Here is a 72,089-nt window from a genome sequence, read left to right as displayed (position 1 = left end):
ACAACTGAGTGACTTCACTTTCACTTTTCACTTTTATGCATTGGAGAAGGAAATGGCAACCCACTCCAGTATTCTTGCCTGGAGAATCCCAGGAACAGAGGAGCCTAGTGGGCTGCCGTCTGTGGGGGTTGCACAGAGTTGGACACGACTGAAGCGACTTAGCAGCAGCAGCAGCAGCAGCAGCACATGCTAGCAAAGTAATGCTGAAAATCCTCTAAGTTAGTCTTCAACAGTATGTGAACTGGGAACTTCCAGATGTTGAAGCTGGATTTAGAAAGGCAAAGAAACCATAGATCAAATTTCCAATATCCACTGGATCATAGATAAGGCAAGAGAGCTCCAGAAAAACACCTACTTCTGCTTCACTGACTATGCTAAAGCCTTTGACTGTGTGGATCACAACAAACTGAAAAATTCTTACAGAGATGGGAATACCAGACCACCTTACCTGCATCCTGTGAAGCTTGTATGCAGGTCAAGAAACAACAGTTAGAACTGGACATGGGACAACGGACTGGTTCAAAATTGGGAAAGGAGTATGTCAAGGTTGTATATTGTCACCCTGATTATTTAACTTATATATAGAGTACATCATAAAAAATGCTGGGCTGCAATAATCACAAGCAGGAACCATGATTGCAGGAAGAAATATCAATAACCTCAGATATGCAGAAGACACCACCCCTATGGCAGAAACTGAAGAGGAACTAAATAGCGTCTTGATAAAGGTGAAAGAAGAGAGTGAAAAAGCTGGCTTAAAGCTCAACCCTCAAAAATGAAGATCATGGTATCTGGTTCCATCACCTCATGGCAAATAGACAGGGAAACAATGGAAACAGTGACAGAATTTATTTTCTTGGGCTCCAGATGGTGACTGCAGCCATGAAATTAAGAGACACTTGCTCCTTGGAAAAAATATATGAAAAAACCTAGACAGCATATTAAAAAGCAGACACGTTACTTTGCCTACAAAAGTCAAAACTATGGTTTTTCCAGTAGTCATGTACAGATGTGAGCACTGGACAATAAAAAAAAGGCTGAGCACTGAAGAATTGATGCTTTTGAACTGTGGTGTTGGAGGAGACTCTTGAGAATCCCTTTGACAACCAGGAGATGCAACCAGTCAATCCTCAAGGGAATCAACCCTGAATATACTTTGGAAGGACTGATTCTGTAGCTGAACCTCCAATAATTTGCCCACCTGATGCGAAGAGCTGACTCATTGGAAAAGACGCTGATGCTGGGAAAGATTGAAGTCAGGAAGAATAGGGGATGATAGTGAATGAGATGGTTCAATGGCATCACTGACTCAAATGACATGAGTTTGAGCAAATTCCAGGAGACGGTGAAGGACAGGGAAGCCTGGCGTGCTGCAGCCCATGGCTTCACAAAGAGTCAAATACACTGAATGACGGAACAAAAAGAACACAAACTACTCAGATTCCACAACACAGAGATTTCCATGAAAACCAGCACATAAGAAATAAATACTATGCAAGTTCTGATTATTTTTATGATACCATTGTCAGTAAATATTGAGTAATATTAGTGCAAGTGATTAAGTATTAATACTATATATGAATAGTTTTGGAGAAGGCAATGGCAACCCACTCCAGTACCCTTGCCTGGGGAATCCCGTGGATGGAGGAGCCTGGTAGGCTACAGTCCATGGGGTTGTGAAGAGTCAGACATGACTGAGCAACTTCACTTTCACTTTTCACTTTGATGCACTGGAGAAGGAAATGGCAACCCACTCCAGTATTCTTGCCTGGAGAATCCCGGTGGTGGGCGCTGTCTATGGGGTCGCACAGAGTCAGACACGACTTAGTGATGTGACTTAGCAGCAGCATGAATAGATTTAGCCAGTAAATATTTTTTCTCTTAAAATTTAGCAGAGAGATTGAAATTATATGGTACCTTAAATTAAAATGAAAACTTTAGGAAGAATATTTAAATCATAATATATAGTCGAGAAAATCAATATATGCCACTGAAAGTAAGCATTTATTAACAATTTGTCCTTATTTACCCTATCGTTTTCCCCTTTCCCTTCTCATTTTCTCTTCATCATTAATAAAAATTTGCAACCATAACTGAAGCTTCATCCTTTCTCTCCTGATCCTTTTTCCCTCCTCAGGGTCACCATACTTCTGAAGTTCATGTGTTTTATTCCCATGCATATTTTCTACTCTATGTAGAAAGTAAGTAAACAAGAATGAAATAGACAGTTTTGAATATTTAAGTTGCACAGGCATAAATTTGTTTGCTTTACTCTTAGCATTGGTTTTTGAAATTTTTTGTGATATATAGAGTGCTGATTATTTGTTTGAATGGCTGTGTGATATTCCATCCTCTTGAATAATTTGCAATGTATTTTGTTCATTCTCTGATGGAGGGGTTTCCTAGGATCAGAAATAGACATGGAAAGGTTACCTGGAGGTAATAATTGTATTAAATCCTGTTTGGTTCCACACAAAGTTTAGAATTGCAGTTCCATGAAAAAGCCACTGGTATTTTGATAGGGATTGCACTGAAATCTATAGATTGAGTGCCATCCCTATCAAAAATATTAGTTCTTCCAGTCCATGAACATTGTATGGCTTTCCATTTCTTTCTTCTTCATTTTTTTCCATCAGTGTCTTATAATTTTCAGAGTACAGGTGTTTCACTTCCTTAAATTATTCCTAGGTATTTTACTCTTTTTGCTGCAATAGTAAATGGATGTGTTTCTTAATTTCTCTCTCTTTTTTAATTCATTTTTAATCAGAGGATAATTGCTTTACATTATTCTGTTATAACTTATATGCAGAGTACATCATGAGAAACGCTGGACTGGAAGAACAAGCTGGAATCAAGATTGCTGGGAGAAATATCAATAACCTCAGATATGCAGATGACACCACACTTATGGCAGAAAGTGAAGAGGAAGTCAAAAGCCTCTTGATGAAAGTGAAAGTGGAGAATGAAAAAGTTGGCTTAAAGCTCAACATTCAGAAAATGAAGATGATGGCATCTGGTCCCATCACTTCATGGGAAATAGATGGGGAAACAGTGGAAACAGTGTCAGACTTTATTTTTCTGGGCTCCAAAATCACTACAGATGGTGACTGCAGCCATGAAATTAAAAGATGCTTACTCCTTGAAAGGAAAGTTATGACCAACCTAGATAGCATATTCAAAAGCAGAGACATTACTTGGCCAACAAAGGTTCGTCTAGTCAAGGCTATGGTTTTTCCTGTGGTCACGTATGGATGTGAGAGTTGGACTGTGAAGAAGGCTGAGCGCCGAAGAATTGATGCTTTTGAACTATGGTGTTGGAGAAGACTCTTGAGAGTCCCTTGGACTGCAAGGAGATCCAAGCAGTCCATTCTGAAGGAGATCAGCCCTGGGATTTCTTTGGAAGGAATGATGCTAAAGCTGAAACTCCAGTACTTTGGCCACCTCATGTGAAGAGTTGACTCATTGGAAAAGACTCTGATGCTGGGAGGGATTGGGGGCAGGAGGAGAAGGGGATGACAGAGGATGAGATGGCTTGATGGCATCACTGACTTGATGGACGTGAGTCTGAGTGAACTCCAGGAGTTGGTGATGGACAGGGAGGCCTGGCGTGCTGCGATTCATGGGGTCACAAAGAGTCGAACACGACTGAGCGACTGATCTGATCTGATCTGATCTGATTCTGTTGTCTTCTGCCATAGACAACATGAATCAAGCAAAGTATACACATGGCCCCTCCCACTTGAAGATCCTCCCCACTGCTCACCCTATCCCACCCCTCTAGGTTGCCACAGAATACCATCTTGAGCTCTCTGTGTTATATGGCAACTTCCCATTAACTATTTATTTTGTATACAGTATGGTATATGTTTCAGTGCTACTGTTTCAATTAATCCCACCCTCTCCTTCGCTTGAACTGCAAGGAGACCAAATCAGTCAATCCTAAAGGAAATCAGTCCTGAATATTCATTGGAAGGACTGATGTTGAAGCTGAAACACCAAAACTTTGGCCACCTAATGCGAAGAACTGACTCCTTAGGAAAGACCCTGACGCTGGGAAAGATTAAAGGCAGGAGAAGTGTATGACAGGGGATGAGATGGTTGGATGGCATCACTGACTCTTGATGGACATGAGTTTGAGCAAGCCCCAGGAGTTGGTGATGGACAGGGAGGCCTGGCATGTGGCAGTTGATGGGGTCATAGAGAGTCGGACATGACTGAGTGACTGAACTGAACACCTTCCCCTGGTGTATCCAAAGTCTGTTCTCCATGAATTTCTATTCCTGCTCTGCAAATAGGTTAATCAGTACCATTTTTCTAGATTCTATATATATGCATTAATTTATGATATTTACTTTTCTCTTCCTGACTTTCTCCACTATATCTGACATTATATATGTATATACATATATACATATATATATACACACACCATAGCTTCTTAATCCATTCATCTGTTGATGGATGCTTTAATGTCCTAGGGTGCATTTATTTTTCAATAATTGTTTTCTCAGGGTTTATGCCAAGTAGTGGGATTGCTGGGTCATATGATAAGTTTATTTCTAGCTTTTTAAGGAATCTCCATACTGTTTTCCATAGTGGCTGTATCAATTTACATTCCCACCAACAGTGCAAGAGGCTTCCCTTTTCTCCACCCTCCTCCAGCATTTATTGTTTGTAGATTTTTTGATAACAGTTCAATCCAGTGTGGACTGATACTTCATTGTTTTCATTTGTGTTTCTCTAATAATGAGTGACATTGAGAATTTCTTCATGTGTTTGTTGGCATCTGTATGTGTTCTTCAGAGAAATGTCTGTTTAGGTATTCTGCCAACTTTTTGATTGGGTTGTCTGGTTTTCTCGTATTGGGGTGTTTGTGTATTTTTGAGATTAATTCTTTTCAGTTGTTTCATTTGCAATTGTATTATCCATCCTGAAGGTTGTCTTTTTACCTTGTTTATACTGTCCTTTGCTGTGCAAAAGATTTTTAGGTTTAATTAGGTCCCACTTACTTATTTTTGTTTTTATTTTCATTACTCTAGGAGGTAATGAGGTCAAAGAGGATCTTGCTGTGATTTCTGTCAAAGAGTGTTCTGCCTATATTTTCTTCCAATAGTTTTGTAGCTTTTGGTCTTACATTTAGGTCTTTAATCCATTTTGAATTTATTTTCTGTATGGTGCTAAGAAGTGTTCTAATTTCATTGTCTTACACTTAGCTGCCCAGTTTTCCTAGCACCACTACTGAAGAGTATGTCTTTTCTCCACTGTATAGTCTTGTCTTCTTTTTCAAAGATAAGTTGCCCATGGGTGGTGGGTTTATTTCTGGACTTTCTATCTTGTTTCACTCTTTTATATTTCTGTTTTTGTGCCAGTACCATACTATCTTGATGGCTGTAGCTCTGTAGTATAGTCTGAGTCAGGAAGGTTGATTCTTCCAGCTTCATTTTTCTTCCTAAAGATAGCTTTTGCTATTTGGGGTCTTTTTTTGCTTCCATACCAATTGTGAAAAAATTTTTCTAGTTCTTCGAAAAATGCCATTGGTAATTTGATAGGGATTGCATTGAAACTATAGATTGCTTCAGGCAGTATAGTCATTTTCACAATATTAATTCTTCCAATCCAAAAACATGATATATCTCTCCATATGTTTATATCATCTTTAATTTCCTATATCAGGGTCTTATAGTTCTCTGTAGACAGGTCTTTTTCTCCTCAGGTAGGTTTATTCCTAGGTATTTTATTCTTTTTGCTGCAATGGTGAATGGGATTGAGTCCTTAATTTCTCTTTTTTATACTATATTGTTGCATAGGAATTCAAGATATTTCTGAGTCTTAATTTTGTATTCTGCAACTTTACTAAATTCATTGATTAAGTCTAGTAATTTTCTGGTGGCATCTTTAGAGTTTTGTATGTAGAGTTTCATGTCATCTGCAAACAGTGAGTTTTACTTCTTTTCCAATCTGTATTCCTTTAATTTATTTTTCTTTTCTGATTGCAGTGGTTAGGACTTCTGAAACTACATTGAATAATAGTAGCATGAATGGGCACCTTTCTCTTCTTATTCATCTTAAAGGGAATGCTTTCAGTTTTTCATGATTGAGAATAATCTTTGCTGTGGATTTTTCATATTTGACCTTTGCTATGTTAAGGTAGACCCCTTTTGGGATTCCTTGGTAGCTCAGATAGTAAAGAAGCTGCCCACAATGCGGGAGATCCCTTCTAAACCCATTATCTGGAGAGTTTTTTTTTTTTTTTAAATCATAAATGGGTATTCAATATTGTTAAATCTTTCCCTGCATCTATTGAGATTATGTTTTTTATCTTTCAATTTGTTTATGTGATGTATCACATTGATTGATTTGTGTATATTGAAGAATACTTGCATCCCTCTTGATCATGGTGTGTGATCAAGGATGGTGTGTGATTCTCTTACTGTGTTGTTGCACTCTGTTTCCTAGAATTTTGTGGAGGATTTTTGCATCTATATTCCTTAGTAATATTGGCTTATAATTTTCCTTTTGTGTGTGTGGCATCTTTGTCTGGTTTTGGTAGCAGGGTGGTGGTGGCCTCTTAGGATGAGTTTGGGTGTTCCTCCCTCTGCAATATTTTGGAAGAGTTTAAGGATAGGTGTTAATTCTTCTGCAAATGTTTGATAGAATTCACTTATGAGGTCACCTGGCCTTGGGCTTTTATTTGTTGGAGGATTTTTGATCAGTTATGATTTCAGTGCTTGTGATAGGAATGTTTATATTTTCTATTTCTTCCTGGTTCAGTTTTGTACTTTTATAAGAGCTTGTCCATTTCTTCCAGGTTGTTTGTTTTATTGCCATATAGTTACTCATAATCAGATCAGATCAGTCGTTCAGTCGTGTCCGACTCTTTGCGACCCCATGAATTGCAGCACGCCAGGCCTCCCTGTCTATTACCAGCTCCCGGAGTTCACTCACGTCCATCGAGTCAGTGATGCCATCCAGCCATCTCATCCTCTGTCATCCCCTTTTCCTCCTGCCCCCAATCCTTCCCAGCATCAGAGTCTTTTCCAATGAGTCAACTCTTCACATGAGGTGGCCAAAGTACTGGAGTTTCAGCTTTAGCATCATTCCTTCCAAAGAAATCTCAGGGCTGATCTCCTTCAGAATGGACTGCTTGGATCTCCTTGCAGTCCAAGGGACTCTCAAGAGTCTTCTCCAACACCATAGTTCAAAAGCATCAATTCTTCGGTGCTCAGCCTTCTTCACAGTCCAACTCTCACATCCATACATGACCACTGGAAAAACCATAGCCTTGACTAGATGAACCTTTGTTGGCAAAGTAATGTCTCTGCTTTTGAATATGTTATCTAGATTGGTCATAACTTTCCTTCCAAGGAGTAAGCGTCTTTTAATTTCATGGCTGCAGTCACCATCTGCAGTGATTTTGGAGCCCAGAAAAATAAAGTCTGACACTGTTTCCACTGTTTCCCCATCTATTTCCCATGAAGTGGTGGGACTGGATGCCATGATCTTCGTTTTTTGAATGCTGAGCTTTAAGCCAACTTTTTCACTCTCCACTTATAATAGTCTTTTATTAACTTTGTATTCTTCTGTTTTAACTTCTCCTTTTTCATTTCTAATTTTATTGTTTAGAGTCTTTTTTTCTTGATGAACCTGGCTAATGGTTTGCCAGTTTTGTTTATCTTCTCAAAAAACTAGCTTTTAGTTTTATTGACTTTTGCTATTGTTTCCTTCATGTCTTTTTTCATTTATTTCTGCTCTGGTCGCTTTCATTTCTTTCCTTCTACTATCTTTGGTTTTTTTTTTTTAATCTTCTTTTTCTAGTTGCTCTAGCTGTAAGGTTAAGTTGTTTATTTACCATTTTGTTGTTTCTTGAGGTAGGCTTTTATTGCTATCTCTTTTTGCCACATTCCATAAATTTTGGGTTGTTGTGATTTCATTGTCATTTTTTTTTCTAGATATTCTTAAATTTCCCTTTTGATTTCTTCATTGACTTTTGGTTATTTCAGAGTGTGTTGTTTAGCCTCAATGTGTTTGTATTTTTTACATTTTTTTCTTTGAAATTGATAGTATTGTGGTCAGGAAAGATGTTTGATGTGATTTCAATTTTCTTAAATTTATCAAGGCTTGGTTTATGACCCAAGATGTGATCTATCCTGGAGAATGTTCAAGTGTACACTTGAAAAAGAAGTGTACTCTGCTTTTTGGGGATGGAATGTCCTGAAAATATCAATTAGGTTTATCTGGTCTAATGTGTGACTTACGGCCTGTGTTTCCTCATTGATTTTCTGTATGGGTGATCTGGCTTTGACATATGTTGGGTGTTAAAGTCTCTTACTATTAATGTGTTATTGTTGGTTTCCCCTTTTATGGTTGTTAGCATTTACCTTATGTATTGAGGTGCCCCTATGTTGGGTGCATATATGTTTATAATTGTTATATCTTCTTGGATTGATCCCTTGATCATTATGTAGTGTCCTTCCTTATCTCCTGTAACTGTTTTTATTTTAAAGCCTATTTAGTCTGATATGAGTGTTACTCCCACTTTCTTTTGATTCCCATTTGCATGGAATATCTTTTTTTATCCCCTGACTTTGCATCCACATGTGTCCTTAGGCTTGAAGTGGGTCTCTTATAGGTAGCCTATGCACAGGCCTTATTTCTGTCCATTCACCCAGTCTGTGTTTTACAGTTGGGTAATTTAATCCATTTATATTTAAGATATTTATCAATATGAATGTTCCTATTGCCATTTTCTTAATTGTTTTAGGTTTGTTTTGGTGGGTCTTTTTTTTTTTTTTCTCTTGTGTTTCCTGCCTAGAGAAGTTCCTTTAGTATTTGTCGTAAGGCTGGTTTGGTGCTGCTGAATTCTCTTAGCTTTTGTTTGTCTATAAAGCTTTTTATTTCACTGTCAAATCTGAATGAGATCCTTGCTGGGTAGAGTAATAATGTTAGTTGTAAGTTTTCCTTTTTCTTCACTTTGAATATATTCTTCCACTCATTTCTGGCCTGCAGAGTTTCTACTGAAAAACCAGCTGTTAGCCCTATGGGATTCCTTTGTATGTTATTTTTTTACTTTTCCCTTGCTGCTTTTAATATTTTTTCCTTTTGTTTGATTTTTGTTAGTTTTATGAATATGTGTCTTGGCTTATTTCTCTTTGAGTTTATCATGGACTGCCTGGATTTTGGTGGATATTTTCTGTCCCATGTTAGGGAAGTTTTTGACTACTAATATAATCTCCTCAAATATTTTCATATACCCTTTCTTTTTCTGGTACCCTTATAATTCAAATGTTGTGTTTAACATTCTACCAGAGGTCTCTGAGAAAGTCCTCAATTATTTTCTTTTTTCTTGTTTTACTCAGCAGTTACTTCTATTATTCTATCTTCCAGCTCACTTATCTGTTCTTCTGCTTCAGTTATTCTACTATTGATTCCTTCTAGACTATTTTAATTTCAGTAATTATGTTGTTCATCAGTTTTTGTTCATCCTTTATTTTTACTAAGTCTTTATTAAATGTGTTAAACGTTTTTTTTTTTTTTTTCCTCCATTCTGTTTTTTATATTTTGATACTTCTTTACTATCATTACTCTAAATTTGTTTTCATGTAGTTTGCCTGTTTCCTCTTCATTTGCTTGGTCTTGTAACTTTTTACCTTGCTTGTCTTCTGTAATATATTTTGTTGTTTCTTTTTTATTTTTTTCTGATGGTTGAAACTGTGTTCCTCCCTTACTAATTGTGTGGCCTGAAGTTTTCCAGCAATAGAATTTGCAAGTTGGGTAGCTCTGGGTCTTGGTGTTGAAGTGTGAACCTCTGGGATATCTCACTCCAATAAGGATGCTGTGGGGCCTGATATGGGCTTCTCAAGTGGCTCTAGCAGTAAAGAAACCTGCCTGCCAATGCAGGAGACATAAGATATGTGGCTTCAACCCCTGGGTTGTGAAGATCCCCTGGAGGCAGGCATGGCAACCCATTCCAGTATACTTGTCTAGAGAATTCCTTGGACAGAGGATCCTGGAGGACTACAGTCCATATGGTCACAAAGAGTCAGATACAACTGAAGTGACTTAACATGCACAGGGCTTGATATTCTCTGTTACTGCAGTGGTTCAGGCTCAGTGCTCCCACCACAAGGACTCAGGCCTGATCTCTGGCCCATGATCCAGGGTCCCACAAGCTGTGGGGTATGGAAAAAAAATAAATAAAGAAAGAAAGAAAAAAAAAAAAAAAAGAACAATAACAAAAAATAAAGGTATAATAACTTTAGGAAAATAACAAATATATTAGAAAAAATAAGAGTATATTTGAGATATTCCCTGAAGGATAAAACCAGACCCCAAGAACAAAGACAGAGAAGTTAAAAAAAAAAAAAAAGAAAAAATATTAAAGAGTAAAAAATATTTTATTGGTTTTACCATACATCAATATATTCATATTGGTATACCGCCATACAGGTATACCGCCACGGGTATACCTGTGCTCCCCATCCTGAACCCCTCTCCCACCTCACTCCCTGCACCATCCCTCTGGGTCCTCCCAGTGCACCAGCCCCAAGCATCCTGTATCATGCAAAACCAATACAATATTGTAAAGTAATAAGCCTACAATTAAAACAAATAAATTTATATTAAAAAAAGAGTAAAAAATAAAACAAGTTTAGAAAACTAACAGAAAAAAAAAAAAGAATATGTATGAAACAACTACTGGAAGGTAAAATTGAACTCCACTGGCAAATAGTGAAAAAGCAACACAACACAAAACAAACAGACAAAAATAAAAAACAACAACAAAAAGAAGAGATAAATCTTGGCTGTGAGATGTAGGGCTTAGAGAAGGACTTGGGTGTTAGAGGTGTTTAGGGGCAAGTGAGATTTAGGCAAGGGAGAGTCATGATTCAGGACCCATGCTTCCAAGAAAGGCCCTGGGTGGGGGTGGGTGGCTTCCTGGGCTCCACTCAGCCAAGGGGACCTCTGACTTCCATGTGCAGAGAATCTGGCCTAGGTTCCCAGAAGGCTCCCTGAGGCTGAGTGGGTGGGGGAAATACTAGGTAAGTTTCCCACTCCTCCACATCCCAATGGACCCTTCCTGGCCTGCCTGCTTCTTCTCCAATCCCTCCTGAACCCACAGGAACTACACGGGCAGAGGGTGCCTTCAGAGGGAAACTTGGAAGACTGAAGGGGCCCTGGAGGGTTGAGATGGGTCTGTGGAGGGCAGAGGGTTCAGTCTAAAAGGCCAAGAAGGGCTTGGAAGGAAGAAGGGGCCCTTGAGGATGGAGGGGGCCCCAGAAGGAGGAGGGAACTGGAGGATAGAGGGGTGTCCTGGAGTGTGGAGGCCCTTGCCCAGAGAGCAGATGGGTCCCTGAGGGATGAGGGGGTCTGCAGAGGATGGGGGCTCTGGAGAGGGGAGGAAACTGGAGAGCAGAGGGGATCCCAAGGATTGGAAGTGGGGACACCAAATGACAGAGCACTCATCCTGGAGGGAAGAGGGTCCCTGGAAGCAAGCTCCAGAGGGTGTTCTGGAGTGGGGAGGGGGCCCTAGGGGGCAAAGAAGGCACGGCAGGGCAGAGGAGGGCCTTGGTGGGCAGAAGACCTGGTCCAGAGGGTGGATAGGAGTCTGCAGAGGGATGAAGAGGCCCCAGAGGATGGAGCCTCTAAGGGAGAAAGAAACTAGAGAGCAGAGGGTGGCCTGGGAGGGAGGAAGGGGCCCTGGAAAGGTCCCCTGGAGGCTAGAAGGGACCCTAACCCATAGGAGCCTCCTCCAGTTGTCCATCTTATTCTCCTTCCCCTCTGTCTCATATCCATAGACCCCACCCCAGTGGAGTAAGCCCCAAAGAACAGAGAGACCCCCAAGGACCAAGGGGGTGCAAAATGCTGAGGGGTGTCCCAAACTGTGGAGGTGGTCCCAGAAGGTGGAGTGCTCAGCTAGCAGCCTCAGGGACTCCTTGGTGGAGAGTGAATACCATGTGGTTGCCCACCCATCAAACCCTGAAGGAGCCTCCCCTACTATCCTGGCCTTTTCTCCTCCTCCACCTAGGTGGAGGCGACCTGAAGGGCAGAGGGTGCCAACTGAGGGCAGAGGGCTCAGCCAAGAGGGCGGAGATGACCCCAGAGGGCAGAAGGGGCCTCCAAGAACAGAGGACCAGGCCCAGGGCACCAGGAGACTTCCCCAGGCCAAGTGTAAGGGGAACCTCAGGGGCTTCCCCTAATGGATACTCCAAACTGTGAGTTTCCCTGCCCACCTCCACTGAGCAAGCACACTGCTCCTGGCACACAAACTGCTCCCCTTCTCCCAGCAGCCCTTCAGTCATGATCATCCCCCAGACTCGACCTTCCCCCACTCCCCCTTCCCCCACTCCCCCTGGCCAGTGCTGGTCACCACCAGGGCTCCTTCAGTAGGCAGGTGTGCCCCAGGTCCCTCACCAGGGCCTGGAGAGTATCACAGGCACGGGGAGACACAGACTCTGTGTCTTCCCTTGCTGCCATCTTGGCTCTGCCCCTTATTTTCTCTTTTTGATAAAGATTTGAAACATATTGCCATACATTGATACTGTATTCTACAAGTTTGCTAAATTAAGTATTCTAATAGTCACCTCTTTAGTGTTTTCAATATATTATATCTCTAATTCAGATCACTCTTATCTCTAATTGTAGTCTGATTGCTGAGGCTAGGACTTCCAGTACTATGTTGAATAAAAGTGGTAATAGTGGGTATCCTTGCATTCTACCTGGTCTTAGAGGAAAGTTTTCAGCTTTTCATCATTGAACATGATATTAGGTGTGAACTTCTCAGTTCATGTCTGACTCTTTGTGATCTCGTGGGCTGTGCCATGCCAGGCTTTCCTGTCCTTCACCATCTCCTGGAGCTTACTCAAACTTGTATCTATTGAATCAGTGATGCCATCCAACCATCTCATCCTCTGTTGTCCCCTTTTCCTCCTGCCTTCAATCTTTCCCAGCATCAGGGTCTTTCCAATGAGTTGGCTCTTCACATCAGATGGCCAAAGTATCGGAGCTTCAGCTACAGTATCAATCCTTCCAATGAATATTCAGGGCTGCCTCCCTTAGGATTGACTGTTTCAATATCCTTGCAGTCTAATGGATTTTTGGAAGTTTTCTCCAACACCACATTTCAAAAGCATCAATTCTCCAGGAACCAGCCTTCTTTATGGTCCAGTTCTTACATCCATACTGTAAAAACCATAGCTTTGGCAATATAGAACTTTGTAGCAAAATAATGTCTCTGCTTCTTAATACATTCTCTAGGTTTGTCATAACTCTTCTTCCAAAGAGCTAATGTCTTTAATTTCATGGCTACAGTCACCATCTGCAGTGATTTTGGAGACCAAGAAAATAAAGTCTGTCACTGTTTCCATTGTTTCCTCATCTATTTGCCATGAAGTGATGGGTGCCATGATCTTACTTTTTTGAATGTTGAGTTTTAAGCCAGGTTTTTCCCACTCTCATCTTTTGCCTTCATCAAGTTCCTCTTCTCTTTCTGCCAGTAGGATGGTATTATCTTCATATCTGAGGTTATTAATATTTCTCCCTGCAATCTTGATTCCAGCTTGACATTCATCCAACCCGACATTTTGCATGATGCACTCTGCATGGAAGTTAAATTAGCAGGATGAAACATAGAGTCTTGATGTACTCCTTCCCCAATTTTTCATGAATCTGTTGTTCCATGTCTGGTTCTAACTGTTGCTTCTTGACCTGAATACAGGTTTCTCAGGAGGCAGACAAGGTGGTCTGGTATTCCTACCACTTTAAAAAATTTTCACGGTCTATTGTGATCCACACAACCAAAGGCTTTGGCATAGTCAATGAAGCAGAAATAGATTTTTGGGGGGAACTCCCTTGCTTTCTCTATGATCCAACAGATGTTGGCAATTTGATCTGTTTCCTCTGCCTTTTCTAAATCCAGTTTGTACATTTGGAAGTTCTCAGTACACACACTGTTGAAGCTTAGCTTGAAGAATTTTGAGCACTACCTTGGTATCATGTGAAATGAGTGCAATTGTGTGGTAGTTAGCAAATTCTTTGTTATTGCTCTTCCTTGGGATTGGAATGAAAACTGACATTTTACAATCTTGTGGCCACTACTGAATTTTCCAAATTTGCTGACATAATGACTGTAGCATTTACACAGCATCATCTTTTAGGATTTGAACTAGCTCAGCCAGAATTCCATCCCTCCACTAGCTTTGTTCCTAGTGATGCTTCCTAAGGCCCATTTGACTTCACAGTCCGAGAGATGTCTGGTTCTACGTAAGTGATCACACAATCATGGTTATCTGTGTTATTAAGACCATTTTTGTATAGTTCTTTTGTGTATTCTTGCCACCTCTTCTTAATATCTTCAGCTTCTGTTAGGTCCATACTATTTCTGGCCTTTATTGTGCTCATCTTTGCATGAAATTTTCCCTTGGTATCTCTAATTTTCTTGAAGTCTTTCCCATTCTCTTGTCTTCCTCTACTTTTTGCATTGTTCACTTAGGAAAATTTCTTATTTCTCCTTGCTGTTCTTGAAACTTTGCATTCAGATGGATATATCTTTCATTTTTTTCCTTTGCCTTGCACTTCTTATCTTTACTCAGCTATTTGTAAAGCCTCCTCAGACAACCATTTTTCCTTCTTGCATTTCTTTTTATTGGGAATGGTCTTGATCACTGCCTCCTGTACAATGTTATAAATCTCTGTCCATAGTTCTTCAGGCACTCTGTCTATCAGATCTAATCCCTTAAATCTATTTGTAACTTCCACTGTATAAGCATAAGAGATTCATGTAGGTCATACCTAATTGGCCTAGTGGTTTTCCTTATTTTCTTCAACTTAAGTCTGAATTTTGCAATAAGGAATTCAATGTCTGAGCCACAACAGCTCCCAGTTTTGTTTTTGCTGACTGTATAGAACTTCTTCATCTTTGAAAGCAAAGAATGTAATCAATCTGATTTCATTATTGACCATCTGGTGATGTCCGCGTGTAGAGTTGTCTCTTGTATTGTTGGAAAATGGCGTTTGCTATGACCAGTGCATTTTCTGGCAAAACTGTTAGCCTTTGCCCTGCTTCATTCTGTACTCCAAGGCCAAACTTGCCTGTTACTCCAGGTATCTCTTGACTTCCACCTTTTGCATTCCAATCCCCTGTGATGAAAAGAACACTTTTTTTTTGGTGTTAGCTGTAGAAGGTCTTATAGGTCATCATAGAACCATTCAACTTCAGCTTCTTTGGCATTAGTGGTTGGGGCATAGACTTGGATTATTATGATATTTAATGGTTTGCCTTGGAAAGGAACAGAGATAATTCTGTTGTTTTTGAGATGGTACCCAAGTACTGCATTTCAGACTTTTGTTAACTATGAGGGTTACTCCACTTCTTCTAAGGATTCTAGCCCACAGTAGTGGATATAATGGTCATCTAAATTAAATTTGCCCATTCCCATTTAGTTCACTGATTCTTAAGTTGTTGATGTTCATCTTGAAATCTTCTTTTTGACCATTTCCAATTTACCTTGATTCATGGACCTAACATTCTAGGTTCCTACGCAAAATTGTTCTTTACAGCATCAGACTTTACTTTCACCATCAGACACATCCAAAACTTGGTGGTGCTTCTGCTTTGGCTCAGCCTCTTCATTCTTTCTGGAGGTATTTTTCTGTTCTTCTCCAGTAGCATATTGGTCACCTCATTCTCCCATGATGGTGAAGTAGAAGGACATGAGCTCATCTTCTCCTGCATGAACACCAAAATTGCAAGCTGCTGAACAACCATTGACTGTAAAATGTTGGATCCAACCAAAAAAGATACCCATTTCCAAGGGCAAAGGAGAAGCCACAAGACAGTAAGGGGGCAGGGGAGCATTTAAAATCAAAACTCATACCTGCCAGAGATGCTCGGAGGGCACAAACAAAACCTTGTGCACACCAGGATTCAGAAGAAAGAAGTAGTGACCCCACAACAGACTGAGCTGGACTTGCCTGTGACTGTTTAGGAGTCACCAGTGGAGGTGTGGGTCAATAGTGGCCTGCCAGTGGAGTCAGGGACTCTGACTACCCCAGTCCTGGGAGTCACACCATGCTGGCACAAGTCCTTTTGGAGAAGGTCACCATTACCCCTACCATAGTTTGACCTCAGGCCAAACTGCGGGGCAGAAACACAGCCTCATCCATTAGCAGAACACTGGATTAAAGATTTACTGAGCAAGACCCAGTTTTCCCCACCACCAGTCCCTTCCATTAGGAAGCTTCCACAAACCTTTTATCCTCATCCATCAGAGGGCAGACTGGATGAAAACCACCATTGCAGCAAAGTAACCAATCTGATCACATGGATCACAGCCTTGTCTTACTCAATGAAACTATAAGTCAAGCCACATAGGGCCACCCAAGATGGATGGGTCGTGGTAGAGAGTTCTGACAAAATGTGGTCCACTGGAAAAGGGAATGGCAAAGCACTTCAGCATTCTTGTGTTGAGAACACCATGAACATTATGGACTTAATTATTGAGACATGTTGTCTGTATATCCAGATTCCTTAGAGATTTTATCATGAATGTATGATGTTGTGTCTAATGCTTCCTCTCCATCTATTGAGATGATCACATAATTTTTACCCTTAGTTTTCTTGATGTGGTGTATAAAATCAATTGACTCATTGCAGATACTGAACCATTTTTCATCCCTGGAATAAATTTCACTTCATGTTGTATAATCCTTTCAATGCTTTATTGAATTCCATCTACTACTATTTTTTCTGAGAATTTTTGCGTCTATATTCATCGGAAATATTGGCCTATAATTTTCTTTTTTGCAGTGTCTTTGGTTTTGGTATCAGGTTATGATAACCTTGCAGAATGAATTTGGAAGTGTTCCTGCCTCTTTAAAAATTTTTTGAAGTAGTTTGAGAATAGATATTCACTCTTCTTCAGTGTTTTATAGAATTCACCTGTGAAACTATCTGGGCATGGACTTTTGTTAACCAAAGTTTTTTGGTTACTGATTCAATTTCATGACTATTGATCAGTCTGTTCATATTTTTTATTTCTTCCTGATCCAGTCTTGGGAGATTGAACATTTCTAAGAATTATCCATTTTTTGGTTGCTTATTTTATTGGCATATAATTGTTCATTGTTAGCTCTCATGATCCTTTGTATTTCTGTGGTATCAGTTATAACTTCTCTTTTATTTCAGAATTTATTTATTGGTCATTTCTCTTTTTATGGGTGATATGGCTATAAAGTTCATCAATCTTGCAAATCTTTTTGAAGAACAAGCTCTGAGATTCATTGATCTTTTCTGTTGTATTTTTAGTCTCTATTTTATTTATTTCTGCTCTGATATTTATTATTCCTTTCCTTCTACTAAATATGGGCTTTGTTTCTTTTTATTTCTAGTCCCTTTAGGAGTAAGTATAGGGTTTTTATTTAAGATTTTTCTTATTTCTGAGGTAGGCTTGTGCTATGGAGAAGGCAATGGCACCCCACTCAATACTCTTGCCTGGAAATTCCCATGGATGGAGGAGCTAGGTAGGCTGCAGTCCGTGGGGTCGCTAAGAGTCAGACATGACTGAGTAACTTCACTTTCACTTTTCACTTTCATGCATTGGAGAAGGAAATGGCAACCCACTCCAGTATTCTTGCCTGGAGAATCCCAGGGACAGAGGAGCCTAGTGGGCTGCCGTCTGTGGGGTCGCACAGAGTCGGACACGACTGAAGTGACTTAGCAGCAGCAGCAGCAGGCTTGTGTTAAGCTTTCCTTTTAGAAGAGCTTTTCTTGCATCCTGTAGATTTTGGAACATTGTGTTTACATTTTCATTTGTCTCAAGGTACTTTTTAATTTTTTTCTTTGATTTCTTTGTTGACTCATTGGTAGTGGTATGTTTTTTAGCCTCCATGTTCTTGCATTTTTACCAGTTTTATTCTTATAAAAGATTTCTAGTTTCATACCATTGTGGTCAGAAAGTTGTTTGATACAGTTTCAATATTCTTAAATTTATTGAGGCTTGTTTTATGGTCTACTGTATGATCTGTCCTGGAGAATATTGCATGCTGCTGTTTGGGAATGGAACAATCTGCACTTATATATTTAAACTAATGTGTTATTTAAAGCCAAAATTTCATTATTGATTTTCTATCTGAATGATCTGTTCATTGATATGTGAGGTGTAGAACTTGTGTCCTACTATTATTTTACTAGTGTCTGTATCTCCTTTTCTATCTGTTAATGTTTACTTCGTGTATTAAGTAAACTCAACATGTATCCCATGTTGAGTGCATAGATACTTACAAGTATTATATTCTCTAGTTGATTTCCCCCCTTTATCATTATATAATATTTTTCTTGGTCTCTTCTTCCAGTCTTTATTTTAAAGTCTGTTTTGTCTTTTATAAGTATTGTTACACATGCTTTCTTTACCTCTGTTATCATGGAATATCTTTTTCCATGCCCTCACTTTCAGTCTGCATGTGTCTCTAGATCTGAAGTGCCTATTATAGTCAGCAAATATATGGACATATGGTTTTGTTTTTTAATCTATTCAACTAACATGTGCTTTTGATTGGAGCATTAACCCATTTAAATTCAAAGCAATTATTGATAGACATGTACTTATTACTATTTTGTTAATTGGTTTTTCGTTATAATTTTGTTCTCTTCTTCCCTTGCTCTCTTTCCTGGTGATTTGATATCTAGCTTCACTACCGTCTTTGGATTCCTTTCTCTCTTTTTGGGTAACTAGTAAAAGTTTTTGGTTTATTGTTGTTATATGTATATATAATATTTTAAGCTGAAAGATTTTAAAACCATATATTTTTATTGATTTCCCCGTGTTTCAGATTCATATTTTGCATATTTTTATATTTTGTGTTCCTTATTGTCTTTAACCTTCCTACTCACTATATAAGTGGTTAATCCATTACCTTTGCTATATGTTTGCCTTTCCCAGGGACATTTTTCCTTTCTTCACTTTCTTGTATCTAGTTGTGGCCTTTTCTGCTTAGAGATGTTCTTTGAACATTTCTTGTAAGACTGGCTTAGTGGTGATGCATTCTTTTAGCATTTGCTTGTCTGTTAAATTCATTATCTTTCCTTCAGTTCTGAATAATATCCTTGTTGGGTAGAGTATCTTTGGTTGTAGGTTTTTTCCTTTTATCACTTTGAATAAACTGTGCACCTTGCTTCTGGCCCACAGTCTCTGCTGAAAAGTCAATTGAGACTCTAGGGTGTTTCCTGATACATAACTAATTGCTTTTCTCTTACTGCTTTTAATGTTCTTTTTTTTTTTTTTTTTTTTTACAATTTTAATTATACTATCTTGGATTTGGACCTTTTTGGGTTCATCTTGTTTGAGACTTTGTGCTTCCTGAATGTGTATATCTGTTTCCTTTTCAAGATGATGTAAGTTTCACTATACATCTTCAATATGTTCTCTGTCCCTTTCTCTCTCTCTCTTCCCCTTCTGGGATCCCTACAGTGAGAATATTAGTAGAAATAATCTTGTTCCAGAGTTCTTTAAACTATCCTTATTTAAAAAAATTTTTTTTTCTTTTGATATTTTGATTGTTGTTCTGTTTTCCTTATCATTGCTCCATTTCTCTGGTATTTTGTAACCTGATATTGATTTCCTCTAATGTATTTTTTATTTCAATTATTGTATTCTTTTGTTCTAGTGAGTTCTTTTCTATATATTTTCTATCTCTTTGTTGAAGAGATAGAAACTCAGAGACTTCTCATGGAGTCTATCTATTCTTTCCTGATTTTGGTGAGCATTTATGTGGCTATATTTTAAGACCTTTATGTGGTAAATTGCTTAATTTTGTTTAGTTCTTTTTCTGAGATTTTTGTCTTGTTCTTTCATTTGGAAAGTAAGACTATGTACCTTCATTTTGCTTTTCTCTGTGTTTGTTCTTAATGTGTTAGGTATATGATGTACATGTCCTGGTTTTGGAAGAGTGGCCTATGTTCCAGAATCCTATGGGGCCTAAGGGTGTAGTCCCCTCTGGGTATGGAGCCAGGTGCTCCTGAGGCATCCTCAGTATGGGCTGTGTGTGCCCTCTTTGTGGTTGAGCCGTAATAGCTGCTGGCACCTGGTGTGTGAGGCTGGATGGGACATTCCAGGATGGGAATCACATTGGAGTGGTGTTGATGGGACCCAGCCATTGTAAGATGGGGCAGAAACCAAATTTAGAGGGGCTGAAGAGATGGGGAAGAAGCTAAATTTGGAAGGAAAGCATATTGACTGGGGCTGGTCCTTAGGAAAATGACAGGGGCCCATAGTGACAGCTACATTGATGGAGAGTGGCAGAAATGCACCCACCAGCTAGGTGGAAGGAGAGTTAAAAAGATGATGCTCATTTTTTCCTTCCCTGGAGTAAGTCCCACCAGATCCCTGCCACTCCAGCACAAGCCCTAAATTGAACAAAGTATTTCCTTTTTCTATGACTCAGGTGCTTTTCAAGCTGCTACTGCTGAGCTGGGACTTGAAGTGAGGAAATCTGTGTATGAGCACTTTGAAAGTGGAGTCTTGGTTTCCCACAGCCCCCCAGCTCTCCTGGTTGTAAGGCTGATTGGTTTTCAAAACCAGAGTTTATGGGGCTCATTTACCTGGTGCAGTTCCCCAGGCTGGGGATTCCGACGTAGGTCTCATGCACCTCTCCTCGTGAGAGGCCTCCACGTTAGTAGTACCCCTCCTACTGTGGGTTCTGACCAAATCACATCTCTGCCCCTCCTACCAACATGATGTGTGGTCTTTTCTTTTTGTCCTTTGTTGTAGAAAGTCTGCCCTGCTAGTCTTCAGGTTGTTCTCAGAGATATGTTCTCTATGCAATTGTGGTTTTGATGTGTCCATGAGAAGATGTTAGCTTAGGATCTTTCTACTCTACCATCTTGATCTGGATTCCTAAACTAATGGTCAGTTTTGTTATTTGTCAATTGTGTATAGAGTTTTTTTATTGATTTTTTAAAAATCATATACATATGTAACAGAGATTTGAATTTGTTATAGTTGTAGCAAAATTTTAATTAATATATTCTGCAAAACTAAACCATTTAGGATTTGGCATTTTCAGTCTTATTCATGACTCGGTATACAGAAACATTAAACTTGCTGTGTTTAGGTCTCTTAAATCTTAGAATATGACAATATTTATATGTTGTTTCATATATTACCATTTAAAGTAAAAATTCAACTCTTTTAAAAACAATTTATACAGATGCACATTTTTGGGGAAAAATTAGCTTGATTTTTATTAAACATATTGATCACTTTCTTGTAGAAAACACAGGACCAAGTGTGTGTTTTATAGCAGAATGCCTGTGGAGTGAGAAATCAAGAAATGCAACTGACTTCATAAAGTATTAATATGCTATATGCCATTTTGTCTTTATTTTTGTATTGTAATGAGTTTTAATTTTATGAATTAATTTTCTGTAAAATTGAAATGTGCCATTTAAAAAATTTTATTGAAGATATTAAAGTTTTTTTCCCTGCCATTTAATAGGTAAGAGAACAAACCTGAGCTGATAGATAATATTTGAATTCTGTATTTGTACATATTATGAGCATACGTAATTACACATTTTAAAAAGCCATTGAGCTTATAATGGACAGTCCAAAATCTTGAAAGTTTAGTTCAAGTAATATAAAGAAATGAACTCCATTTATTGAAATGTTATAACAAGGGTTAATGATGCTCATGTTTTATACACTACTAAAAAGAAATTTTATGGCTCAGTTTGTTGTAATAGTCATTTCCTATTTCCAAAATTTATTCCTTTGAAAAAATGATTTCTGAAGTCTTCCACACAGGTAATTATCCCTTGCTTCATCTCGTTATGGGGTGGAATAAAATAAGTCATAGACTTGAGTTCCAAAGGAAAAGTTTGACTAACCTTCTTCAAGGAAGGTTATGTGGTTAGAAATATATATATATTTTCTCACTAGGGAATTCAAGATTTAATAAGGGTATAACACATACTTAATACATTATTAGAAATTTATAAGAGCATATAGGACAGGCATACATTACACAAAGACTAATTGCTGAATTTTTATTCTATTATACTTAATTTAGGAATTTACATGTTTCAAAATAGTGTTTTAAATATTAACTTTTCAGGACTGAGCATTGGAAATGGATTCAAATAGATTGTCTTATTCAGATAGCCAATGTTTCCAGCTAGACTTTTATCCTGCTTTAACTTTTAAGATATTGTTTTCAATTTTCCTATATTATGACACTGTTATGAACTCCTCTTTGGTTTGCTAAGACATAGCTGCAAATGTCTTCATTCTCTAAATACCACAAACTGGGTAACTTAGAACAACAGACATTTTGTTGACTTAATTCTGGAGGCTGCTGCTGCTAAGTCGCTTCAGTCGTGTCCGACTCTGTGCGACCCCATATAAGGCAGCCCATCAGGCTCCACCGTCCTGGGATTCTCCAGGCAAGAACAATGGAGCGGGTTGCCATTTCCTTCTCCAATGCATGAAAGTGAAAAGTCAAAGTGAAGTCGCTTAGTCGTTTCTGACTCTTAGCAACCCCATGGACTGGAGCCTACCAGGCTCCTCCGTCCATGGGATTTTCCAGGCAAGAGTACTGGAGTGGGGTGCCATTGAATTCTGGAGGCTAGAAGACCTAAATCAAGGTGCTGGCAAGGTCACGCTGCCTTTGAAATCTGCAGGGAAGTCTTTCCTTTCCTCTTCCTGGCTTCTGGTGGTTTGCTGGCCATCTTTGGCATTCTTTGTCTTGTGGACACATCATTCCAAATTTTCCTATTCACATGGCATTCTTCCTGTGTCTCTGTTAGGGTGAGGTCATATTGGAATAGGGTGGGCCATTAATCCAACATGACTGGGGCCCTTAAAAAGGAGCCTATATGAAGAGACAGAGACACAGGAAGGAAATAAGGTCATATTCTGAGGTACTAAGGGTTAGGATTTCAGCATATGAATTTTGAGGAGACACAATTTGACCTATAACAATCTCCTACTCAGATAAAAACCTGAATGCCTTATTTATGCAACTGTGTACAAGCCCCTGTGTCCTTGTCTTTTGAAGTAAAAGGCTGACTCAAGAATTAACTTTTGGGAAATGTGATGATGTAGAAACATGAATAGCTGTTGGGTTGGGGAACTGGTAACAATTTAGACTATAGACTGTAACTCCATCACATGGCAGAATCACTGAACTCCTTGCTCCCTGAAAGATATAAAGGCCTGACACCCATTCCTAAGTTGTTTTTATAGGAAGCAGATCCCCACCAAATGAAAACTTCTAACCAAAAGAACAGAGACCTTAGCCTGGTTGAAACCAGAAGATTGAGGATGCTTTAAATTTCACCTTGATGCCAACCAATGCAAGAATCATGCCCGACCTGATCATGTACCCTGCAGCCCTTCCCTCGCACTGCCTTTAAAACCTCTTCCCTGAAGGCTGTCCAGGAGTTTGGGTCTCTTGAGCACAAGCTGTGTGTTCTTGTTTTCTGCTCTTGTTTTTCTTCGCTGCAACCTGGTGTCAGTAGATTGACTTTACTGCGTGCTGGTGAATGGGCACAAGTTTGGTTCAGTCACATTTCCAAATGAACTTTTTTAGTGCGAGATGATGCTGTCAGCTGCAATTATCAGTGCAGAGATCCTGCTTCTTGGGGAGAGATAGCAGTCACCGCAAATGTATCAGAACTTGACTGACAGGAAGCAGACTTCATCTGTTACCTAATACTGTTTTGTATATGTGGACAGTCATCATTTAATTGTCCATCTATGAAGGTCTGGACCGACTGACAGGACATTTGGTTCTCACTAAGTGTAACTTGAAATTATTTAAAAACTTCTGCTTTTCTCAGATACAAAATATTATCATCTATCAAAATGCATAACACACAGCATTTATATTTTTAGAATCCAATCTAACTGTATTGCAGGAGAAGATTTTAGTTACTGGGAACATCTATCAGACTTAGAATATCATAAGCATTTGTCCTTGTATGCAGCCTACAATCACCAGAATAGGCTCACTCTGTGTCTGGAAACCAAGTTTGTCTGGACTGTGGTCTAACTTTCCTATTTATTATTAGTGGTGTGGGATTTGGCAATTTTTCTGCTTTATATATCTCTTGACTGGATGTAGGTCAATAATATTGATCTAAGATACATCACAAAAATCACATACACAAGTAAAACATACTCTTTTAAAAAGTACATTGAGCACATATTGATTCACAAGTGGTGTCAGCAAATATCACAAAATAGACATCATGTGGAGCACTTTTCCTTATCTTAGAATAATCTGATTAGAAATTAACAATAAAAGATGTGCCTGAAAACCAAAAAACAGATTTCCAAACTCCGAAGTTGCAAACTTTTTAGAATGGAACAGTAATAAAGTACATATCAAAACCTCTGGAATGCAGATTAAAAAGGTGTTTTGAAAAATATCACATTTATGATCTTAAGTTTATCAAGAAATAACATTTTATAGGTTTTTTGTTTTCTACTTTCTCATGTTTGGAAAAATACTCTATGTATCCAGGCTATATTTTTCAACAGGCAAGGTGTTAGATGATCTTTTTCTGTCTCTTTATTCATTGAGTCTAGACTGAGTTCACTTCTCATATTTATTTGGATGACAGTTTGAGAAAACATATACTCAGTCTTCCTTTTCAGTGCAAACTGAATTAATCTCTCCTATGCTTTGTGGAGATCATTTCTAGACGTTTGCTTTAAGTTGTTGTCAATCTTAATTTTGAGTGGTGATGTGTTTTCATCTTTTCATATACCTTGATAAGTACTTTGGTGAAAAGGTAGGAGAGGGAGTATCAAAGGGTGTTAACAAATGCCATTAAAAAAATTATGGTATTTGATCCTTTGCTTCTGAAGCGATGAAGTTTTGAGCAAGTAAAATTAAGAGCTTACCTAGGCCATACTTTAATCAAATTCAGGCAGAGTCAGTTTAGTTAAAGTCTATAATCAATTGCCTCTGTGCTGGTCATGTGATTTGCTTACAGAAGAAACCTCCTTATTCTTTGTGTGCCTGAGTGACATACACACCAATGATATAATTTCCTTCTCCATTTTACCTTAAACAAATACCCCTTATCTGCTTTCATTCTGAGGTTTGCAGATTTCTTAACAGTTTTATTCACTAAAAGCCCCAGTAGACTCTCAGGCAGTTGCAAATAATGCACTAAATAAAAGCTGAAATTTAGCCCAGGATGAAAATAGATACAGATGTACAAATCCTGTCTCAGACTTTTGAATCAGATTTTGGGTTGGGATTACAGTCAGGATTGGGATTTTGTAATTATAGTTTTAAAAAGTGGTTTTAACTCATGCCCCTGGTGGCAAAACAGTCGAATGAACAAACAAAACCCAAAAACTTCCACTACTTTAATTTGTTGTATGCAAATTGACTAATTATTTAATTAATATGGTGGGCAGGTTCTAAGTTATATTCCATCTGGCTTCATTTCTTAAGCATGAATGACTGTAGTGCAATTGTAAAAGCTTGGTGGTTCAACTGGACTTGGACCAAATCCCACCCTGCCTCTTGTGAGCAGGTCTCATCCTGTTACTCTGTGCCTTGGCCAAGTCACTCTTTGAACCCATTTTCTTATTTCACAAATGGGGATAATATCACCTATTAATATAACAAAGGATTCATTTAATGGGTAAGATCTTGTTTTCCAGATGTTTGAGTGGAAACCCAAATGCTGAAAATAGTAGGTGACAAAATCCTGAACATTCTAAATGGAATGATTTGCTGAAAAGTGACCAAAGCTGTCTTGAGACAGAAAGGCCACATATAAGAGAAGAGATGCAGGGTAGACTGATCAGAAAGAGGGTGTGTTTGAAGAATTTATTAGCCTGGAAGGCATAACCCAGATCCCCATACAGATGGTACAAAGAAAATATTGTGCTTTATTTCACAAGCTTCATTATTTACATATATTTAACCCACATGACTCCCTGTATCAGCTCTGGGTACCTTTATGATAATATCTCATTTGGGTACCATTTTGTTTGGTTAATTAAAACCTAGCATCTTCTACTTGAGGCTCCCCCACCATAGAACTGCCCAAAACTCTGGAATTTGCTTGGCCCAGGGTAGGAAATTGGGGATTCAGTCTTCTGTAAGCTGTAGATTTGGAGTTGGGTACCCTAGTTGGAAGTTCTCTGGGACTAGTTAGGTATAGCTGGTTGTTTGTCCACAGACTTTTAGTGTTGAGGTCACAGGTTCTCCATCTCAGCCTTCTTGTTTTCTTGGTAATCCTTCATAATCTCAAGCATTCCCATTCAGGACCACTGTTATGCAAGCAACTCGATTTCCTATCCACAGTTACACCCTCCTGAAAGTGAAACTGTTAGTCTTTCAGTCTTGTCTGACTCTTTGTAACCCCATGGACTGTAGGCCACCAGGCTCCTCTGTCCATGGAATTCTCCAGGCAAGAACACTGGTTGTTGTTGTTTCTGATGTTGTTCAGTCGCTTAGTTTTGCCAATTCTTTGTGACCCCATGGACTCCAGCATGCCAGGCTTCCATGTCCTTCACTGTCTCCCATAGTTTGCTCAAACTCATGTCCATTGTGTTGATAATACCATCCTAGAAAACTGGAGTGGGTAGCCATTCCCTTCTTCCTGGATGGAATTCTCCCCACCCAGGGATCCAACCTGAGTCTCTTGTGTCTCCTAAACTGCAGGCAGATTCTTTACCATCTGAGCAACCAGGGAAGCCCTCCACTCTTCTAAAGCTTATAAAAATGCCAACGTCTCTTGCTTGGAACATTCGTCTCATTTCCTGCCTTGACCTCCATACATCTTCCACACAGTAAGTAACTGGAGTGATCACTGTTTTCTCTGCTTCTTTTAATCTTTCAGCTAAGCTTTAAAATCATTTTGTTAAGTTTTCAGTTAACATGTTAATTTAGAGAGATTTGAAATCTTTGCAATGTTCACTTTTTCATTGAAAACATGATTCAGTTCAGTTCAGTTCAGTTGCTCAGTCGTGTCCGACTCTTTGCGACCCCATGAATCGCAGCACGCCAGGCCTCCCTATCACCATCTCCCGGAGTTCACTCAAACTCACGTCCGTCAAGTAGATGATGCCATCCAGCCATCTCATCCTCTGTCATACCCTTTTCCTCCTGCCTCCAATCCCTCCCATCATCAGAGTCTTTTCCAATGAGTCAACTCTCCGCATGAGGTAGCCAAAGTACTGGAATTTCAGCTTTAGCATCATTCCTTCCAAAGAACACCCATGATTCTATGTGTCCATTTGTCCAAGTTCAACAAAGTTTTATAGTTTCTTTATATAGGTCCTAGAGATTTCCTGTTGGTTTTGTATTTCATCCTGTGAGTAGAAATTATTTCTGTCTTCTTTTCTAATTAGTTATGGCAAGAATATGTGTATGCTATTGAATTTTGTGTATTTATATAAAATAATTTACTTTATGAGTTAATCTGTCAGATAATTCACATGTAATTTACAGGTGGGACACCAAAATATTAAAAAATACTGTTCATTTTATTAAATCTTCAAATATGCTTTTGTCTTGGTGTTCTTATTTTTATTTCTCAGAATCTAACTACATGTATGTTAGATCTTTTACATGTAGTACAACTCTTTACATTTATTTTTTCTATTAAAAATGTTAAAAATAGTGATGATTTGGTCTTTTTTAAAAGTAAAGAATTTCCTGTTATATTGCATTAACTGGAATTTCTGAAATTAAAAAAAAATTATGGTTCCAGTAATTATACCACTCATTTCTATTTCCTACATTGTGTACTGGTTAAAATAATCTCAGACTGCACTGAATCAACATTTATCTTTCTTTTTCTGAAGTAGATGTATTTGGGGACAGTTCTCTCCTGTGCTAGCGGGGTCTCTATCTGTTTATATCCTTTTAAGTTGTTCAAAATCACTCACATCATTATTACTACCATTGCTATTATTACTCACATTGCTATTTTTTTTAATTAATTTTATTTTATTTTTAAACTTTACATAATTGTATTAGTCTTGCCAAATATCAAAATGAATCCACCACAGGTATACATGTGTTCCCCATCCTGAACCCTCCTCCCTCCTCCCTCCCCATACCATCCCTCTGGGTTGTCCCAGTGCACCAGCCCCAAGCATCACATTGCTATTATTACTCACAAAACGGTAAGATGACAGCAAACTATATTTGCAAAAAGAGAACTATAATTCCATTACTCTTATTATTAACAATTAGAATTGGAGGGATACTTTTTCTATTTGTAATTGAAAAGTGAAAGTGTTAGTCCCTTAGTCATGACTGACTAGCCTACCAGTCTCCTCTGTCCATGGAATTCTCCAGGCAAGAATACTAGAATGGGTTTCTGTTCTCTCCTCTTGCGATCTTCCCCACCCAGGGATTGAATCGGCATACTTATTTTATTTTTATCTATATCACAGTTGAAATTCAAATGTTAATTTTTGTAATTACAAAAAAATGTCTTAGAAATACCAAACTTCTTGTGTTTAACAAGGGTGTCTAATTGGGAAAACTTAACCTCATTTGTGTACGCGTGCTTAGTCTTGTCTGATGCTTTGCAATCCAATGGACTGTAGCCTGTGAGGCTCCTCTGTCCATGGGATTTTCCAGGCAAGGATACCGGAGTTGGTTGCCATTTTCTACTCTAGAGGATCTTCCTGACCTTGGAATTGAAAGTACAACTCTTGCATCTCCTGGTTTGGCAGGCGGATTTTCTACCACTACACCGCCTGGGAAGCCTTATTTAAGGTACACAAAAAAGGGATAATTACAATGATATTAAATTTTTCTCTAAAATTAAGTGATATATAATTATGATAGAAACACCTATGTTATACTTAGTAAAATCACATTTCTTAGGGTAAATAAAAATACTTTAAAGTATCTTGGTTTATTTTAAAATATGCTATTACTAAAGATTATATTTCTAAGAGAAGCACAATTCACAAGTTACAGTAGACAACTGAATGTAAATGTTCTCGATTTTTATATATGCCTAGACAGACTGACATTTTGATTGTTACTTTAGAAATTTTGTGTTGTATTCAATGGCTCAGGTTAGAGGTTGAATGCTGGTCTAAGTTTTTATCTACTGTTGTTCAGTCATCCAGTTTGACTCTTTGTGACTCCATGGACTGCAGCATGCCAGGGCTCCCTGCCCCTCACCATCTCCCCAAGTTTGCCCAAGGTTCATGTCCATTGCATTGGTGATGGCATCCAGCCATTTTATCCTCTGACCCCCTCTCCTCCTTCTGCCCTCAATCTTTTCCAGCATCAGGGGCTTTTCCAGTGAGTCAGCTATTCTCATCAGATGACCAAAATACTGGAGATTCAGCTTCAGCAACAGTCCTTTCAACCAGTATTCAGGGTTGATATCCCTAAAGATTGACTGGTTTGATCTCCTTGCTGTCCAAGGGGCTCTCAGGAGTCTTCTCTAGTACCACATTTTGAAGGCATAAGTTCTTTGGCATTCTGCCTTCTTTACAGTCCAGCTCTCACAACTGTACATGACCACTTGTACATAGCCTTGACTATGTGGACCTTTGTTGGCAGTGTAATGTCTCTGCTTTTCAACACACTCTCTAGGTTTGTCATATCTTTCTTATCAAGAAGCAAATATTTTCTGATTTCATGGCTGCAGCTACCATCCGCAGTGATTTTAGAGCCCAAGAAGAGGAAATCTGACACTACTTCCACATTTTCCCCTTCTATTTGCCATGAAGTAATGGTGTCAGATGCCATGATCTTGGTTTTTTTAATATTTAGTTTTAAGCTAACTCTTTTACTATCTTCTTTTTACTACCTCTTGACTACTTCATCAAGAGACTTTTTAGTTTCTCTTCACTTTCTGGCTTTAAGTGGTATCATCCACATATCCGAGGTTGTTGATGTTTCTCCCTCCTATCTTGATTCCATCTTGTAACTCATCCAGCCCAGCATTTTTCTTCCAGAGTATAGGTTAAACAAACAAAGTGACAGCAGACAGCCCTGTCATACTTCTTTCTTTTATCTATAACCATACATGTTATAGGATAATGCCATACATGCAATAATGATGTCTCAAGAACATATGAATGAAGAAATTCACTTACCTTAAAGCTCAAGAAATGTGGAGAGACTGGGATTTCCCCCTTTCTTTCTTGACAGATACATTCATCTTATCTGGCAATTCCCATTTCCTGCAGCATCTCCAGGCTAACAGTGCAGGATGCACAGAATTCAACCTTGGATGGCTGAACAAAATCTTCATTTTTCTTTTGATGTAATGGCATGAGCTCCCATATAAAAATGTGGCAGAATGTAACTATCAGTTACAGAATGTGATAGATATAACTATCAGTTTTGATGTAATGGTATGAGCTCCCATAGAAGGAAGATAAGGGATCTTTTTGTGGTACTGAAAGATGATTATCTACTTATTTTAACCACATGTACCTATTTCTAGATAATCTTGTTTGATGGATATTCAGTTTTCCCTTAATAATTTTTTTTCTCACTCTTCCTTTTCATTAGTCTTGTCTGAGAAGTTTAGATAAATCTGTCAAGATACAGGCTGATTTTATGTTGTACACTGTGTCTGATATATGGTTGCTTTTGTGATCACTCTGATTACTATTATTGCCACTATATTATTTTAATACTAGATCTTCCTTGCTCTGTAAAACTAATTATCTTTATACCAGTTCTGTCTAGGAAGTTGAATTATAGCCCACAGAACACACAATAATAATAGAACTGCAGGCTTACTTAGAAACTTAGAAAATAGTTTCAATATAGGGAAGAAATGGTCACAGTGCATACAGAACGTGTCTTAAGGGTGTTAAGTGTTCACGGAAAGCAAGGAAGACCTCCTCACTCTATTTGCTTTAATCTTTGGTTGATTGCTTCAAGAAATTTTTAAAACTTCATCTGTTTGTTTTAAGGTGATACTTTATACAAAAATCAATTCCTCTGCCATCATATGGCTTGGATAAATTTAGTTCAACAGATCAGTTCTGCTAAAACAATATTTATTGATCAACCCTATGTCTTATGAGCCAGAGGTAATATCCATGCCTTGGAGGTATTCTAGTAAATACACTGATATCCAAGTGCTTGAGAGAATCTGGTGCTTTCAAATACTGCATACCAATAATTTTCATATATAATGTAATAATTTACAAGGGGAAATGATGCTAAATAATGTAAGGTTTACTACAAAAAAGAAGTCCTCTATAAATATTAATTGTAATATTAGCTATCTTTGTCTTTTGATAAGATAAGCTGGTTTTCATTAAAGAGATAAATGATTATCCCATTTTAATGTTACATTATAGTTTAAAATAGCAAAAAAATATTGATTTGTTACTATGTGCCCAGTATTTTACATAAAATCTTTGCTCTTGTTTTTCCTATTACATCAGTTAATGATTACTTTTGATAATAATTCTGGATACTTAACGAAAGTATAATGAAGACCAAAAATCAATAACTCCATCACTCAAAGAGAGTCATGATAAAATTTTGGCATAGATCTTTCAAGTGATTTTTTCATGTCTAGTCTCCACATGTATTGGCAATTTAAATGAAATTAGTAACATGAAGGTCTATATTTTTTTCATTGAATAAACATCATTTTTTCATTAATTTACTAAGTATTTATTGAAAATATTCATGGGTTTAAATATTCTGTCACATTTTTAGCAGCAGCATGGTATACCATTTCTCAGCGGCATGGTGATTTGTTCAAACAGTCAGGTACTGTTGGTCTTCTACAGGGATCAAACTTTGGGTCACCATGAACAATGCTGGATGATTTTCTGAAATTGGAATTGTTACTTTAAAGTGTATACATATTTTTAAAGTAATAGCATGTGTTGTCAAAAAGCTTTACAAGAAAGTTGTGTCAAGTTAAATTGAATGAAATAGTCTATGAAAGTATCTATTTTCCAGTACTTTAGTAAATACTGTCAATAAAAAATATTTTCATTAGTCTTAATTTACATTTTTTACTTAAAAGCAGAGTTGATTATTTTTTCATGTTCAGTGCACTTAAATTTTATGTTAGTGACTTGGTTGATAAGTCAGTTTTAATTGAATTTTTCTTTTTCACTCCACTGTGAGAAATCTCGTGATATACTAAGTACCATTTTGTCACCCTGTTTATTTAACTTATATGCAGAGTACATCATGAGAAACGCTGGACTGGAAGAAACACAAGCTGGAATCAAGATTGCCGGGAGAAATATCAATAACCTCAGATATGCAGATGACACCACCCTTATGGCAGAAAGTGAAGAGGAACTAAAAAGCTTCTTGATGAAAGTGAAAGTGGAGAGTGAAAAAGTTGGCTTAAAGCTCAACATTCAGAAAATGAAGATCATGGCATCTGGGCCCATCACTTCATGGGAAATAGATGGGGAAACAGTGGAAACAGTGGCAGACTTTATTTTTTGGGGCTCCAAAATCACTGCAGATGGTGACTGCAGCCATGAAATTAAAAGACACTTACTCCTTGGAAGAAAAGTTATGACCAATCTAGATAGCATATTCAAAAGCAGAGACATTACTTTGCCAACAAAGGTTCGTCTAGTCAAGCCTATGGTTTTTCCTGTGGTCATGTATGGATGTGAGAGTTGGACTGTGAAGAAGGCTGAGCGCCGAAGAATTGATGCTTTTGAACTATGGTGTTGGAGAAGACTCTTGAGAGTCCCTTGGACTGCAAGGAGATCCAAGCAGTCCATTCTGAAGGAGATCAGCCCTGGGATTTCTTTGGAAGGAATGATGCTAAAGCTGAAACTCCAGTACTTTGGCCACCTCATGCGAAGAGTTGACTCATTGGAAAAGACTCTGATGCTGGGAAGGATTGGAGGCAAGAGGAGAAGGGGACGACAGAGGATGAGATGGCTGGATGGCATCACTGGCTCGATGGACGTGAGTCTGAGTGAACTCTGGGAGTTGGTGATGGACAGGGAGGCCTGGCGTGCTGCGATTCATGGGGTCGCAAAGAGTTGGACACGACTGAGCGACTGATCTGATATGATCTGATATTAAGCCCTCGACTTGTTTGTTTCATTGTTTAAGTTATTCTGCTTATTTGCTTCTGACTCGATTTTTAAATGTTAAAGTTAGTTTTTACAAGGAAAGTCTATCAGTCTCTTATGTCATGCTTTCTACATCTGTTTATACTTAAATAGTCTTCCTTGCCAGGAGATTGGAATAAGAGATACTAACGTTTTCTTTCAATACATTTTGTGTTTAGTGTAGGTGGTAGAATATTTTCTGAGTTCACAGTATGCCCAAAGGATACATTTCTGTTGACTTTATATGTGAATGTCAGCAGGACTAAGTACAGACTGCCTGGGATCAATTTTTTTCACTCAGAAATTTATCATTTTGTAGATACTGTTCCATTATGTCTTACTCTTTAATGAAGACAGCTTTCCTTTCCTTTTTTTTTTTTTTTTACAACAGATTTATTCTTTTTCCTCATTGAGTATTTATGAATCATTATTTATTTTTTAAATTGAAAGTTTTACCAAGATATGTCCAGATGGTAGCCTATTTTCATTATTTTTGCTTTAATGATGATAAGCTCTTTTAATACATCAGTTCAGTTCAGTTTAGTTCAGTTGCTCAGTCATGTCCGACTCTTTGTGACCCCATGAATCACAGCACGCCAGGCCTCCCTGTCCATCACCAACTCCTGGAGTCCACTCAGACTCACATCCATCGAGTCAGTGATGCCATCCAGCCATCTCATCCTCTGTCGTCCCCTTCTCCTCCTACCCCCAATCCCTCCCAGCATCAGAGTCTTTTCCAATGAGTCAACTCTTCGCATGAAGTGGCCAAAGTATTGGAGTTTCAGCTTTAGCATCATTCCTTCCAAAGAAATCCCAGGGCTGATCTCCCTCAGAAGGGACTGGTTGGATCTCCTTGCAGTCCAAGGGATTCTCAAGAGTCTTCTCCAACACCACAGTTCAAAAGCATCAATTCTTCAGCACTCAGCTTTCTTCATAGTCCAACTCTCACATCCATACATGACCACTGGAAAAGCCATAGCCTTGACTAGACGGATCTTTGTTGGCAAAGTAATGTCTCTGCTTTTGAATATGCTATCTAAGTTGGTCATAACTTTCCTTCCAAGGAGTAAGCTTCTTTTAATTTCATGGCTGCAGTCACCATCTTCAGTGATATTGGAGCCCAAAAATGTACATAGGGTCATATATATTTTCCAGGTTCAGGAAAGTTTTCTTGTATTATAATTTCTTGTACCATTTTGGCTCCGTTTGTTCTTTTTCCCTTTTTAGTAGCTCCAATTATATATAATGGTAAATCAATTTCCTACATATCTACTATCCTCTCTTATGATTTTATCACTTAATTATTCTTACTGCATTGTAAGGAAAATTCTAAAGCTTTTTTCCAATTAGATTTTCTGCTCTGTTGATTCTGATCTTCAGTACTTCTAAGACCTTCAATTTAAATTCAATGACTATGGTTTTATGTCTTTATAATCTTTATCTCATCCAGCTCCTTATCTTTCAGTAAGATAGCAGTTTAGAGTGTTTTCTTACCAGTTTAGCTTTGGTCTCCTCTCTTTTTGCAGTCAGTTACATTAAAAAAATTGAGGACATAAAGACTACATATACCTCTGTTTCTGGTGACATGATTACCTTTTTATTTTGTTCCCCAATATTTTTATTTGTCCCCCTTTTTTTCCTTGCTTTTAAGAAGGAGCAATATATTTAGGGTCAACACATACTCCAAATGGTCAGTAATAATCCAGTGTGTATACCAGAGAGAGCTCCAAGTTCAAACCATGGAAGATAGCATCAGATTGATGTATGTCTCAGAGATCATAGAGAAGCTGAGGCGTATCTCTTTCATTGACCATTCATCTTTGCATATTCTGGAATGAAATCAATACCCTCAGAGTCTTCAGAGGCCAATGGTTCAGAGTATACAAACCCAAGGCTGCATGATGGATTGATTAGATTACATCTGTATTGTCATAAATCCATGAATCTGGTATAAATGCAAAACCATCATGTCACAAGTTTCAGAAAGGGATATACAATTGACCTATGAACAACATGAATTTGAACTGCGTGGGTTCACTCATATGTGGATCTTTTCAATAAATACATACCGTGATATACAGATCTAGGATGCAGACTTATGGTTATAGTGAGCCAATTGTAAAGTCATACTCAGATTTTGGAGGCTGTGTGTGTGCGTGGTGGGGGATGAGTGGCCTTAATGCCCATATGGTTCAAAGGTCAACTGTATTTGTAGATTTGAGACCTAACTTTTAAGTTTTAACAAGATTACTTAGCACTTTCAGCGACTTACTGTTGTCTTTCAATGTAGTTTTTATGTTGTTATACACTGGTATTATATAACATATAATATTTTCTATAAATTGTATATTTTTGTTATATTGCTATACAATAAATCATTATATAATATCTCATTGTTATAGTATATTATATATTATCATATTTCCTCCTTTTTAGTGTTTCTGCTGCTCCTCTTCCTTCTGTCTTGAAGTACTATTCTGATTTGTGTTTGGTTTACCTTGTATTATAAGGTATCATGTACTCTTTACCTAGGAGATCGTAAGATTTTTTCCTTTATTTTTGAAAATCAGTAATTTTATCAGGATGTTCTTAAGCATGTGTCTGGAATTTATTGAGCCTTTTTATTAGGGGACTCAAGTTTGTCTTTAGCTTAGAGAAATTTTGCCTATCATCTATGTCATTATCACATTTCATGCTCCCCCTCTGAACCATTTATTTTTTTAGGACCTGCACTTGAAGTCCCTTATCTTTTCCCTGAAGATATTTAGACATTTATCCCTTGGGGACCTGCATTAGAGGCCTAAGAGATTAAAATAAACATCTTTTCTTAAGATCATTTCTTGAGTTTTAATTTGAAAATCATGTTGTTTATTGTTGTCACATTGAATTTTAATCTTCTAGGTCTGCTTACTGTTTCTGGTTTGATAGTGTCTCTTCCTCTGGGGTTCTGTTTGGTCTCTCTGGCTGCTGGCAGTGGGTGGGATGGGGAGACAAGAAGGCAGAGCTGCTTTATTGGGGGTGAAACCAGTTGCCGCATTGGCCTCAGAGGGGAGGGATACAGGGACTCCCACCTTCTGAGAATTCCACATAGGCCTAGAACTGGGCATCTCTTCCATAACTGGTAACACAAGTCTTAGATTTTATGTTAGGAATCATGGACAATTTCTTAATCAGAAAAATTCCATATTATTTTCAAAACAACAACAAAGTAGATCAGTTTAACCCCTTGACATTTTTCTTCTCTTCACTAGAGCTATTTTGTAGGCTTTTGTCACCCAAAATTTATTTGGAGTAATGTTTGAATCTAATAACATTATAAACTCTGACAGGTTTGCCAGGAAGGTTTATAGTGTAATTCCAAATAACTGGATGTTGTTAAAATACTAATTTATAAAAAACTAATAGGGCATGAAGAAAATTGCTTATTTTATTTAAAAATTACTTTTCACTGTTTTACATTTTATTTTGTTCTCCCTGTCCCACGGGTGAGTGTCAGAGCAGTAACTATTCTCTGGAAAAAATGCTTCCACAGGCATTTCTATAGTATCTCCATAAATCAGCTGGGAAAGACTCCTGAGAAAGCAGTAACTCAGCACCTTGGGCTCTGTCCTCCTCTTACCACATCTTTCTTCCTGGGTGTGAGGAGGCTGTATTTTTTCCTCAAAACAGGCCTTTCATGGGAATGTTTGATAAAGCATATTTTGGAACCATTTCAGAAACTTTGGGACCATGTTTCACTTCTTGTACATAAAAGTATACGTCTATGTGAGCATTTTGACTACTTGGTGCACAATTACATATAATCTTTCAGTACAGGTCCTTTTTCTCTTCTCATCCTTCCTTTCCTGCTGCTTCCTGATATGTATTTGATGTTGATTCAGTGTGTATTCACTGAGTACCCTGATATAGAGAAAATTAACATTGTAGGTGTTAGGGTACAGAAATAAATATAACATGATCCTTGGGTACACATATAATTTGTAAATGTACAACATGCAATTCCTGTAATATTAAAATATTTAGTATGTTCCTCACACCACAGTATTTTTTTAGTAGCTAAATAAAACTCTAACTTTTATAAATTCTTCAGAGAGATAGCATGGTTTGACAACTGGGCCTCCTGTAGGTACATTATAGAGAACTCTGGACAAGTGAGGAAATGGGAATTATTCTCTTTTATTTTTAATCCTTTAATCCCAACCCAGCCACAAAACACTCTGGAAAATTCTTAAAGAGATGGGAACACCAGACCAACTGACCTGCCTCTTGAGAAATCTGTATGCAGGTCAGGAAGCAATAGTTAGAACTGGACATGGGACAACAAATTGGTTCCAAATAGGGAAAGGAGTACGTCAAGGCTGTATATTGCCACCCTGTTTACTTAACTTATATGCAAAGTACATCATAAGAATTTCTGGGTTGGATGAAGCACAAGCTGGAATCAAAATTTCCAGGAGCAACATCAATAACCTCAGATATGCAGATGACACCACCCTTATGGCAAAAAACAAAGAACAAAAGAGCCTCTTGATAAAAGTGAAAGAGGAGAGTGAAAAGGTTGGCTTAAAACTCAACATTCAGAAAACTAAGACCATGGCATCTGGTTCCATCACTTCATGGCAAATAGATGGGGGAAAAGTGACAGACTTTATTTTGGGGGGCTCCAAAATTACTGCAGATGGTGAGTGCAGCCGTGAAATTAAAAGACGCTTGCTCCTTGGAAGAAAAGTTATGATCAACCTAGACAGCATTTTAAAAATCAGAGACATTACTTTGCCAACAAAGGTCCGTCTAGTCAAGGCTATGGTTTTTCCAGTAGTCATGTATGGATGTGAGAGTTGGACTGTGAAGAAAGCTGAGCGCCAAAGAACTGATGGTTCTGAACTTCCAGACTCTTGAGAGTCCCTTGGACTGCAATGAGATCCAATCAGTCCATCCTAAAGGAAATCAGTCCTGAATATTCACTGGAAGGACTGATGTTGAAGCTGAAGCTCCAGTACTTTGGCCACCTGATGTGAAGAACTGACTCACTGGAAAAGACCCTGATGCTGGGAAAGATTGAAAGCAGGAGGAGAAGGGGACAACAGAGGATGAAGTGGTTGGATGGCATCACTGATATCCATCATATCAATGGACATGAGTGTGAGTAAGCTCCGGGAGTTGGTGATGGACAGGGAAGCCTGGTGTGCTGCAGTCCATGGGGTCGCAAAGAGTTGGACACTACTGAGCGACTGAACTGAGACACAAAAATCAGCTGTTTATTTCCTGGGCAAGTTAAAAACTATTCTAAGCCATAAAAATAGTCATCAGCTTTGTTACATAAAATTATATCTGACTTATAAAGGTTGTAGTCTAATGGAAGGCATATTATGGTGGGAAAGAAATATAATTAAGATCTTGGTCTATTGAACCCAGTGACAGCTCAAAATTTATTTCAATTATTTGGTATAAAATATATCTCAAAACAATGGAATGGAAAATCTGTTTTTATAAATTATTTTAATCATACGAAAACTTTCTAGAAAGGTAACATCTTTCATAGAATCAGTGCATAAACTGTAATCCAGTTGTATCTAAAAAAAATGCAAAGGGATGGTATTTGAGCTTAGCATATATGTTCATATGTTTGTAGGAAAAGCTAAGCTTTGGAATTACTAACATGTATGATAGATGTTTCTATATATAAACTGATTTGAAGGGTTCATCTGTAATCTGAAATAACTTGTAACTGAAGGAGTTTATTAACCTTCAATTAAAACCTAGATGTCCATCAGCAGATGAATGGATAAGAAAGCTGTGGTACATATACACAATGGAGTATTACTCAGCCATTAAAAAGAATACATTTGAATCAGTTCTAATGAGGTGGATGAAACTGGAGCCTATTATACAGAGTGAAGTAAGCCAGAAGCAAAAACACCAATACAGTATACTAACGCATATATATGGAATTTAGAAAGATGATAACAATAACCCTGTGTACGAGATAGCAAAAGTGACGCTGATGTATGGAACAGTCTTATGGACTCTGTGGGAGAGGGAGAGGGTGGGAAGATTTGGGAGAATGGCATTGAAACATGTAAAATATCATGTATGAAACGAGATGCCAGTCCAGGTTCAATGCACAATACTGGATGCTTGGGGCTAGTGCACTGGGACGACCCAGAGGGATGGTATGGGGAGGGAGGAGGGAGGAGGGTTCAGGATGGGGAGCACATGTATACCTGTGATGGATTCATTTTGATATTTGGCAAAACTAATACAATTATGTAAAGTTTAAAAATAAAATAAAATTTAAAAAAAAAAAAGAAAAAATAAATAAATAAATAAATTTATGTTAAAAAAAGATTAAAAAAAAGAAACAATAATTTGAGTAATTTTTGTTGAAAGTAATATTATTCAACCTTGGTTCAAAGTATAACCATATTTGGAGGTAAAATATTTTTCCGGGAAATCATTTATAAGTGAAGGTAAATATTTTTGAACGGCTTCCCTGGTGGCTCAGTAGTAAAGAATCTGTCTGCCAATGCAGGAGACATGAGTTTGATCCTTGGATCAGGAAGATCCCCTGGAGAAGGGAACGGCAACTCACTCCAGTTATTCCTGCATGGAAAATCCAATGGACAGAGGGGCCTAGTGGGCTATATAGTCCATGGGGTTGCAAAAGAGTCAGATATCACTCTGCAACTAAACAGCAACAACAACAAATATATTCGAAGATTCTTATATTGGCAAAGTGACAAGAGCTGAAGCTCTTACACGAGACAATGGCATGTCCCAGGGCCTGACTATGTGTGAGCATTTGGTTAGAGGCACACGTGTCGGGGCTGATTCTGAGGACTTCTGTGCTGACGTGCAGTAGAGGTGGGACCAGACCCTCAGGGAGACCCTGGCCTCGGCACTGATATCTAACTACCATCAGATCAGATCAGTCGCTCAGTCGTGTCCGACTCTTTGCGATCCCATGAATCGCAGCACACCAGGCCTCCCTGTCCATCACCAACTCCAGGAGTTCACTGAGACTCACATCCATCGAGTCAGTGGTGTCATCCAGGCATCTCATCCTCTGTCGTCCCCTTCTCCTGCCCCCAATCCCTCCCAGCATCAGAGTCTTTTCCAATGAGTCAACTCTTCACATGAGGTGGCCAAAGTACTGGAGTTTCAGCTTTAGCATCATTCCTTCCAAAGAAATCCCAGGCTGATCTCCTTCAGAATGGACTGGTTGGATCTCCTTGTAGTTCAAGGGACTCTCAAGAGTCTTCTCCAACACCACAGTTCAAAAGCATCAATTCTTCGGCACTCAGCCTTCTTCACAGTCCAACTCTCACATCTATACATGACCACAGGAAAAACCATAGCCTTGACTAGATGAACTACCATAACCAATCATAAAACCCGATTTCTCCATTTTGAGAGAAAAGCTCATTGCTGGATAGGCAGGAAATGTACTTGAGCCTTTTATAGGGATAGAACTGCATGAACCTCTGGGTGTTTGTCTGTCTGCATGTGTGTGCCAGTGTGTGTGTAGGAGGCTGTCTCAGGTTGATAGTGGTGACAACATCAACACGAGGCCCCCGTTGTGGCATGTCTGGTGTGTGACTGTGGCTCAGGGGACAGAGGTGGCAGGTCATGCCCAGGGCTCTCAGGCAGCGATCAGCCCAGAGGCTGAAAGAGCTCAGAGCAAAGGGAGCCCTGACTCCCCAGGGAGGTAAGTAGTTTCTACTTGTGGTCAAGGCCAAAGATGTCACAGGTTGCTTAGGTCAGTCCATTTGAATTAAAGACAACTGATTGGACTGGAAATGAAGAGTTGGTCATTTGTAAAGCATTTTACTTTTAGCATTTATCTTAGAAATTTATCTTAAATTTAATCAATATGATTTTTCCAAGCTTATATATATAATGGCATAATCACAGCCAGAATTGCTTCAGATTTGTGAAAAGAATTTCAATCTAGTTAAATAGTTAAAGAATATGTGATAATATATTAATATATTGTTAGAGTTCTTTAAGAGAAAGCTCTGAAACTATTCATAATAAAATATTTTCTAGAATTTGGGCCTTAAGCTGTTCATCTGAAATCTTCCTTCCTGAATTATGTTTTGGCTTAAAGAATGAGATGATTTATCTCACTTTGGGCACTGTGCTAAGTCGCTTCAGTCGTGTCTGACTCTTTGCGACTCTATGGACCATAGCCTGCCAGGTGCCTCTGTCCAGGTGATTTTCCAGGCAAGAATACTGGAGCAGGTTGCCATTTCCTCCTCTGGGGGATCTTCCTGATCCGGGGATTGAATCCCAGTCTCCTGCACTGCAGGCAGATTTTTTACCATCCGAGCAACCAGGGAATGGCAAATAACTAGGTTAAATTTGACTCAAACCAACTATATGTTGTTCTTCCCACTCCAGTACTCTTGCCTGGAAAATCCCATGGATGGAGGAGCCTGGTAGGCTGCAGTCCATGGGGTCGCTAAAAGTCGGACACGACTGAGCGACTTCACTTCCACTTTTCACTTTTCACAATGGCAACCCACTCCAGTGTTCTTGCCTGGAGAATCCTGGGGACGAGGGAGCCTGGTGGGCTTCCGTCTATGGGGTTGCACAGAGTCGGATAGGACTGAAGCGACTTAGCAGCAGCAGCAGCATGCTGTTCTTATTACCTAGGAATCCAGAATGATTAAAATATTTGAATCAGAAAACTGTAGTGTTTTACCTGTTAATTTGGTGAATGGAAGCCAAGTACTCATCTCTTTGCCTTTTTTTTTTTTTCCTTCTTTTTTCCCCCTTCCTTGGTTCTTTGTTAATGGACCAAATCATGCCTTCTTCTTAGATCCAGAGAAATGCTTGTCTTTGAACAAGAACATATGGAAAAGACATCAGGCATTTCTTTTCTCAAGTTTTATAATACAGAGTCCCAATATTTTCAGAGTGAATTTTAAGATTTATGGCTCTGAAAATTGCAAGTTAAAAAACACATTAGCCATTATTTCAGAAATGCACCAGAAATTATGGACCAGTTTAAAACAGATTGTTAATGTTCTAATGTCACTGTAGATGCAGCAGAACTCTTTTGTAAAGGAGATTTTTGTTTCTGACTATATCCTTCCCCAATGTCCCTTTCTGCAATACCATTACTTTTTCCTTTTTAAGAACTTATTAAAAATAATTCCCAAGAACAAATGTGATCTGCTACTTAGAATACATTGACAGAAAGGGAAAATTTTCTTTTCTGTTTGAGTTTTACCTATAGCAATTTAGTAGCAAGTTCAGTATCTGGGTCTCCATATTACAAAAAAAGTAGACATTTAATTACTATTTATTCTCAGAGGTATTTAATTATCAGTAGGGAAGATCTGATGTATATAGCGATCTTCAGATCAAAGCAATGTGAACATTGCTTTGTTAAGCAATGTTAAACATCATTTTAACATATGAATATCAATGCTAAGAAATTACCTTTAGTGTGAGGTGAGTCTTTGAAATCTTTTCTGACTTTGCTCAGAAACATGGGTAGTATGATGCAGAGATACATCCGTGGAAGGAAGGGGAACTTAATTCTGCCTTTTGTTTTGTGTTCTGCATAAAAGGAATTGCAGATACTTTGTCAATGAAAGGTTTTCATCATCCAAGATTCCTCTGAACTCATACTGTTTATTGGCCAGAGTTGTTTACAGTGTTGTGTATGAGGAAAAGAAGATAGTCACACTGTAAATGGAAAGTATCACTGTCGTTAGCACTTAGACAGTAAGAGGGAGAAGATAATGTGCTTGCTTTGAATGAACAGCTATCACTGGCATTCTTGGGTATTTCAGTATGTGTGGTGATAGGCCTTTGGTTTGTTATCACATCTGTGTTCTCTTATTTGAGTCTTCACACAAACAAAAGACTTCTGAGTAAATGAATAAGTGTCTTTTAAAAGAGAATTTATGTTGGAACTAATGAAAATACAGGTATTGTAATAATACTTTTTCCTTTATTTATTTATTTATTTATTTTGATCTCCCACTTGCTTTTATATTTTAGCCTTTTTAGATCAAACACTCCTGTAATTACTTCTACTTCCTGGAGTCTCCTGTCATTCAGCTCTACCTTCTTCTGTTAGTGGTTATATCACCTCAACAGTATTTAACCAGCTTTCACAGTCAATTATTAACAAATGTTTCATTTATCTGTAGTATGAGTTTGCCCACAAACTGCTGTGAAGTTAATTACCTGGCAGTTTTTTTAAGGATAAAATTGAAAGTAATGGCTTTTTCAGTTAAATTGTCATGCAGACCCACTTTTGTCATTACAGAATAACAACAGATCCCTTTGATAACTAAGCCAAGCAGGTCATCTGGTCCCTATTATTCAAATGATTGATTAAATATTCACAAAACTGAAATCTGGCAGGGTCTGGAATCTAGGGCTTTGCAATTTGGACAGCGTTTGATTCTGTCCTTTGTAGATTGCTTGTGTTCTTTGAAGCTGGTTGAAAAGAAATGTTTATATTATGACTTGCTAAAAGAGAATAAGTGACTTCTACAAATCAGGGCACCTGGGCAGCAGAGGGTACCTGGCAAACAGTGGCTGAAAGACCTGGGCCACAGGTGCAGCACAGGCTTCACTGTTGTGGTGGCTGAGTGATGATGAATGATATTTGGGTAGTTTGCCATGCTTACAGACTAAGGACTCCTCTCTGTCTTGACTCATTTAAAAATTCTCCTCCATGAGAATACTGAGGCAATATTTTTAAGATATTTAATTAGGAGCTTTCTGTGGGCTGTTGGAGAGAGTACTCCACCATCTCCATAACATGGTGGCCAGGATTAGTGGCTAGAAATACATGATATTCAGTTAAATGTGAATTTCAGAACCCAAGTATGTGCTGTGTGATTTGTATTTTATCTGGAAATCCTACATTTAGATTCTCTCTTTTTTCAAAATCTCACTTAAACGTTACATTTATTTCCTATCACAATAAGGAGAAAATTCATGAACATTGCACAAACGAAAGTGAAACTGATATCATTATGTTATTTTGCAAACTTTCTGTTACCCAGGCTGTTCCAGTCCCAGAATCACACCCCTGCCCCTCCCTCAAATGAAAATCTTTAACTCGTATCTACATTTCAAGAGGAAGCTGCAAAGAGCAAAGCAAGAAGTAGTTAGAATCAGTGAGGCCCAAGATGGTAGAAGAGTTGCCTTCCAGTAGACCTTGGGCCTCATTACATGCTCATTGTAATAGCTAGCTGACATATCTACTAGCACCAGACATTTGACAGTTGCCGTAAAATTGACCGGAAAAACCCAGACAAGGACTGAAAAGGAGAATTTCATCTGTTCTGGGTCCAAACCACAATGCTGTTCTTGAATAAGTCATGAAAATCCCTCCCAACTTTTCTAAACCCCTCCCTTTTACTCTGACTCTCCTACATGTGGGGTGTCTTATCTGAATCTAGTTGATTTGTGAACTAGGTTCCCACTTCTCCATTCTTTGGCCACTGAATGAAGCTTGAGCTGTTTCAGTCTCAGCATGGGTTTCCTTATTGGCTGCATGAACATGAGCAGAGAAGTTTCCTCGGCTGAGACAAAGGGTCTCAGCCTGGGCTAAGAACCCAGCATAGGTCCAGACACCCAGTTTTGTAACATTTCCATTGAAATTAATCTGGGGAAGTTTTGAGAGTTTTTCTAAGTATTTCAAACCTAACCTGAGTATCTATTTGATTCTTATCTGGAAAACTAATAAAACTCACTGAGGTGTGATCAAGATAACCTTTACATTTCCCTTCAGCCTGACTACACTTCAGACAGGCTTCTTTGTGTCTATAAATCTCAGATCCTCCCTTTCTTAGAGAATTTATGTTTGAAAACTTGTAGTTGTAGTTTTTTTCTCTACTCCTTTGAGATGTAAAAGTTCTCTCATCCTGTTGCCAGTGTCATAACCATCAGGTCTTCTCAGCTGAAGGAGCTTGTGCCCCTCCCTCCCAGTCTCTGTGAGGGGAGGGCATCCACCTTCAGCAGCAGGCAATTCACACACACAGGTGCTCCAGCCTCACTGATCAATTGCCTCCTTCGCATACTGCAAGGCTTTTCCACCAGCTCATCTTAGTGTTTTAAAACCCTCCCACCACAGCCATAAATCTTGAAATCTATTTAAAGTACAATTTGTAGTGCTCTGAGAAACACAAGCTGGAATCAAGATTGCCGGGAGAAATATCAATAACCTCAGATATGCAGATGACACCACCCTTATGGCAAAAAGTGAAGAGGAACTCAAAAGCCTCTTGATGAAAGTGAAAGAGGAGAGTGAAAAAGTTGGCTTAAAGCTCAACATTCAGAAAATGAAGATCATGGCATCTGGTCCTATCACTTCATGGGAAATAGATGGGGAAACAGTGGAAACAGTGTCAGACTTTATTTTTGGGGGCTCCAAAATCACTGCAGACGGTGACTGCAGCCATGAAATTAAAAGACGCTTACTCCTTGGAAGGAAAGTTATGACCAACCTAGATAGCATATTGAAAAGCAGAGACATTACTTTGCCAACAAAGGTCTGTCTTGTCAAGGCTATGGTTTTTCCAGTGGTCATGTATGGATGTGAGAGTTGGACTGTGAAGAAGGCTGAGTGCCGAAGAATTGATGCCTTTGAACTGTGGTGTTGGAGAAGACTCTTGAGAGTCCCTGCACTGCAAGGAGATCCAACCAGTCCATTCTGAAGGAGATCAGCGATTTCTTTGGAAGGAATGATGCTGAAGCTGAAACTCCAGTACTTTGGCCACCTCATGCAAAGGGTTGGCTCATTGGAAAAGACTCTGATGGCTGGGAGGGATTGGGGACAGGAGGAGAAGGGGACGACAGAGGATGAGAGGGCTGGATGGCATCACTGACTCGATGGATGTGAGTCTGAGTGAACTCCAGGAGTTGGTGATGGACAGGGTGGCCTGGCGTGCTGCGATTCATGGGGTCACAAAGAGTCGGACACGACTGAGCAACTGAACTGAACTGAACTGAGAAATATCATTCCCTTCCTCCAATAACATCTTTTTATTTACTTATTTTTCAATTTATTTTTATTCATTTGGTTTTTTGGCCATGCTCTGAGGCATGGGGAACCATTTTAGTTCCGTGACCAGGGATCAAACCTGTGACCCTGTAATAGAAGCATGGACTCTTAACCACTGGACCACCAGGGAAGGTCTTTTTAAATGCAAAAAGAAAAACAAAAAACAAAAAGCATATTGGTCATTGCTTACTTTGTTCTTTACTCCAGCTTGATCTAATAACAATTCTCAGCCTTTTGACCAACCCCAAGGCAATGGCACCCCACTCCAGTACTTTTGCCTGGAAAATCCCATGGACGGAGGGGCCTGGAAGGCTGCAGTCCATGGGGTTGATAAGAGTCGGACACGACTGAGCGACTTCATTTTCACTTTTCACTTTCATGCACTGGAGAAGGAAATGGCAACCCACTCCAGTGTTCTTGCCTGGAGAATCCCAGGGATGGGGGAGCCTGGTGGGCTGCCATCTATGGTGTCGCACAGAGTCAGACACGACTGAAGTGACTTAGCAGCAGCAGACCTGGTTCCTGAGGATTGTGGCCTGTGTCTCTCAGTGAGTGGCCTGGTGTGGCAGTCACTCTAGTGAGGCAGAATTAGGGTGGGCAAGAGGAGAGTGTGGAGAGTGTTAAAGCCCTGTAGTGGTCCTGCTTCCTCCGGCCCTCTCCTTCACAGAGCAAAATCTGCTCTCTTCATTCTTGGGTGGTCTCATGGTTTGCCTGTGTGGGTGGTTCAGCAAGGAGATAACATCCTGCTCATTTTTCTTGTTTCCTCAGCCTGGAAATAAAGACAATATTCTTTTCTTTTTCTAGCCTTTTACAGGATTTTTCCCACCTTCTCAGTGTACATCCTAACCGATTCTTCTTTTATGCTTGTCAAGATATAAAATTAATTTAATTTCTCATGTGAAATTTTTATGCAGATTTCATTTATTGATGGGGCAAAGAGAGTATTCCAAATTTAAATGGGAAAGAAGATAGTGACTTTGTCTTTTCTTTTTCTAGTGAAAGAATCGCCAATTTCAAATGACTTAATGCATCTAAAAATAGCATTCTTCAAGTCTAATTATTTCCAGTCAATGAAACAAACTCAGAATACTTCAACTGCCCCAGGTCATATAGCCAAGTGGTGCTAAAGTTAGGAAACATAGCTTGCCTCCTGATCCTTCAGTCCTAACTTATAGGCTCATCAAACTGCTGTTTAGAGCCTGCTATGTGCTGTGTATCACACTAGGAACTGGGATACAAAAGCAAACACTCGTTTCATATATGATATTATACATGTTTCAATGCCATTCTCCCAAATCATCCCAGCCTCTCCCTCTTGGAGGAAGGAAGAGGGTTCAGGATGGGGAACATGTGTATACCTGTGGCAGATTCATGTTGATATATGGCAAAACCAATACAATATTGTAAAGTTAAAAAATAAAAGAAAAAAACAGAAAAAATGGTACAAAGAATAAACCAAAATATTAATAAAAGCAGTTGCCTCAAAAAAAAAAAAAAAAAAAAAGCAAACACTATGAGGTCCCTATACTTAGTAGTTTGAATAGGGAAGCATAAGAAAACAAGTAAATGCAATAGTATTTGATAAATACTTTGACAAGATAAAAGCCAATATATCTTTCTATGCCACTTCTAATGTTGCTGCTGCTGCTAAGTCGCTTCAGTCGTGTCTGACTCTGTGCAACCCCATAGATGGCAGCCCACCAGGTTCCACCGTCCCTGGGATTCTCCAGGCAAGAACATTGGAGTGGGTTGCCATTTCCTTCTCCAATGCATGAAAGTGAAAAATGAAAGTGAAGTCGCTCAGTCGTATCTGACTCTTAATGACCCCATGGACTATAGCCCACTAGTCTCCTCCATCCATGGGATTCTCCAGGCAAGAGTACTGGAGTGGGGTGCCATTGTCTTCTCCACCACTTCTAATGACTGTTCTTTTCAGAGACTTCATATTAATATTTTTCTTTTAAAAAGCAAATGTTAATATTCATAATTGTCAAATTGGAAGCAATCTAGTTGTGATGTCCTTCAGCATGTGAATGGATATATAAAATGTGGTGTATCCCCAAAATGGAATGGTGTTCAGTGATCAAAAGAAATAAACTACCAAGTCATGGAAAGACAAGGAGGAAACTTAAGTGTATATTACCAAGTAGAAGAAGACAATCTGGAAAGGCTACACATTATAGAATTATGACTATATGACATTGTAGAAAAAGCAGGACTATGGAGACAGTAAAAAGATTCGTGTTTCTAGGAATAGGATGACAAGGGATGAAGAATGTGGAGCCCCAAGATTTTTAGGGCAGTGAAAATATTCTGTCTGATACTATAATGGTGTAGAAATGTCATTAAATTTTGTTTAAACCCGTAGAATGTACAATACCAACAGTGAAACCTAGCATAAACTATGGGCTCTGGGTGATGATGAAGCATCAATGTAGGTTCATCAATTGTAACAAATGTACATTGAGTGATGCTGACAAAGGGGGGTAGTATTCACTTGTGGGGACAGGAGTATATGGGAAATTTCTGTACCTTCCTCTCAACTTTGTTGTGAACTCAAATTTGCTCTAAAAATCAGTCTATTAAGAAGAACAAATCTTAATCAAGACTTTTACTTTTGTTTAACTTTATTTTCAAAGAGCTTCGTTGTTCTAAAATATGAGCTTCTGGCAAGTTGTGTCTGGCCTCTTGGCAGCTCTGCTTTCTGCTGATGTTCTTTGCACAGATCCACCTGGTCTGCTGCAGGTGGCCTGAAGTTTGAAAACCAGCAGTGTCCCTTGGTATGGTAGTGTGGGGACCATAACAGTGGTCAGGTTAACTGAATTAGTACAAAGCAGCCATGTTAGATTCTGTACTGCTGCTACTGCTACTGCTGCTAAGTCTCTTCAGTCATGTCTGACTCTGTGCGACCGCAGAGACGGCAGCCCACTAGGCTTCCCCTTCCCTGGGATTCTCCAGGCAAGAACACTGGAGTGGGTTGCCATTTCCTTCTCCAATGCATGAAAGTGAAAGGGAAATTGCTCAGTCGTGTCCGACTCCTAGTGACCCCATGGACTGCAGCCTACCAGGCTCCTCCATCCATGGGATTTTCCAGACAAGAGTACTGGAGTGGGGCGCCATTGCCTTCTCCAAGATTCTGTATTATAACATTCTAAATGAAGACTATTGGATAGATTTGGAGTCAGATAGGAACATGGGTAGAGAAAAGGGAAAGAAGATTCACAAGTTATTTGACACTCATTGTGCTAGAGGAGGATTTCTCAAAATCCATACTGACATTTTGGGTGGATAATTCTTGTGGGAGCTGTCCTGTGAATGCACAGCATTCCTAGCATTTACCCAATACTCATGAGGATTCTTAAATTTGAGGAAAAAATGTCCTCTGCTGAGGTGGAATCACCCCATATGGACAACCATTGTGCTAGAAGAAATATTTTGATGGGCCTTACAGAGCTGAAATCCTAGGTCTTATTGTTATCATTCAGTTGCTAAGTTGTGTCCAACTCTGTAACCCCCGTGGACTGTAGCCCACCAGGCTCCTTTGTTCATGGGATTTCCCAGGCAAGAATACTGGAGTGGGTTGTCATTTCCTTCTCCAAGGAGTCATTCTGACTCAGGGATCAAACCCACGTCTACTGCCTTGTCAGGCAGATTCTTTACTACTGAGCTGCCAAGGAAGTCTTAGGTCTTATTAGAATATTCTACATGTTAAGGGCTATACTTTTTGCATGAGTAGCAAATAGTTGAGCTTTTCATACAAGAAAAGAAAAAGCAAGTGTATTGATAATTTTAAAGAATACCCTTTGCTCATTGAACAATTCAAAAGGGTATATATGTATTTACCTAGCCACCAGGAAATTTATAAATAGATCATGCAACAATAATTTGTCTCGCAACCCAAATTTATCATTTCACCTTTATCTCAGTTTATATATCACCTTCCATCCTGTCTCCAAGTCTCAGGTTTCTAGAGATTAAGACTTGATTTAAAAGAATGTATGTGGAGAGGGTGGTCTCAAGATGGCAGAGGAATAGTATGAGAGACCACTTTCCCCCCCACAAATTCATCAAAAGATCATTTGAATGTGGAGCAACTTCCACAGAACAACTTCTGAACACTGGCAGAGGACAACAGACACCCTGAAAGGCAGTCCAATTTCTTCAAATGAGGTAGGACAAAATATAAAAGAAGAAAACAGAGACAAAGGATTTAGGGATGGAGACCCATCCTGGGGAGGGAATCATGAAGGAGGAGAAGTTTCCACACAATAGGAAACCCTCTCACAGTCAGGTCAATGGAGAGTTTTGGAATCTCAGCAAGAAACATAACTGGAAAAAACAAGCAAACAAACAAAACTCCCACAGAACATGCCTAACTGCAATTACCCATGGGGAAATGGCTCAGAGGCTCCTGTCCACCAGCAGCAAGTGGGGGCTGGGCAGGGAGATGAGGGCTGCATCGTTGGTTCTTAGGTTAAGGACTGGGCTTGGATGCCCTGAGGACAATCTGAGGGGACTAATGTGACATAACAACCCAAACCATGGGATGGTCAGAGAGATCAAAGGAAAAAGGACCTTTCCCACAACAAGGCTCTAATGCCACATGGTGGCCTCTGGAGCCCTAGCAAATACCAAAAGAGAGCAACCTGGCTGCCATTTAGGGCTCTCCCTCCTGGGAAGCAGAGAGACATGTGTGTGACAGCCATAGGCAGAAGGCAAGGGGCTGATGCAATTTTGGCTCCAGAGATAACAACTTTAGCCAGACTGTGAGCAGGCTGCCAGTTGCTAACCGTGTCTTCCTGGGATCCTGGATGGTTCACATCAGCCAGGTATGTAACAGCCTGAAATCAGCTCCCCAGCAGAGACACATGGCACACCTGGGACTGTGCTCTCATGGCGCACCTGGGAAACCAAGTGGCCAGGACGGGAGACATGCATAAGATGCACAGTGCACTCACCAAGCACCCAGTCACCTGAGTGGCTTGGACCTTGGAAAGGCACAAAATGCAGGACCCGCTTGGAACAGTGCCCTTGCAGAGAACCCTGGAGCCTGAGCAGTGTGGACTTGGGAAGTACACACCACCTTGGGCTGTGCAAACCCAGTGTGTCCCATCCAGGGTGAGTACTCCCCACACATGCCGGTGCTATTTGTTTGTAGTGTCCCTCCTCCACAGCACCACTGAACAGGTGAGCCTGAATAAGTGGCCACCTTTGCCTCCTTGTGTCGGGGTGGGAATTAGACACTGAAGAGAGTTGCAAAAGGAGAAAGCCAAATAAGCAAAGAAGTGGAAACTGCCCCAGAAGTGACAAGTGCAATAGAATAAGATCCTGCAGTTAATGCAGAGACTGTGCATGTGAGGGGGAGCTATAGATTTTGCCTGGAAAATCCCATGGATGGAGGAGCCTGGTAGGCTGTAGTCCATGGTGTCGCTGAGTCAGACACGACTGAGCGACTTCACTTTCACTTTTTACTTTCATGTATTGGAGAAAGCAATGGCAACCCACTCCAGTGTTCTTGCTTGGAGAATCCCAGGGATGGGGCTGCCGTCTATGGGGTCGCACAGAGTCGGACATGACTGAAGCGACTTAGCTTAGCTTAGCTTAGCTTATAGATTTTGAGGATAATTACAAGCCAGAAAAAGGGACTATCTGACACTGAACTGACCCCACACTACCCAAAACAGATCCAGAGAAATTCCTAGATATATTTTTACTATTATCACTTTTTAATTTTCTAAAATTTTAGTTCTTTATGGTTTAACTTTTCATTTTTATAGCCTACTATTACCTTTCTTAAAAAATCTTATTTTTTAAAAAACAAATTCCATATATAAGTATTTTTAATTTTTGTGATTGATTTTGTTTTGTACTTTTTATATTGTAATTTTGAGAGTCTAACCTCTATTCTAGGTTTTTCATCTTTGCTTTTTAATATTTTTAAAATCAGTTTTGTACCTTTAAGAATCTAATCAGTATCCATTTTCACTTATGGATTTGATTGCTGACTTGATTGCTATCCCTTTTTGACTCTCCCTAGTCACCTCTACCTCCCTTCTCCCTCTTCTCATCTCTGTATAACTCTGTGAATCTCTCTGGGTGTTCCTGGCTGTGGAGAATCATTTCACCATGAGCCTAAGTGTTTTATCTTCTGTGCTATGTAGATAGAAAAGTATTGAGGCTACTGTAAGAGGACGACCAAAACCCAGGGCAGGAGGCTCATCTCCAGAACCTTAGAACATCAGAGAACTCTTGACCCCAGGGAACATTAATAGACAAGAGCCCACCTAAAAGTCTCCATGCCTACACTGAAACCAAACTCCATGCAAGAGCCAACAGTTTCTAGTGCAAGACACATCACACTATTTCTTAAGCAAAACAGGAACGCAACCCTGAGCATTAAGATGGGCTGCCCAAACCCATACCAAACCCATGCTGCTGCTGCTGCTGTTGCTAAGTCGCTTAAGTCGTGTCCGACTCTGTGCAACCCCATAGATGGCAGCCCACCAGGCTCCCCCGTCCCTAAGATTCTCCAGGCAAGAAAACTGGAGTGGGTTGCCATTTCCTTCTCCAGGGGATCTTCCCAACACAGGGATCGAACCCTGATCTCCCACACTGCAGGCAGACTCTTTAACAGATGATCCAAAATCTTGAAAACAGAATGGAGTTACAGATAAATAGACATGGATTGAGAAGATGCAAGAAATGTTTAACAAGGACCTAGAAGAAATAAAGGAGAGTCAATCAATAATGAACAATGCAATAAATGAGGTTAAAAACACTGGAGGGAACCAACAGTAGGATAACTGAGGCAGAAGTAAGGATACGTAAGGTGGAAGATAGAATGGTGGAAAGAAATGAAGCAGAGTAGAAAAAAGAATAAAAAATAAAAAATGACAACCTCAGAGACCTTGGGACAATGTTGAATGTCCCAACATTCAAGTCATAAATGTCCCAGAAGAAGACGACAAAAAGAAAGGGCATGAGAAAATATTTGAGGAAATAATAGTCAAAAATTTCCATATAATGAGGAAGGAAATAGCCATGTGCATCCATGAAACCCAGGGAGTCCCAAACAGGATAAACCAAAGGTGGAACACATATTAATCAAACTTACAAAAATTAAACACAAAGAGCAAATATTAAAAGCACCTAGGCAAAAGCAACAAATAACATACAAGGAGATGCCCATAAGGATGACAGCTGATCTTTCAATAGAAGCCCTTCAGGCCAGAAGGGAATGGCAGAACATATTTAAAGTGAAGAAATAGAAAAACCTACAACCACAATTACTCTACCCAGCAAAGATCTCATTGAGATATAAAAGAGAAATCAAAAGTTTTACAGACAAGCAAAAGCTGGGAGAATTTAGCACCACCAAATCACCTCTTCAACAAATGCTAAAGGATCTTCTCTAGACAGGAAACAGAAAAGGTTTATAAAAATGAACCCAAAACAACTAAGTAAATAATAATAGGATCATACTTAACAATAATTACCTTAAATATAAATGGGCTAAATGTTCCAACAAAAAGATGAAGACTGTCTGAATGGTTACAAGAACAAAACCCCTATATAGACTGTCTACATCAGATGGACCTCAAACCTAGAGACACATACAGACTGAAAGTGAGGGGCTGTGAAAACATATTTCATGCAAATGGAGATCAAAAGAAAGTGTGAGTAGCAATACTTATATCACATAGAATAGACTTTGAAATAAAGACCATGATCAGAGACAGAGAAGAACACTACATAATGATCAAGGGATCAGTCCAAGAAGAAGATACTACAATTATAAATATATATGCACCCAACATAGGAGCACCTCAATATATAATGCAAATGCTAATAAGTATGAAAGGGGAAATTAACAGTAAAACAATAATAGTGGGGGACTTTAATACCCCACTTACACCTATGGATAGATCAACCAAACAGAAAATGAACAGGGAAACACAAGCTTTAAATGATGCAATGGACCAGTTAGACCTAATTGATATCTACAGGACATTTCACCCCAAAACAATGGAGCTTACCTTTTTCTCAAGTGCACACGGAACATTCTCCAGGATAGACCACATCCTGGGCCACAAATCTAACCTTGATAAATTTTTAAAAAATTGAAATCATTTCAAGCATCTTTTCTGATAACAATGCTGTAAGATTAGATATGAACACTTACTCCTTGGAAGGAAAGTTATGACCAACCTAGATAGCATATTAAAAAGCAGAGCTATTACTTTGCCAACAAATGTCTGTCTAGTCAAGGCTATGGTTTTTCTAGTGGTCATGTATGGATGTGAGAGTAGGACTGTGAAGAAAGCTGAGCACCGAAGAATTGATGCTTTTGAACTGTTGTGTTGGAGAAGACTCTTGAGAGTCCCTTGGACTGCAAGGAGATCCAACCAGTCCATCCTAAAGGAGATCAGTCCTGGGTGTTCATTAGAAGGACTGATGCTGAGGCTGAAACTCCAATACTGTGGCTACCTCATGTGAAGAGTTGACTCATTGGAAAAGACCCTGATGCTGGGAGGGATTGGGGGCAGGAGAAGAAGGGGACGACAGAGGATGAGATCGCTGGATGGCATCACCAACTTGATGGACATGAGTTTGGGTGAACTCTGGGAGTTGGTGATGGACAGGGAGGCCTGGCGTGCTGCAATTCATGGGGTCGCAAAGAGTTGGACATGACTGAGAGACTGAACTGAACTGACAGGAAAAAAAAATATATATATAAAAAACACAAACATATGGAGGCTAAACAACATGCTTCTGAATAACCAACAGATCATGGAAGAAATCAAAAATGATATCAAAATATGTATAGAAAAAATGATAATGAAAACATGACAACCAAAAACCTATGGGATTCAGTAAAAGCAGTGATAAGAGGAAGGTTCATAGTAATACAAGCCTACGTCAAGAAACAAGAGAAACATCAAATAAACAACCTAACTTTACACCTAAAGCAACTAGAAAAAGAAGAACAAAAATCCCCAAAGTTAGTAGAAGAAACGAAATTATAAAAATTAGAGAAGAAATAAATGAAAAAGAAACAAAGGAGACTACAGCAAAGATAAACAAAATAGACAAACAACTAGCCAGACTCATCAAGAAAACAGGGAGAATAATCAAATCAATAAACTTAGAAATGAAATTGGAAAAATCACAACAAACACCACAGAAATACAAAAGCTCCAAGAGACTACTGTGCGCAAGTATATGCCATTAAAATGGACAGTTTGGAAGAAATGGAGAAATTCTTATAAAAGGATAATCTTCCAAAACTGAACCAGGAAGAAATAGAAAAACTGATCAGACCAAACTGCCATATGAGCTAGCAATCCCACTATTGGGCTTACACACCAAGGAAACCAAGGTACATGTGAAAGAGACACATGTACCTCAATATTCATTGCAGCACTGTTTACAGTAGCTAGGAAATGGAAGCAACCTAGTTGTCTATTGGCAGATGAGTGGATAAGGAAGTTGTGGTACATATACACAAAGGGATATTAATCAGCTATTAAAAGGAATGCATTTGAGTCAGTTCTAACGAGGTGGATGAAACTGGAGTCTATTATATGGAATGAAGTAAGTCAGAAAAAGAAACACAAATACCATATATTAATATGTATATATGGAATTTAGAAAGACAATAACAACAATCCTATATCCAAGGCAGCAAAGGAGACACAGGCTTTGTGTGAGAAAGCGAGGGTGGGATGATTTGCCAGACTTTGAGTCAATTTCAGTAAACCAAGCACATGTATATTCATTTGATTATCAAAAGAAAGACCCTAGACTTCCCTCTTCGTCCAGTGTTTGGGAGTTCGCCTGCCAATGCAGGCGGCATGGGTTCAGTCCTCGGGCTGGGAAGATTTCACATGCCATGGGGCAACTAACCCCCTGTGCCACAACTACTGAGCCCACGTGCTGCAACTGCTGAAGCCTACATATCTGGAGCCCAAGCTCCACAACAAGAGAGTCACCACAATGAGGAGCCTGCACACCACAACAAGAGAGTAGCCCCCGCTCGCCGCAACTAGACAGAGCCTGCAGGCAGCATGAAGACGCAGCACAGCCAAAGAAAAAAGAAGCAAAGACCTCACCACACCCTGATTTCAGATATCATCAAGCATATCTGGAGTTGGAAGAGAGAAGGATTTCCTGGAACCAAAGACTGATCGTTCCTTCTGAGCACTTCTTTTACAATTCAGTACAGAAGGCTGATTCTGAGGTGAGAAATTTAATCCACGTGAATTTTTCATGATGCTTTCTCACAAGGTAGCCAGTCACTCGAAGAGGACAAGTCTATCTCCTGGCTTCTCTGTGCTTCTTTTTGAGGGCAGCAAGAGGGGAAGATGTCCAGCTTTCCCTGGTGGTTTGGGCCAGTGGGTTCCAAGGGAAGTCCCTGGGGTTGGGTCTGGGAATGAGATGGGCTGGCAGCATGTAAGGATGGGGGCATGCAGTAGAGGGTTTTGAGGTGGTGAGAGAGCCTTTTGGAAGACTTCAGGGATGTGGAGGGTCAGACATGAAGCTGAATCTGGCCTCTGTATCCTGATACTGAATTACATCTCAGAGACAGAGTTTTGGATGAAGTATGAAGGAATAGCTTTATTGCTTTGTCAGGTAAATGTGGTCACAGCAGTCTAATACCCTTACAACTGTGTGTCCCAACCTGGAAGAATTTTATAGTAATTGTTCAAAGAGGGCATGATCAGCTCCTGGATATTCTTCTGATTGGTTGGTGGTGAAGTATGTGGGAATCAGCATCATTAATCTTCTGGTTCTGAGGCAAGGAGGTATCCCCAGGGTAAAGCAATTGGAGATTCATTGCTGTGGACTAAAACTCTAAGACAATTAAGGTGAGGAGGCTGGGCTCTGCCCAGACCACATATTTCTCGTTCTCGAAGTCAAGAGACCCCCCTGACCACACATGTGCAGATAGGCTTCTTGGAGGCCGAAGGGAAGCGGTGTCAAGGGATGCTCTATGCAGATGCCTTTTCAGTAAAATCCATATTGGCTAAGGGATGTGTGTGCATACATGGGAGGATCCTGAGATAATCACATAGGAACTGTGAACCAGGCAAATCAACATGATTAGCCAAAGGAAAACCAGAAGTTGTTGTGGGATCTGGAGTCACAAAACACATCTTGGAGGACACTCAAGACAGTGGAGTACAGTTTATTACGCCAGTGGGCCAAAGGAGAATCAGTTCCCAACAAGGATCCTGATGTTTCTGAGAAGTCCAGTATTATATCCTCCACTGCATGACTGGTTACATGTTAGCAACCTCTTTGTTGTATATGACTGAATTTTACTACAAGTACATGCTGGGAGAACAAACAATTAAGGTTAAAGGTGTGTGTGTTGTGGGGGAACAATGATTATACATCAAGGGGGGATGTCTCCATGGTTAATCTAACAGGGGCAGCCTGACCTCAACTACAATCTCCATTTGCCATCTGTAGGGAGGGAAGTCTCCAAGAAACCTGGTTTTCATTAGCAACGGTTTTCTCACTCTTGGGCAGGGTTCAGGCCCAGTTTACATCCTGTCTTTAAGATGAATGATAGGCTTCAAGATGGAGTCTCTCCTGTTTTCCTCACATGGGCCCCAACAAAATACCCCATAAAAGCGATTCAAACTGCCACGAGGGCACAACTCAGGGACTATCTCTCTGAGCCTGCCCATGTGTCTATCCATACATACTGTACTCTTTTCCTCTTAACAAACACTTATTTACAACACTTACTTGTTGCTCTACCTTCAGTCTTTGTGGAAATTCTTTTCTGCAAAGATGAAGGGCCAGGGCCCTTGTCACTGACCACTGGTCCAGTGGTTAGAATCTGGTGCTTTCACCGCAGTGACCCAGCCCAATATCTGGAGCAGGCTGAACCCAAGGCCTGCTCCAAACCACTGCAGGCCGATGGCCACCCAAGATTGGTTCTAATTGGTTTGGGGTCAACATGCTTGTGGGCAGCATCCCTGCCCCTGGTGGGGAATTCAGCATCTGCAAAATAGTTCAAAGATATTGTTGTGTCTATCCTTTTAGGGGGAACCAGGACCCTGCCCCAAGGCTGATCTGTTGTTTCTCTTGACTGCTCCCACCTTGTCTTGCATTTCATCCCTTCCCTAATTAGTAACTGCTTGAACCTGCTCCTTGGAACTCAGGGATGGCCATGGAGGATAGATGAAGCCTACTTCCTGTCATAAAGAAATTGTGGACACAGAAAGGCTTCTGTTCCCAGGAGCTCCACAGGGTCCTGCTCAGTATCAGAAGCTCAGAGTAGGAACAAGGTGACTTTAGGAAACAAGTGCTGTCCACTGGAAGAGCAGGGATGGGGCCAGTGATGGTGTAATTTTTGAAGATGACTGGATGTCCATTAGGAAAGTAAGTCAGCCTCTGGCCTTCTTTTCAGGAGACTGAGAAGAGACTGCTACACTTTCAATTAACTTCTGTTTGTCACTCATACTATTACGGAGTCCAAGCTCGCTCTGCTTGCTGCACAATAAATCCGAGACAAAGTGTTGAGGCAAGGAAGGTGACTTTCTTTGGAATGCATGCTGACTGAGAAGATGGCAGGCTAGTGCCTCAAAATAACCATCTTCCTGGGGCATGGATGCCAAGTTCTTTTATGGATCAGAGATGGAGGGAGGTGAGGAAACAAAGAGACCATTTAATTCTTGCAATATCTCCTAGACTGGCAAGCATCAGGCAGTGGGATGTGTTAGTTTCATTTCCTTACAGACCTTCACAGGTGAGCAGGGTCAGACTATTCTCCCTCTGAGCCAAACGAAGGTACCCTAGCCCAGGGATCAGGCAGAGGGGGCTGGGCAAGGCTCCCTGAGGCAGGTCATTATGTATGCCTATAATAACAAAGGGGCAAAATAAGAAAGTCACAGAAGCAGATCCAGTACAAACTCAAAATTAACCCTTCCCAGTTGCAATGCCTTAACTTTCGCTTGTGAAATGAGAAAAATTATTTGTGTCCTGTTGTAGAAGTTGGTGGTGGTAGTGTTGCCACCACAATCTTGGCTTTCTCTGCCCATTCGGAGCTGAATAAGAAAATATGGAGACAGTTTGGAGGAAGTAGAAAGATAGCTTTAGTCCTCAAGTTGGCAGAGAAGAGAGTACAGTAAGCTCATGCCTCAAGAACTGTCTCCCTTCCATAGGGAATCAAGGGGCTCATATAGTTGGGGCTTGTAGTCAGAACTTGGAGATGAGCAAAGGTGTAGGGATCCTGTATTCTTCTTGCATTATTTGGAAACAGTCAATTGTCTGATGTCAGAAGTAGCCTGTTAATTTGGGTCTGGCCATCAAGTCTTGGCAGTTGAGTCCATTGTCTTCTGTGGATTGCACTGTGACTTTTTTTCTGTAATACAAAATGAGGGAAAACAAACTACAAGGGGTGGTTTGCATAGAAAGTACCATAAAGTTAAGTAAGCATCAGGATGTGGCTAGCATAAAGTTAAAACATAATAGATGCAGAGTGTGACATGCAGAGTTAGAGGGCAATAGGTGCAGGACGTAGTTTACAAAACAGATTAATCTTCTGAAAAGAAGAAACTTGGTTATCAATGCAGACTGTAGATCAGGAACAGTTAAAGCAGGGAAGGACTCAAAAGACAAAAAAGAAAAAGAAAAATGTTTTCTTAACTCAAGGCAACAATAAAAGAGGTTTTGTCTACTTACCACTGTGCCCCAGGGCAACCCCAGAAAGTGTCCTCTCTCTTTCCTGGGATGGCACATGAGGGCCATTTCTGTCACTTTCCCCAAATATTTTCTCTTGGCTCAGGATTTCCAGGAGGATCCGGAAATTTTTTAAAATATGTTTAAAATTTCTTTAATTTTTTTCTTAACCACAAACTTCATTGTCTTATCTGATGTCTATTCCAGTGCCTTAAGCAGTGTATCGACTTCTACCTCTGATAAAAACTCCCTAATAAACTGTCATTGAAGTTCTTTTTTTCTTTTAGAATCAGCACTTTAGTCAGTTCTGATGAGAGCGTAACTATAAGCTCCATTTCCATTTGGTTCTGAGAAGTCCTATAATTCTTCTTTTCTGGTTCCTTGAAACTCATCGCAAATGAAATAGGCACACAGTCTGCTTTTATTAAATTATAATATTTATCTTATTATTATTATTAGCAATCTTATTAATATTTCTTTAAAAATAACTTCTGTTTTTTCCTAGAAGACTATTTCATTATAGATGTTTTCTTTATGAACAGTTTACATTTGGAGGCTAATTATTAAACTTTTGTAGGAAACAAATATATATATATATTTGTGTATATATATATATATATATATATATGGATACTAAAATGAACCCAGTTAGTGAATATGCTGCACATTTGAATTTACAGAAGTTGAGTCCTTTAATCCAAATGAGACAAAAGCGACTAATTTTAGAATTGCATGTAAATTCTACTGTTGAAGAACACACAGTCAAGAAAAACTTTCCTTACCCCTGGTAAATTTGAATATATAAATGTAACCAAGCAGGACTCCATGGAGACTTCTGGGTTCAAGTCTTCCCCCATATCATTTGCTTTAGCTCCTCTCTGAACTACCCAGATAATAGTATTTGATGCATGTTTCCTGAGTTGTTTTGCAGATATGGAAACCCCTACCACATGGAAGGTGTAACTACATGATGATTTTGAACATATAACCCCAAGCCTCCTGGAGCCTAGGGACTGATAAAGTTAACCCCTGTGACATCACGCTGTTACCTGATCATCAGCCAATCAAAGAATTCTGTACAAGCTGACCCTGCAAACCACCCTCTCCACAACCTGACTTTTAAATGTGCTTTGCCATAACTCTTCAAGGAGTTCAGAGTTTTTTAGGACATGAGCCACCCATCTCCTTGCAGGACCTTACAATAAACCTTTCTTTCCTCCAAACTCATATTTGAGTTTGGCCTCACTGTGCATGAGGTACATGAACTTGTGCTAACATAAATATATATGTACATGGGTATATGTATACTTACATAGCAACTCATTTCAATAATTTTGTAATGTGTCTCATAGTAAAATACCTCTTTTTATTTTAAATAAATTATCTTGGTCTCTTAAAAAAGCATGCAAGGGAAATAATGACTTTTTGAAATCACATCTAAAAGCTTTATGATTCACACATAAAGGAGCAAGCATTTACTCAGAAAGCAGATCCAAAGAAAAGAGGATTTATATGAGGCCGACTAAGTAAGCAGAGGGTGAGTTCCAAATTCAGGGAATTATAAAAAATGGTTATTAAAATATGTCAGCTCATCATTTGCAGACCATGCTTTTGAAATAACCAGTGGTCCTCCTGCAGTTGACTTCAGATAGTGGTTCATTTTAAGTTAATAGGATTGGATACATACAGACAGAGGTATTTTAGGTTAATATTTAAACCCTTGGTGCTGGCATGCACCAGCATATTATATAACTACGCTTCTGCTTATGGTTTGAATATTTGTTTTGTTACATTTGAATTATGAACATAATTTCAGTCCATGACTATTTAAAGTGGATATAGTTGAGCTCCAGTTGGACATAAGTATCTTATTGTTTGCTGAGCCTGTGTGCTGTGACCCATAAGAACATGTATTAGCATACATTGATATGCTTAAGAGATTTTGTTTTATTCTAAAACAGAAAGAACTATTAAAATTGCAGAAGCACCTGGGGATGAGAGGGGAAATAGGACTAATGCTGGGAGCAGGAGGGATATAGTGTTTCTGGACTTTTGAGCCTAATAGAGCTGATGGAGCTGCTTTCTGGAGAAGTAAGAAGGGAGCTAGGATACTCTGACGGAGAAGGCAATGGCACCCCACTCCAGTACTCTTGCCTGGAAAATCCCATGGATGGAGGAGCCTGGTAGGCTGTAGTCCATGGGGTAGCTAGGAGTCAAACACAACTGAGCAACTTCCCTTTCACTTTTCACTTTCACACAAAGGAGAAGGAAATGGCAACCCACTCCAGTGTTCTTGCCTGGAGAATCCCAGGGACGGGGGAGCCTGGTGGGCTGCCGTTTACGGGGTCGCACAGAGTCGGACACGACTGAAGCGACTTAGCAGCAGCAGCAGGATACTCTGAGGGTGGGAGAGGGCTTCTTTCAGCCTCAGGCAGCGATCAGTGTGGCTCTGCCTCCTGGGAGATTGGCTACTTTGGGGACACAGGGAGGTGGCACTTTGACCTGTGCACAGTCATTTCCCAGGGCACATGAACCAAAGACTGGAGGTTTCCATGAAGAAAGGAAAGCCCTAGAAATAATGGTCCAGAGCAGACAGCACAGCAGAGTTAAGCTTTTCTTTTCAGGGGTTCCCAGAAGATCAGGGGACCCTCCTGGAGACTGGGATCCTTTCTCCATGAGCCAGTGGAGACAGTGATCTAGTAAGTTTCTCATGTCTACTGTTCATGCAACTTCTTTCTTCACAGGCTGGTGAGATCTGGGGTCATCCACATTATCTTTATCTATGGAGTTTCAAAATCACCATAATTACCCTCTTTAAAAGAAAGGCATATCTAGTTACAAACAAACGCATGCAAAAAAATACCCAACTGAAATTCACAAACACAATTTTGTTTGTGCAGTCTGGGTTCATTATGAAACTTCTGAATTGTCTTTGTTCATATTAATGAGCTTCATAATTAGATGAGGAATGAGGGAGAATGTGTGGCTTAGAAGCAATTAGTCAACATGATTAACACACAATCTGCTTTTACATTTATTGAGAGAAATTGCATTTTTGTCTTTGTTTCTATATTTATGGAGAAATATTGGATTTTCAGATTCAGAATTTAAGATCACACATCAAATTATCAGATAACGTATTTTGATAATAAAATTAGGATTACCATTGCATTTTTATTTACTCAGTGTTGAACTGAAGCATGTTTTACTTTGGTGCCTGATACTGAGGGCTGGAAATGGGTTAGCTGGATGATGGCTGGGTTTCAGCATGTCCTGTGCTATATTATTTTACTTTAGAATTAAAAAAACTCTTAGACTGGGGAATATTATGAATGTTCTATGATGCGTCATGATTCAATGCTAATATACTTAATTTAGAGGTCATTCTTTTGTCCTATTTTGTAGTAACTTCAAGTTTTATAGCTGAGAAGAATTTCCATTCTTGTTCAAAAATGTATTTTGAAGAGCTATTGATTTCATTTGCATCTTTTCATTACTAAAGCAACAGCATATTTTCCACTTAGTGACTGAAAGATAACGAACAAGCCATTTATTTTCTTTAGTCTCAGGTTTGTCACCTGTAAAGTCTAGATGAAAGCCCTCATGTTGGTTATTAAGACCGAGGTGGTGGCCCCCAGCCTCTGCTTCTGGGCATTTTCCTTCCTTCTTGTGACACAGTACTTATGAACAGCAAAGTCTTGGCTTTAAATTCTGATCTACAGTCTCTTTTCTACCCAGTGTTCAGGCTTATAATTACATTGTCTTCATGTCTTAATTCTTTTAAAAATTTATTTTATTGATGTATAGTTGATTTTACAATGTTGTGTTCATTTCTGCTATACAGAAAACTGATTCAGCTACACACACACACACACACACACACATATGTATATACTTTCTTTTTTTATAGTATCTTCCATTATGGTTTATCAAAAGATACTGAATATAGTTCCCTGTGCTGTATAGTAGAAACATGTTTATCCTTCCTATGTATAATAGTTTGCATCTGCTAGTCCCAAACTCCCAATCCACCCCTCCTCCACCACCTTCTCTTCGGCAACCACCAAGAGGGTCTCTGTTCTCTGTCTGTGAATCTGTTTCTGTTTCATAGATAAGTTCATTTGGGTCACATTTTAGATTCCACATATTAGTGATATCAAATATTTTTCATTTTATGACTTACTTCACTTAGTATGGTAATCTTTAGATTCATCCATGTTGCTTCAAATTTCATTGTTTTATCATTTTTATGGCTGGATAGTAGCTCTGAGGAGATAGTGAAAAACAGGAAAGCCTGGTGTACTGCAGTCCATGGGGTCACAAAGAGTCAGGCATGACTTAGTGACTGAACAAAAACAACAACAGTATTCGATTGTATGTATGTACCACATCTTCCTTATTCATTCATTAGGTGATGCACATTTTGATAGTTTCCATGGTTTGGCTGCTGTAAATAGTGCTGTTATGAATATAAGGATGCATGTATCTTTTTAAATTAAAGTTTTGTCTATATAAAAGCTGGATTTCTGGATAGTTGGGTAATTTTATTTTTCATTTTTTGAGGAACTGTTTTGAATAGTGGGTGCACCAATTTACATTCCCACTAACAGTGTAGGTGGGTTCCCTTCTCTCCTCTCCAGCATATATTATTTGTGGACTTTTAATGGTGGCCATTCTGAATGGTGTGAGGTGAAGCTCATTGCAGTTTTCATTTGCATTTCTCTAATAGTTAGTGAGGTTGAGCATCTTTTCTATGACCACTTTTTGGTCATCTGTATGTCTTCTTTGGAGAAATGTTTATTCAGGTCTTCTGCTCAGTTTCTGATTGTTTTGTTGTTGCTGTTATTGAGCTCCATGAATTGTTTGAATATTTTGGAGATTAATCCCTTGTTGGTCACATAATTTGCCAATATTTCCTCCTAATCTGTGGGCTGTCTTTTCATTTTTGTTTTTCATTTAGGATTATTTTCTTAAAGATTACATCATTACCCTTATCAACAAAAGAAGATTTCAGCAGGTAGATAAATATTTAAATTATGCTGTTGTTTAGTCTCTAAGTTGTGTCTTACTCTTTTGCGATCTCATGGACTGTAGCCACGAGGCTCCTCTGTCCATGGGACTTCCCCAATGAGATTACTGGAGTAGGTTGCCATTACTTCTCCAGAGGATCTTCCCAACCCAGGAATCAAACCTGCGTCTCCCGCATTGGCAGGTAGATACTTTACCACTGAACCACCAGAGAAGCCCATTTAAATTATATCATGTCCTAACTTCTTTTTGACCTTTTATGTCTTTTTATAATAAGAGCACTTTTCCCATCCTCATGGCCCTCCTGTGTATACTCTTATTCCAGGAAGGAGGATTTCTGTTCCTGTTCTTGCTCTGGCATCTCTGCCTTTGGGTGCACTGTTTCCATTATCAGGGATGCTTCTTCCTGACCTAGACTTCAGGGACCTGTCAGGAATTTCTTTGCCTTTGGAACTTCCAATCCAAGTTATATGAAAATGCCACAATATTATGTCTCTAGAACTCCTTTATCTGTTATTTTTTAGTATACAACAAACTAATTGATGTCAACTTTTTATATTATGGTAAAATATACATAACAAAATTTACCATTTACCATTTTGAGTGTATAATTTGGTGACATTAAGCACATTCACATTGTTAGGAAACTATAAACACTACTCATCTCCAGAAAATGTTCATCATCCCCAGCTGAAACTCCATACCCTATTCTTTCTTCTTTCAGCCCCTGGTGACCATTCTACTTTCTATCTCTGTGAATTTGGCTATGCCGTCTATGGGGTCGCACAGAGTCAGACACTACTGAAGTGACTTAGCAGGTACCTCATATAAGTGGAATCATGCAATAATTATACTTTCGTGACTGGCTTTCTTTCTTTTAGCACATATCCTGGAGGCTCATCCATGTTGTAGGATGTATCAGAATTTCACTCCTTTTTAAGGCTGCATAATATTCCATTGTGGCATAGACCACATTTCATTTATCCATTCATCTGTTGATGGACTTTTGGTTTGTTTACGCATTTTGGTTATGGTGAACAATGCAGCTATAAACATTTGTCTTCAAGTAACTTTTCAAGTCTCTGCTTTCAATTCTTTTGTGTGTCTCCCCAAAAGTAGAATTGTGGATCATTCTATGACTAATCTGTTGAGGGCCTGCCATTCTATCTTTCACGGTGGTTACCCTGCTTTATATCCCCACCAGCAATACACATGAGTTCCAGGCTCTTCATGTCCTTGAAAACACTTGTTCTCTGATTTTGGGGTAATAGTGCTCCTAATGGGTATGAAGTGGTACTGCATTATGGTTTTGATTTGTGTTTCTCTAATGAGCATGACAGTGAGTATTTTTATAATGCTTATTGGACATTTTTATATCATCTTTTGAGAAATGTCTACTCAAGTCTATTGCCTGTTTTTGAATTGGATTTTGTAATTGTTATTGTTGGGGTGGACATTTTAAACAGCATATACTCAAAAAGATTTTGAAGACTGAAGTCATCAAAGGAAGCATGAACCAGTACACAGTGTGTACAGTGCCCTGGGAACTGCTGAGGAGCATGGGGCTTTCTGGTGGTCTCATATGGTTTGTTTATTGGTTATGTTATTTATACATTTTTGCATCAATCCAATTGTGCATACCAGCTCTTCCTTTTGGTGTTAGCATGTTTGTCTAAAAGAATTTTTCTTTCCAACTTGGTGTCTTAATCAGATTTTTTTGGGGGAAACCAGAAGATCCAGTATTTAGTGTAATGCATAAAGGTAACTCCCATAAGCTCTGGTGAAGACCTGAGAGACTCACCTATAGGTGAAGAGTAGGAACTTCACTGAATGGAGTTCAGAGTGGCAATGTATCGCTCCCTGTTCTTTCTTACTGATGGTCTTTTTCTGTAGAAGCGAGGTTTTCCAGTGTAAACAGCTCAAGTGTAGCAGCCATATCTGGTTGTTTACTGACCCTCTATTTATTACCATACTTATGTATTGACTTAAGTGTGTAATGAATATATTTTAGTTGTTTTGTGGTGGGTTCTTTCAAGTTGTATCATAGGACAGTTTTCATAGTTATTTTAACCATTTTTTTCATGGATTAACTCATTCTCAAATTATGGTCATTAACAAGGTGAGACAAATTTATTTTGATGCTTAAAAAAATTCAACTATATTAATAGGTTTTGCTGTGTTATAAATAACTCCAAAACTTGACTTAAAAAAATCACTAGCTCAATCGTTCACAATTCTGTAGGTTAGCTGTGTGGGCTGGAGTCAACAGGCTAGTTCTTTGGATGGTCTAGCCTGAGTTTACTCCTATGGCTCTGGTCAACTGTTAGGTCAGCTGGGATCTGGTTGGTTCCAGATGGTGTTCCTCACAAGGGTGGCAGTTGGCTGGGTGGCCAGAGTGACTGAGTCACAGACTTTTATGCTCTTGTTGGCCAGCCCAGACTCTTCAGAGTTCCAAGAGCAACAGGAAAGGGCACACTCCTATGTGTAAGTTCTCTTCATGGTTCTGCTTGTCCAATGTTCACTAAAGATTTTTGGCCAAAGAAGGCACATGACTAAACCCAGATTCAGAAGCAAGAGAAATAGATTCTATCTCTATATGGAAGAAGCTGCAAATCACTGTGATTATTTTTTGTTTGTTTTAAATCTACCACAGCATTATTATCAACTTATGTACTTGATTTTTTGAATGTAGTATAAATCCCATAAGAAAACAGTATTTCCAGAATATACCATTAACCTATCCTATATAGATTGAAGTAATAAATATAGGATTCTGAAATGGTGGGAGGGTGGGAGGCTTGGATATTTCTTGGTTTGAATTTATAGTTGAAATTATTTTTCAACAGGTGTTTTTAAGAAATCAATTGTTTTTTTTTTTTTAATCAGTTTCCAAGGTAAGAAAATCACTAAAATACCAAAAAATCACTGTGCATTAATCTTATAAGACAACTGAATGCCAAACATTAACATCAAATCACTCCCTAAAGTAGCTGTATTCTTTTAAATTTTAACTTCTATAGAAGAACAAAAAAGGACAAAAATGAGTTAAAAAAAGCAAACATAGAGTAAAATTGTAGTCATAAATCTATTGAAGTTACCTAAGTTATTTGGAAGCTAATTATGAATGTGTGCAAAGCAAATGATGTGAGAACTGAATTAATGAAGACTAGCTACCTCCCATAAGCTAATGAGGCATGCTTTATACCAAGCCACAAACTGAAAAATTAAACTCTCATGGGGAGAAAAATGGAGCAGCTCATATTAAGAATAACATACAAGGCCAAAGGAGTTCCCAAAGGCATTCTCTGAAATTAATAGCCTTTGTTTACTTTTCTATGATATTAGAGTCCCTGAAATTCCCTCCCTTTTTTTTTTTTTTAATCTCCTTGCCCACCAAAGAATTCATAGACATGATAGTTTGCTTTAGCCCCACAGAGTCAATACAGGGTAAACATGTTCATGTTCAAATATGTTTATATTTCTCAGGTGTTGGCACTTAAATGCAGTATAATAGTGTCTTTCTTTTGCTGCTTCTTGGCATCACCACATAAGTGTAGTTGATTTTTAACTGGATTATTTTTATGCATCTTTCCTTCATTAAACCCATATATATATATATAATCCATATATATTTGTATATATATAAAACATTATTATTATGTATATATATGTATGTATGTATATATATATCTATGTATATATCTATATATATAGCTTCCCTGTTAGCTCAGATGATAAAGAATCTGCCTGTAAGGCAAGAGATCTGAGTTTGATTTCCCAAGTAAAAATTATCCCCTGGAGAAGGGAATGGCCACCCACTCCAGTATTCTTGCCTGGAGAATTCCATGGACAGACCATGGGGTCATAAAGAGCTGGACATGACTGAGTGACTAACACTATCACTATCTATCTATCTACTCTTCACAAGTATGATTAGCCATCTGTATACAAGGACTATACAGTTACTTAGATGAATGCTTCATATTAAAGAATGTATTTGTAAAATGTAACAAGATCAGTAGATAACATTTTCAACTCCAAAAAGTAAAGATTATGTTTTAGACTTAAGATTCCAGTGAAATCTGCCTTAATCTTACTTTGTGGCTAACAAATGCTGATCATTTATGTAAAAATATTTATAGAATGCCTTAAATTAAGCATATTAAAGATAGATTTTAGTCTTAATTTTTTAGGATGATAACACTGCTGATGTCTCTTGTAGTTATTAATTCTTCAGTTCCCTAAGATGTCAAATAAAAAATTTTTGAATCACAGAATTAAAATATTGAATTAGAATTTGTTGTAACACCTGGTCTGTGATTCACTATTACAGCAAATTCTAATTAAATATTTTAACTCTATGATGAAAATATATTTTATACACACACATACATTTTGGAATTTTTTAAAAATTCCATGTTTCAAGATCCCCATTTTTTTTAGCATAAATGTATTTTATTTTTTTAAATTTTATTTTATTTTTAAACTTTACAATATTGTATTGGTTCTGCCATATATCAAAATGAATCTGCCACAGGCATACATTCTTACAGTCTTGCAGGTACTACATTCAATATATTCCCTTTCATGGTACATCTCAATTTTTGTAGGAAGCCACTATAGTACACAAATGTTTTCCCAGGTGGTGCTAGTGGTAAAAAACCTGCCTGCCAATGCAGGAGATGAGAGAGATGCAGGTTTGACCCTTGAATTGGGAAGATGCCCTGGAATAGGAATTGGCAACTCACTCCAGTATTCTTGCTTGGAAAATTCCATGAACAGAGGAGGCTGTGTGGGCTACAGTCCATGGGGTCACAAAGAGTCAGACATGACTGAACGACTGTGCACAGAGTACAAAAAATAAGTATTATTTTTCTTCATTAAAAGTAATTTTATTAAGAATGTACATAGGCATGCACTCTTTTGAAATTAATTTTAATCTTTAAAAAAGATGTCATTAGGAGATACAAGATGACAGAGGAGTAGGTGGGTGTGGAGTATATCTCTCTCCATGGATACATCAGGAATACACCTCCAGACACACAAGATCCTGCAGAATATCATCTGAGAGTAGGCAGGAGCACCTGACCACAAGAAAATAATATATAGTACCACACAAAACTCGGTAGGATGAAGAAAGTAAGGGGAAAAAGAGGAGAGTGAGTAGGACTGGATCTGACCCTGAGGAGTAGAGGAACTGAAGCAGGGCTCAGATCCCCACATCTGGGCAACTGTTTGGGACAGAAGTGAAGCATTTGAGGCTGTTGGAGAGTGAAGCAGCTGATCTGTGACAGTCTGAATGGAATGAGAATCATGTAGCCAATCCTCGGGGCAGCAATACGTACCCTGGGCAGGGATGCAAGTCCCCTAGAAAGCATAGGGGCAGGGAGCTGGAGCAAAGAGATTGGAGAGCAATCCCAGGGCAAGGTCTGCTATTGACTGTGGGGAGATGGCCTGAGGAGACCTGAGGGAGGAGATTGCAGTGGGAAATGCTTGTGTAAGAAAGCAGGCAAGCATGGAGACAGGGCGATACTTCTGAGTCATACACAGTTCTGGAGCCATCTCTGCAGCCTCTCTCCCCCTACATGTCAGCACTGGACAGCTGAAAGACCTCAGAGAGGGTGGCCCTTTCAGAACCTGATGCACTGAGCAGCAGAGGACTTCCACCAGGATGGCCCTTTAAGTGCCTGATGTACCGAGAAACAGAAAAGGATGCCAACTGGGGCATCTTGTAAGTGCCTGACATGCAGAGAAACAGAGAAGGAGCCCAACCTGGGGAAAGTGTAAGTGCGTGAATGGGCCAAGCAACGAGAAGGATCAGCCAAAGAAGCTCTCTGATTGCCAACTGCCAGAGGCTAGAAAAAGGCTCTAACAAGACTTTAGCTCCTGCAGCTGAGACAGCTGGTATAACTGTACACTTGGTGCTGCCAGTTTCCACAATCCAAGCAACTGTGCCACATCCATGCTCAATTCTCACTGGGGCAGAGCTGCCAGAAGCTAGAAAAAACTCTAACAGTGCCAAACGTCCTGTGATAATTGCTGCCGGTACCATATCTGGCATTGCCAGGAACTCCATGATCCAAGTTCCTGTGCCACTCCCTCATATGATCCCCACTGTAATGGACCAGACAGAGGCTAGAAAAAACCCTAAGAGAGCTATATTCCCTACTGTCCCAGCCTCTGGCTCCCCTGAGTACCTGGTACTGCCAGGGCCCCTGTGATCCCCTGCACGACCTCCACATCTGGTCCTCCCTGAGACAGACCCAAGTCCTCCAGGGCAACCTCAGGAGAAAACCCCTGTGGATGACTCACACACAAAGGTGGAGATAAAACCACAATTGAAACCCAGGGGCAGTGTGACTAAGGAAGAGAACACAAAATTTTCCCACCAGTAGTACAAGCTGCATCTTAAATCTACAAGATCAACTAGGCAGACTTTGTGTCTATGGAATGCATAAAAGGACAATGAGAGATCCTGAAAAAGAAAGTGCACTTACACTGGCAGATGTGGACATTAGAAGCAGGAACACGCAGGAGTGGACCATATTAGAGTCTGAGCTGTCCCCACAACAGGTCCAGAGACCAGCCCAGTATTGCAGGGCGTCCCAGGGAGATAAGGTGGACTGTGACTCACAGCAAGGGAAAAGATGCTTCAGCTTAGATTCAAGAAAAATATTTATTATTCTTATATTTTACTTGTTTGGTAGTTGCTTTTGAATTTTTTTTCCTTTTTGCCCTTTCTCCTCTCTGTTGCTATAGTTGTTGATTTCATTAGTACTATTAAAGGTATTTACACTTTTGAAATTTCTTTTATCACACTTTTTATTTCCTTTAAACACATCTGCCTCTACATTGGTCTTTTGCAGTTTTGCTTTCTTTTCCTTTTTGTTCTTTCTTAATTAAAAAAGAATATTATTATTATTTTCTACATGTATTCTTTTGTTTGCTTTTCTTATGCTTTTCCTGTTGAAGTTATTCTTTAACATATATAAATCTCCTTTATCTACCTCTATTTAACTTTACTTTTCTATTCTTTCTTTATTTTCTTATTTTGTCTTTTCTCACCATGTTTATGAATCTATTTTGCTTTTGTTGCTTTGTTCCCCAGTTGGCACATTGCTTTGGCTTTGTTTTCCAGTTTATGCTTTAGTTAGTTTTGTTTTTAACTGGTTGATATCATTTTGTTTCTTTTTGCTCACCAGGTCAATCTCTTCTTCATACTTTTTTTTTTTGGACTGTTTTGGTTTTGTATATGTGTG

Source organism: Bos taurus, chromosome 23 (genome assembly GCF_002263795.3).
Source record: "Bos taurus isolate L1 Dominette 01449 registration number 42190680 breed Hereford chromosome 23, ARS-UCD2.0, whole genome shotgun sequence".
Taxonomy (NCBI): Eukaryota; Metazoa; Chordata; class Mammalia; order Artiodactyla; family Bovidae; genus Bos; species Bos taurus.
The sequence above is the reverse complement of the archived record's forward strand: the minus strand, read 5'-3'. Positions refer to the sequence as shown.